General features: G+C 34.0%; 1 protein-coding gene across 1 annotated transcript; it reads right to left on the reverse strand.

Moving 5' to 3' along the window:
* Positions 1–678: 678 nt before the first annotated feature.
* Positions 679–14,650, reverse strand: LOC149559534 (putative protein phosphatase 2C 54). The gene is made up of 3 exons (XM_089831489.1): positions 14,155–14,650; positions 13,701–14,057; positions 679–821 (listed from the first exon to the last, which is right to left on the reverse strand). Exons 1-3 carry the CDS (start codon positions 14,648–14,650, stop codon positions 679–681), a joined length of 996 nt encoding a protein of 331 aa, XP_089687615.1.
* Between the last annotated feature and the right edge of the window lie 57,439 nt (positions 14,651–72,089).

Raw genomic sequence — 72,089 nt, forward strand, 5'->3', positions numbered from 1 at the left:
AATTACACTTGTCTAGATTGATGGTTAGTTGTTCTTCTTTCAACTCAGACAATACAATTCTAATATGCTCTAAGTGTTCCTCTTTAGTCATGCTAAAAATTAATATATCATCTAAGTAGACTACCACAAACTTACCTATGAAATCTTTCAATACCTCATTCATGAGCCTCATGAATGTATTTGGAGCATTAGATAGGCCAAATGGCATGACTAGCCATTCATAGAGTCCTTCAGTGGTTTTAAAAGTTATTTTCCACTCACCTCCCTCTTTTGTTCTTATCTGATGATAGCCACTTTTAAGGTCTATCTTGGTGTAGTTTTTAGCCCCTCCTAGGTAATCCATTAAGTCCTCAATCCTTGGTATGGGAAACCTATACTAGATAGTGATTTGTTAATGGCTTTGGAGTCTGTGCGCAATATCCATGTTCCTCCTTTATTGGGTGCCAAAATAGTAGGTACAACACATGGACTGATGCTCTTTCTTATCAACCCTTGATCCATCAGTTCTTGTACTTGCTTTGCTACTCTCGTATTTTGCTTAGGAGTTAACTTGTAAGGTGCCTTGTTTGGGAGAGATGCCCCTAGAACCAAATCTATTTGATGGTTGATTGCTCTTTGATGTGGTAGGACTATAGGTGTTCCATCTGATATAATGCTCTTGAATTCCTCCAAAATCTGTTAAACTTCATGAGGTATGTCCTTCTTCTTAGCTTCTCTTTCGTCCTTGGGTTTCACCGCAATAGCATAACCCAGTCCTTCTTCTGTGTCAAGAGTTTTCATGAACTCTTTCCCCTTCAACATCATCACATTAGGTCCACTCCCTAGATTATTTGATTCAAATAGTGACTATATTTTATAACTGACTCTATCCTTCTTAAAGGCGTATGAGTTGAGCTCACCATTGTGTGTGGCTTTTCTATCAAACGACCATGGCCTACCTAATAATATGTGACATGCATCCATGGGTAAAACATCACATAAAATCTTGTCTTTATATCCCTACAGTGAACTCAATCCATGCTCGCTCATTCACTAAAACATTTTGCTCCTTGTTTAACCAAGTGACCTTGTAAGGAGTGTTATAAGGTATTTTAAGAATCTTGAGTTTAGCTATGACCTCCTTTGAAACGATGTTATCAATAGACACCAAGTCTATGATAACTTTGTAGACCTTCCCCATAATCTTACACCTCACCCTAAAGAGTGACCTTCTTTTCCTGGGCTCTCCTTTAACTGGTTCTTTAATCAGAATCCTTTTTATCATTAAATTCTCACCACTCTCTAAATCCAACTAGATATTAGGTGACTTCACACTTGAAGCATCTTCGTGGATGTATGCTATTTTATTTTCTCCTTGTGATGCTGATCTCTTTTCAAGACACCTATAGGCTAGGTGCCCCAATTGCTAGTAGTGGTAACACTTCATTATAGCAAAGTAAGATGATAACTTCCTCCTAGTGATCTACCTATGCCTCTACCTCTACTTAAACCACATCTTTGAATAGTATCTCCACTTTTTTCAGTCAGCTTTGGCTTAGCTTGGGACCTACTATCATTACTTCTACCTCCATAACTTCCCCTATGTCCTCTGCCATCTCTATCTCTTCCTTTGTTCTTTGAGGTGCGATATTGCTTCCTCTTTCCTTTCTCTTCCACCTTTAGAGCCATTTGATAGCATTAATGAACTATCTTAGGGGTCAAAAGACTCATGTCTTCTTGGATGGATCACTTGAGCCCATTCAAATACCTTGCCAATTTGATGCTTTCATCTTCCACCACCTTGGACCCCAGGCATAATTTTTGGAACTCTTCAATGTAAGAGTGCACATCCATCTCTTTTTGCCTAAGATTTTGCCTTCTCCTATGCAATTTTATTTCATACAAGAATATAAGCTTGCCTTATTTTAGCCACCATTCCTTTCCAAGTGACAATGGGGCTTTTCCCTTCTTTTTCCCTCTCAGTTTGAACAAATTTCCACTAGGTTAGAGCAATACTTATTAACCTTGAATTTTTGAGCATCAGAGACACCATCACACTCAAAATGTTCTCCATTCCTTCAATCCATTCCATGACGAGGTTTGGATCCATCTTGCCATTGAATAAAGGGATGCCTTCCAAGGCTTTGCTATTTATTATTTTGAGTGCCTTCAAGAAAGGCTCTTCTAGTATAAGAAGGTCTAGTGTTGGAGCTTCTTCCTCCAACTCAATATCTTTCTCTTTGGCTTCCTGCTCTTCTTTCTACTCCATCTTGTGCTTGACTTTATTTTTTGTGTCTTGGATTTCACTTAACAACTATTCAAGTTGTGCCAATCTTTCTCTCAAAGACTTGTTGTCTTCCTCTTGTTCTTCTACCTTCTTCTCTTGTTCTTCTACCTTCTTGGCCAATTCAGCATTGGTCACCATCTTGCCAGGACCACTAGATTTAGTAGGTGACAACATTCTTCTTGCTTTGCACTTACTTTTCCCACACCTTTTATAAGGCTATGATACCACTTGATAGGGAGATGGGATGAGCTAATCACTAGTTCATGCTTCTAGTCTGCTTATGAGACCTAATGTGTCTTATAAGATCACCAAATGGATCTATAGGATCCCTCCTACATAGAGATCCCCCAATCCTAAGCCCTACTCCCTTATCTTGAACAAGCTTCACTCCTTTCCATCTGTTAGGTTCCCATAGTAGGTGGAGAACCCTTAAGGTTTTAAAGTTATTCTAGGTCTTTCTTGACTAATCCTCACACTCAACTTGTAGGGTCATGGTGGTGATATAAGACCTTGTAATACACTTTTTTTTTTGACCAAGGTAACTCAATATAATTACCCTTCTTACTGATTTCACACTTTCTCTTAAAAATAGGGCTACAAGAAGGAGCCCCAATTAGCCCTCTTGTTCCTAGAAATCAAGGATTTCTTCAAATTTCCTCCACTTGGAAATTCAAATTTTCTTCATAAATCCCCATTAAATTTATTAGTACTAACTAATTTTCAAGGTTTTGTACCTCCAAAGTGTCATACAGTACCTCTACAAAATCTAAGGGTTTTGAGGACTTTACAAGGCCAATCTACTGTTTGGATTGGATAGGTGCCTTAATGGATTGCTAGCACCCTTTCCTCCTATCCCAAGGACCTTCACTTACTCCCCTTCAATCTCCATGTTCACTTTTCTAACAATCTTCACAATCTTGCAAGTTGTAAGCTCTGCAACTTCAATGTTCCTTAGCCGAGCATGCTCTGGCTCGCCTAGGGCAAGAGCTTAAAAATGCATCCATGGATTTTGAGGGCCCTTACTTTTGAAAATAGGAAGCATAGAGTACAATCACTATCCCTAAGAGGTTTTACTATTTCTATAGTGTGATATTGAGTTATATCTCTTTTAGTGCCAATTGCTTGGTTCAAGACATCAAACTGGCTGGAAATAAAAGATTTACAAAATATTGAAAAGAATCACAAAAAAAACTAACCTACTAAAGAAAAAATGTCCTAAACAAGTCTATCTACAATTCCAAATGGTATAGTAATGAAATCAAATGATCAAAAACTTTCTTAGCTCTATATTTTGTCTTTTTATGCTAAAAAATCATGCCACATCATACAGTCCATACACTAAATTCTAACATTTGGTAACTTTAGGGTTTTAGAAGCTTATATATGGCTTCTTAGGTATTTTCACACACACTTAGGGCTTTCATTAGCCTCCAATATGCTTGGAAGGGTTTTTGCAAGTCAATCAACAATTTTTTACAAAAATTGCAACTTTTTTGCATAGTAACTTTCTTGTTTGCATCTTTTAACATCTCCTTCTTGCAAAATTGGATGTCCCTTAACTCTCCAATGCTAGAGACCTTTCCTAGGCTAGATACCTATGCTAGGACTCCAATGACAAGGACTGTCTTATATTCTAAGGTCACTTATGACTTTAGGACAAGGAATACTTTGATTCCAAGACCATTTAATGACTTCCTATCTCCTAGCCCATGCTGCCAAAACACACACCTAGGTCCTTAGACCTTTGTTCTAATTACAAAAGCTCTCTTGGAGCATATCATAACAAAATTGAAATTGGCGAGGGCCTTATGTTTCAAGGTGCCCCTGCACCATCTGTCCATATAGTTTCTTGCTAAATGACCAAGTTATTTGCATACATAACATCTTTGGGTAGGATACATTTTTCTAAAGTGAGTCCTCATACAGTTTCCTCCAATATGTCCATATTCTCTTCATAGATAACATGTGTACCATGTGTTGTAATCCCAACTGATAAATGCTCTTGGTCTAGTATTCCATTGCTTTGTTCTGTACTCTGAGGATTTACGACCTTGCTTGTTGCATGCAAAACACTTCCCTTTAGACTTTGGTTTGTCTTTACATTCACTTTCTCTATGACCAAGCTCATTGAAACTGTATCAATTTCCATTACTCCAACATTTGTTTGATGAGTGTCCTATCTTTCCATAATGATTACATGTAGGCTTTTTGTTCTTTTAAGCTCCTTGCTGTGACGATTCTCCTTTTGTAGTGTAACTCAATCCTATTTTCCCTTTGTGTCTCTTGTGAGATAGTAATTCAACCAACTGATTCATGCTTTCTTGTGATTTCATCATTCTTTCATTGGTTTCTTTTTCTGCTCTATGATCATTCTTGAATCCATCATTTTTTGTCCTTAAATTGATGACTTCTTGATTTGCATTTTAAAGCTAATTTATCATATTAGCAATGAAAAATGGTGGATTTCATTACCTTTTTCTTCTAGTCTAGTGTTGAGCAATCTTTTGTCTTCATCTGCTATATCTTTATCAATTTTAGCTTTGTTCTTTTGTTCCATAATTTCACATATATTGACTAAATGAATCTCCAGTTCTCTCTTTAATTTTCCGACTTCTTGCAAAATGAGGTTCCTTCCAAGTAGATCCTCTATAGTTGCATCTACTTCATCTAAACTCCTTTCTCTACAAATATATTCAATTCTTTCTTTTGTATATTAATTGTCATTCATATGCATTGCTAACTCTTTTCTTCTTTTTAGAGATTGAGAGAGTTGATTCTTCAATTTCTTGATTTGTTCCAAGGCCACATGTAGATCCATATTTTCATTCTCAATGTCGTTCTCTAGCTTGTACAATTCCATTGCTTCTGATATTTGCTTTGAATTTGTTTAACTTCTAATAAGAGATCCTTGCTCTGATACCAATTGTTGCAAATGTAATAATGATCAAGTGACGGGGAAGATGAATTAGCAGCCACTAAAACTTCTTTCTCTTGATCTCACTTTATTAGAATACCTAATCTACTTGTATGCATGGAACATAAAGTGACAAAAGTGAGAGTATTTAACATTGATACACCTGTTAGGATGAATCAACAGGTTGATCTTTGTTGTGCAACTTTGTTTGCTGATGAAGATCCTTTGAATAATATAGTGATCACCTAACTGTGATAGATGAGTCTTTGCTTTGCCTTGTACCACTTGAAAGCCTCGTAATTAATCTGCTCTTCTATTATACATATTCACTTATGTTAATAAAATATAACTTCATGATATATTTGGATGAAACAAGTTGTCTTCTTTATATATCAATCCAAATAATAACTATGCATTAGGTTAGATATAATAGCATTTTAATAGCTTCAAAAAAAATTATCAAGTTAGCTTGGAGCTGATACTGGGGTCCAATAGCTTACTCAAGTGATATGGAGACACTCGGGCAACATTGTCAACTTTGTTGACAAACTCAACTAGCTCAGTTCACGTTGCTATGCTTGCTTAGTTCTCATTCTAAAACTAACTCGGTTTACACTAGAGCTTGGTTCACACTATTAGCTTGGTTCATACATGAGCTTAGTTAATACTCTTCTATCTAGTAGCTTAGGCGATATTGACTTCCACGATGACTCAAGTGTTTTGGCACTAATTGATAACATGCCTTGCCACAAGGTCAACAATCTACTACTATAATGTATCTTGTAACATAGATTTTAGTAATTACCCTAACATCTTGTTGTCTAATGTTTGAAAGGATCATAGCTCTCTTATCCCATTATGTTATTGTATTAGTTTGTAATTCTTTCTTAACCATTTTAGTTGCAACAAGGATTATACTTGCATCATCTAATCCAGTGATCAAATGTATCAATTCCTTGGCTATCACTATTGGTACATAGTAATAAATAATATACTACCTTTGACATGAATTAATAAGCTACCTCTAGACCATCCTAACAAAATGTGTTTATACTACAATGAGTTTTCATTTGGCTCACGTCCTTCAGGCTTAAATTTATTCAAGTGCTTCATGTGATTATTATGTGATTAATCCTAGATGTGCTAACCTATCTTCTAATCCTCATCATATAATGGAAAGGTAATTTTCTATATTTTTTAGCTTCTCCATGCAGTAAGTATTCATCAAATATAATAATTAATTACTATCAAGGTGTTATTTATTTATTCTCCCATTAGCAATTTTTTAGTTTTAAGCTACATTTATGACAATCAAAGTCTACATTATTTCTATTTATTTTTAAATTCAAGCTCTTCACACGTGTAAAGATCAAGAACAAGAATACGTACCTCAACTTGTTTATTGGTTTTATCTATTAGTCGTAAGGTGCCTATACCAATTAGATTATTTTATAATCGACTATTATACATTAATATAGTGCATTTACCTTTTGAGACTCCATGAATGTTAATTTCATCCAAACACCTATAAAACAATCCTTCTTTCTAGCTACTCCTCTTTCTCCAGACTCAAACATACACTCTAAACTATTGAAGTTGATGAAAGATCAACCCCATAGCTCCCAAGAATCACCTGCATGCAAACACGTGTCACGTAAGAGAGAAGTAAAAAAAATGGAGTTTGGAAATGCCAGATCCATAGATGAGACATTCTTGATGAGCAAAAAGATGAATTGTTATTATCAAAAGTGAATGAATTAATTACAAAGAGAGATCATCCTTATAAAGGAGATCAAAACCCTAAAAAGGTCTAACCTAGGTTGCATAATAATAATTAATAAAAGAATTAATTATTATATGCCTAAAGTTTAGCTTAAGAAGACTAGAGTTAATTAGAAAATATCTAATTACTCTAACACCCCCCCTTAAGATAAACTTAGGGAGTAGCTAAAAACATAGAAACTACTAATGGGTCTCGACAACAAGGCTTGATGAGGTACCCAAGCACAACCAAATCTCTCAAAATAGGAGAAATAGAGAAAACCACATTGGAAAAATCCTAATAAAAAAAGAGATGGAAAAACATGTTGAAAGAAACTAGTTAAGGAATGAAGAAGCCTCCAAACTAGGGAATGCCACAGAAGATAGGAACCAAAGATGATCATGAAGAGCACCACTGAAGCACATAGAAGCTACAAAGCTCTATCAAAAGTAACTGCTGATATGAAAAACCTCCACTAAAATAGAACTTGACTAGGTAGAGAAGACTGTAATCTACATTGAATCAAGAGGCACACAAAGGCAAACAACTAAACTCAAAGATACAAATGACATGAAACACCAAAGCTTAAAGAGATGATCAATCAAACCAAGGAAGCATGAGAAACAACAGAAGAACCCCCCTTAATGTAGACAAGGGTGAGGTGACAGGCGACTGGAAAAGTGGACCAAAAGAACTGCATGTCAAGGAATCATGATCAAGATGCACAAAAGAGTACATATGTGTGTACTGAGGTGATCAATCTCAGACACATCATGAGACTAATGTCATATAAAGAACACTCACTAGACAAAGGAAGATGGAAAAAAAAGGCAAAACATCAACCCCCCGTGGCACTTTAATCATGAGTAGTGCATGCACAATAAGGCACAAGATATGGTGAATCCCAAGAATACAATAATTTGCATGAGTTTCCTTAGATGGCACTACTCGAATTAGAAGCCAAAACAAGGAAAAATAATCAAAATAAAAAATACAGATGTAAAATGGTACTTTATCTTAGTGAGTTGCAAGAATGTATACAAATGATGTTTAAATAGACTAGAAGAGATATAATACTAATACAATAGATAGTAAAAGTCATGACGAATCATCTGAAGCAACAAAATCAATCCCTGAACCTAAAATAACCAAGATATCCACCAAAATGAAAAAATGAAAAAGATTGAATAGAATGTGTCTAGAGAGAAACTTGGAAGAATAACCAACATTATTGTAAAGAGCTCAAAAATACCTTTACAACGATATAAAGAATTTCCAAATCTGACATCAGATGCTCAAGATATGCCTCCTGAAGTGCAAAACTATACCCCTAACTTTGATAGTAGAAGAAGCCATCAGAAAAACATCAAAACTGAAAATTACCTATGCCACTGTGATGGCCTTAGAACCAGCTTTCTGATGATATCTTATTTGTGGAAAATAGAGTCTATATGCTCGAGATATGAGCAAAAAGGAAAAGGTATGTCCAAATAGAGCCCGAGGAGGCGACATGAACATTGATGCAATGTTGAAACGGTGCTGATGTCAGCAAGTGACGAGCCCAAATTTGATGGTCAAATGGTCTTAAGGCAAACAAATTCTAGAAAAAGACCCCTACCAATTTTTTTTTAATGATTGCTAGAAATACATGTCGGGCAAATAGCGATGCTAGAAGAAAAATTTGGTGGCCAAAGTACTGCCATGTCTCAAAAAAAGATTTGTTGGCAAATAAAATGTTCATGCAAATCAAAACCATCGGTTTACACGGAAAAGCCACCACAATACAGGCAAGACAAAGAAACAACTGATCAAAGTCCATGCATATTGAACAACATGTAATGACTGAACCAAAACCACCAGTCAAGTTATTAATCTGCCATGTGGCATAAAAATATACTCCACACCCAAAACATCGCCATTAATTTGGGAAAAAAATTGCCCATAAAGTGGCCAAACCTGCCATTGCATTTGTGAGAGGGGAGCCTGACTAAGCTAACAAATCCAAAAAAAGGCACAATCATTGGAAAAAGGGCCCCAGATCATGCATTGCACCCAAGACCCAAAGAATCATTCCCAAACCACTGGCAGTCTCCAAGGGCAGATAAACTCCACTAACGTGGCCTTTTAGTCTTAGACCTAGGCCCCGTTTGGTTGGGGAAGATGATTTTTTGACATAACCAAGTTATCTTATAACCAGGTTTTCGAAAACCTGGTTTTGTGGTTTGGAAAGCCAATGGTCCGTTTGGTTGACACGGAAGATGAATATACTATGGACCCCACAATATTATTAAAAAAATTGTCATAAAATTCAAAACCTGGTTTTAATTTCGAATTCCACCTTTTTGTGGGAAGAAACTTCTTCCAATTTTTGACCAAAATTGGAAGATGAAATTGAAAACCAGGTTATAATTTTAACCAACCAAACACCAAAGTTTTTTTGCAAAACCTGGTTTTGCCTCTGATAACCCGGTTTTGGCCCTCATCTTCCAGCAACCAAACAGGGCCCTACGGAAGAAAGCGTTACAACAACCAAGAACACAAAGAGCACTCAAATTCCAAGGAAGTCCACCAAACAAAAAGCTTTGAGTGCCGCCACTTATTGACCCACCCAAGCTCCAATGCAGAGTGCAACACCACAAAGGTCTACCACTCAAGGAGGGAGTTGAAGTGGTTCTTCATGATGTGAGGGAAGTATTTGGTGCCGCAAACCAAAAAAAAGTATCCATTCAACCCCAAAAATAAAGCACCCACAAAATGCCATTCAACCTTGTGTTAGAGAAAACCATGCAAGTCATCAAAACTAGAGAAGGATGTGAAGAGCCCGGGGCATGGTAGAGGACTCGCTGAAGGAAGCCACAAGGGAGAGCAAACTCCAATTAAGTCGATGGTTACGTACTCATCTCCAAAACAATAATTGTTAGTCATCCTCTGAGCTAATTTCAGTATGCTATGTCGCACACTGGGATTTTCTGTCACACTGTGATCTTTAAATAAGACAATATTTGACATGAGAACAACAAGGCATTCACACTAGCACTGAAGAGTTGCCAGCCAACGCCCAAATGCAGATGCCAATCCACAACTCACCACCGAGCAATATAACCCATGCACATCTATATCAACACACTCTGCATGTTCCACCCATGTGACCTATGATTAACCGTTGGGCAAGTTCTGAATGAGATGCCCAATCTTTGGAAAAAATAAATGCGCCAAGCATGCATTGACAGGGGCCTTATTTTTTTATTTTTAATTTTTTGTTTAAAATTAAACAACAAAAAAAAGTATACCCTCTCAAATCTTTTTGAGAAAATAAAAAGACAACCTCTACCTCGTTTTGCATGCCCAGGTCAAAACGCCCTGGATGCAAAATATTTTTGCCTTAGATTTCAACAACATCCAAATGGGAGGTATTTTATATGGAAATGAATCTTTTCAAGCACTCTAAGCTCAACAGTGAGGTTAGTTTTTGCTCAAAGTGCGTAGAAAATCAATGATCCCCAGATCCAATAAAAAAATGTCGAATGCTCAAATCTCTCAAGAAAAAATAGGGGCATGAAGATCTAGAGCTTTGATACCGTGTTGAAGTTGATGAAAGATCAACCCCATAGCTCCCAAGAATCACTTGTATGCAAACACCTATCACATAAGAGATAAACAAAAGCTATGGTGGCTGGAAATGCTAGATCCATAGATGAGACATTCTTGATGAGCAAAAAGATGAATTGCTATTATTAAAAGTGAATGAATTAATTACAAAGAGAGATTATTCTTATAAAGGAGATCAAAACCCTAAAAAGGTTTGACCTAGGTTGCATAATAATAATTAATAAAAGAATTAATTATTATATGCCTAAAGTTTAGCTTAAGTAGACTAGAGCTAATTAGAAAATATCTAATCACTCTAACATAAACCCCATGAACCTAAGATCTTTTGAATTATATTATTACTTTTAAAGTTTAATTTTTTCTTTCTATTTTTTTTTCATTTGTTTGTTTTACCTTTATATGTACTTTTTATATTTCCTAGTGCTCATTATTTCAAAAGGTTGTTTTATTAAATGCACAATTTGTTGCAATTTTATTGAGCTAAAATAGTTCACATTTTTTCACTATTATAATTTTGTATGCTAACAATATTAATAAAATGGTAATAGTAATTCTAAACTCATTTCACTTTTTACAGATAATCCATAGTTTTAAATAAAATTATAGAGAAATTGTACAGTCATGTGCAAAAATATAGGCAATATTTGGCTCTTTATGGAGTGCAAATTTGAGCTCTGTGATATGTACTTGTGTATATTCTTATGCAATTGATTCAATAAAATAAGTTAAAGAAAAAAATGCTTTAATATATGAGAATAATAGAAATTGACCTTTGCTAGTAACTATCTTCTTGTTCATTAAAAATTAGAATCAATTAGGGTTACATGAAAGCTTTAGGTTTACCATACGATGGTGAACAAGGTCCCAAAATGATAGTGAACTTGATGAGGTTATTCCATAGTCACAATTATTTCATCACATCTTCTTGTGTGAATTCATTTTTTAAAACATCTTATACACCATCACTTCAAATAATAAAAAACTTGTCCTCTTGTGTAAGCTCATGCATCTATGGATCTGCACTTAGCAGACAAAAGATTTAAAGCCTCACTTTCCAACTTGAATTCCCAATCTCACAAACCCCTCAAAAAGTCCACCATTTATATACCCATCACTATAAATTAATCTTCCTAGAGACTCAATCCTCACTCTCTCACCTTTATTACTAGGCTTGTGATATGTGGTCATATTAGTATATTTTTCCGACCTACTTAAAATGACATTATAATCACCTACATAAACAAATTAATAAATAAGACAAACAATTTTAAAAGCAAGAAATAAATGTTAAAGAAACAAGAAAATTAAAACGTAATTTTTTATAAAAATAATTCCAAATCACCTACATAAGCAATGTAGAGAGTTCTTGCCCACACTGCAATCATCAAAGTGAAAAATGCCAAGAGTGCAATAAGAGGTCAATGTAGTGCTCATTTGAAATTATAGATGTTAATAGAGTAAGCTACCTTGTAGTTGCTCTCATATCATTTTCATTTATTTGTCTGAAGGCAAAATGATAACCTAAGAACATAAAATAACTTGTTGTTCTTCCTTGGTCCAAGTGCTTATCAAATTTTAAAAATATATATTTTGATATCTTGACAATACTAATCATATTATGAAATTTAATAGGTTAAGATATATTTAATATTGCTTGATTCCTCTTATAATTCTAAGTATTTCATTTTCATACATATGACAAATTTTTATTTTCATTTCAGTAGAATATTTTGGTTTCAAAGTTATAAAATTTTTCGTATTAGAAACATCTATGCGCAATAGTAACGATCTCCTCAACCATAGAATTTATATTATCTATCCTAAATATTTAATTTTTTATCATACCAATTCATTTATGACAACTTAATTCTTAGATCATTTCTCAAGTATTGCTACATTGAGTCACACTCTACTTGTGAATTCTTGGTGTTATATTGTTCCAATTACAAAGTGTAACCCAAAAAATTAATTATTGCTATCAATTAAAAATGTGATGTAACTTGGCTACTTAGGACCTTTTTAGTTGTACCTTACTTCACACACACGCGCGCGCGCGCACTTGGCCCTTTGCCAAACAAACACTTTTCTTAGAAAAACATACAACATATTAAATTATGTATTTAGTTATTAATAATCATCAAGAAAAATTAAGCACAAGAGAAATTCAAATTTGTGGTATTAATTTGATTCTATTTTTTTAATGGTGAATTCTATTACACCGAAAAGGCACATCCATATTACAAAAGGCGAAGCTTCCTTTTGTACATGTTTCAAAAATATTGTTACCTTTGATAAAATACCTTGACCTTTAGGAGAATCATTGTTTTTAAAATTATTTGGTGTGCTATCATGAGGTGAAGATGTCAACTCATTGCACATAGGTGACTTGATGGGAGGTGTGACATCCACTTTATGAGAACACAATATTGTAGGAATCGAACAATGAAGATTTTGATCTTCAGGGATTGCTGATATCTTTAAAGGAGTTACTATCTTTTTAAGAGGTGTTCTAGGAAGGATTTCAATAGGGGGTCTTCTTGACACAATATTAATACAATGTGTGTTTGGTACCATATCAATACTAGATGTACTTTCTATAACTTCAATAGGAAGGGTGTTTTCTATAGGAGACAATAAAGAAGGGTCTTGTAATTTTGTTATTTTATCATTAGATGTAATAAGAAATGATTTTTCCTTTTGATGAGTGGATGGTATGTTTCCATTATGAATTTTTTTTCCATTAAACTTCACGGAAGGGTGTTGAGGGATTAGAAACCCATGAGGACTGCAATGGTCTTGAGCTTTCGACATATCTTGATGCGATGTAGTTTTATTATTAGATGTAATAAGGGATAATTTTTCTTTTTGGTGAGTGGATGGTAGGTTTTCATCATGAAATACATTTCCATGAGAATGTGTATAAGGACATTGAGGGATTGTAATTTTTGCAAGACCAAAATGGTCTTGAGCTTTTGTACTATCTTGAGTATGGCATATTGTTTTCTTAAATAATCGTGAATTGGAGGTTGATTGCATTCTAGGCGGAGGATGACTTGCAAAGCATATAACAATCACTGTGAGGTTATCAGTCGAATTTTCTTTTAATGCATGCCTCACAAGCTCTTGGGAACACTTTATAGGGTCATTACACAACCGTAATTGTTTCCTCACAACTTCTTGTGCAAAATCACTCTTCAAAACATCCCATATGCCATCACTTGCAATAATCAAAAACTCGTCTTCTTGTGTAAGCTCATACATATTCAACTCTGGATTTGCACTTATTGGGCTCAAAAGATTCAAGGCCACACTTTCCAACTTGAACTCCCAATCTCCCAAACCTCTTGAAACTGCAAGTCCACCATTTAGACCATTTATATAACCATCACTAGAAATCACTCCTCCAAGAGACTCTATCCTCAGTCTCTCATCCTTATTTGTAAGGTTGTGATCTGTGGTGACATTAAGATGTTTTCCAGACTTACTTAGAACCGCACGACAATCACCTACAAATAAGACAAACGATTTGAAAACCAATAATAAATATCAAAGAAACAAGAAAATGGAAAGAAAAAAAAAAATTTGTGAAAATTTCCAAATCACCTAAATTAGCAATGAAGAGAGTTCTTCCCCACACCAACACCGTCAAAGCCGTTGTGCCGGCTTTCAATATCCCGGCAGAACGAATCCCATTTTCCGCTGCCGCAAAAGCGTTCGTCATGGCCGCTTCGACGTCATTGGGAAAATTGGGGTCGTCGAGAATAAAGTCGAGGATTTTTTCCTTCACGTATTTCGACGCCTCACCGCCGCTGTGACCGTCAAACACGCCGTAAAACGCAGCGGCCGCCGGCGCGGGCAGCCGGAGATTGTAGCAGGAAAGATTATCAACACAGATATGCTCGTCTTCCATGAATCTCCTCTGACCTATGCTTGCGCAGCTGCCGGAGCGCAAAACGGGCATAAATTGATTACTTGTACTTTGCACTAATTTATCTGTATTTTGCGACAAAATTGGATTTTGGTATGGTTTTCGATCTGGAAAATTTCCGTTCATTTTGGGAGATAATTCTTTGTCGACGCTGATTATTTCCACTTCCATTTGCTTGAAATACAAACGGTGGCGTATTCACTGAAAATGAGAATGAGCCTGATTCATTGTTTGTTTCGCAGTATGAATTTATACTTTTGTGAAACAACTTGCGAAGATCTCAACGGCGTTTGGATGGGGATTGTCATTTTTTTTACGCCGTTTAATGTTTTTTTCAGACATAGTTTAATATATGTTTACTTTCGCTTTTTATTTAAAATAAAAAGAATATACCACAAATTTATTAATTTTTTAAAATAGAACTAGAGTGTGAGTTGGAACTCATCTAATGAAAAAAATGAAGATTGAAAAAAATGTGCATTGTTTTGTGGATTTTATAAATGATACACAATATTAAAATCCATGTTTTTGTTTTTTGTTTTTTCATAAACATTGAAGTATACAATGGCATTTTTATTTTTAATTGTTAATTATTTCGATATAAATAATGTTTAGGAGTTCATAAGATTTGATATTAGTAATGAAAGTTTATGTAGGGTATTTTTTTCAAAAATAAATCTTATATAAAATATATTTATTGAAACATAATGTTTTGGTAATAATAATATAATCAAAATTATCTAAGATAGAATATAGCATACAAGGTACTTTCTTTTCTCAATCAATATTTGGTATTAATCTATATTATCAATTTAGAAAAGAAAAAAATGTGGTAAAGAATTATTTTGAAATTTTTAAAAGAAAAAAGAAAAAAATCACTAACAAAAATACGACGAGTCAATTAGAAAAAACAAATAATCTTTAAAGAATAAAAATAAGATAACTGAAGAACGTTACAAATGTAATTTAATATTGTAAAAACTTGAGCAAACTAATTGTAAAAAATGAGAGGAAACATAAGTCTCTGACTAATAAGTGGCGAGTACTATTAAATCTATAAGGAATAAGCTCCCAATGTCAAAGAAAAGTTGGTAAAGTTTTTGAAAACTAATTTGAGTTGCCATTGGGTACACCAAGTTGCAAGCCATGAAGAAGGCTTGCTAATTCTAAACAACGGTTGTAGGGCAACTAAGTTCCTGCCAAAGACTGACAGAACAATTTTGGTTCAGGGACTATGCTTTTGTGTGAATGTTTAAAATAGCATATGCACTTCTACTTGTTATTTAATAAAAAAAATTATCATCTTCTAGCCTTGTAGCTAGTACAAACTCTTCATTAGCAGGGCCCTGCATAATTGTCACATTGAGTCAAGTATGAAGAATGTACTATTCATACTAGTAACTTGACCAAACATGAGAAGACTATAGAAAAACTTTGGAATGCATTCCTAGTTGTTCTTATTAAGAGAAAAAGGGGTTAACAATTATTTGAAAATGTGGAGATGTTATTCCCAACAATATTTTTTGCAATAGAATAAATCTCACCATGTATGTGAGTTTTGTCTATTCAAACTTTCTTATAAATATTTGGAATTTGCATTTTGTGCCAACATATCATATATTCATGTGTTACATGAACTCTATAGAGTCATTTTATAGTCCCTAAACTATTGTAAGAATCATAAAACAATTTGCACTTTCAACATAGCTAACAAACACGACTCTCACAAAACCAATTTATGACATAAAATGTCAGTATTTTTGGCATTAGAATATTTATGGCGGATGAGTACATAGAGAATGTCTATGAAGGTAACACAATTTAATTTAGAATTCATGTCAAATATAGCTCAAAGTTGACTTCCTTGTCATTCCTAGTCTCAGGCTCTGTTCTGCCAGCTTTTGGAGATTCTTCAGCCTCTGTACCCTCTTCTTCCTAAGGCTTCACTTGCTCTTAGTTCTCACCCACAATTTGAACAACAATCTCAAATCCATATCTTTGTGGGTATCTTTGTTTCCTAGTGACGCTCCCAAATAATCCAGTGCTTCCTCCACCAATCTTACTTTTTCTACTTGACAATCTTTAATATGTGAAACTCAAGCTAGTAGGGTTTCACCAAGACTCTCAACTTTTTCTTTGCCCTTCTCCCTGTTCAGATGTAAAAATAAAAATTTTCAATGCTTAGTAGACCCATATCCATAAAACCTTATCATGGATGCATCCATTAGATCATACAATACTTAAATTTTGTAGGTTATTGTCCTAAGTCAAAACAACTTTGCAGAAATGTAGACATGAAACAACATAAGAACATTCACACAATTTGACACAAGGATTTTACGTGGAAACTCAATTTGGGAAAAACCACCAGTAACATGCTACTAATTCTCACTCTTCTGAAGTGATGCCCTATGAAAGGCCAACCTTGTTAAAGTTTACAATACACATTGTTAAATGTGACCTGGTTAAAGGATTTCAATCACCTTGTTAGGAGCGAGCCTTGTTAGAAGACTTTAGACCTTTCCATTAGAATGTCACCCAGTTAAAGGATTTAAAAATGACTATTAGGTCAACATTAATCCAAAGGATTTACCCTAGACTAATACAATGATTTAGAAAGTAATAGTAAGGCTTGATCTGATAACAAATTACAACTCACTTGCAGATTATAGATTTCTATTTCAGTCCTCCATTCTGCTTGGCATTCATACACTTTAACTCTAATAGCTTGTTCACCCTTCAAGCATTCATACTCTTAAGCCTTCTTGCTTTACATGCCAACTGTAGTCACCTCTGTTTAGCCATTGAATGAAGCAATACCCTAGACTCCTTATCTTCCTCAGGTTCTCGCACATGACAACCTTTGCTTCTGACCAACTATCTCTATAAATAGAGAATTTAGATCTCTTGCCGCTTAACCACAATCATCCATTTTAGGGTTAGGTGGGATTAGGTAGGATACAATGAATCTACCCACTTTTCTATCTGTTTCCTCTAGAAACTTCTTCTACACTCTTCCTTGAATTCGTCTCAAAACGATTTACCTTGAATTCTGTTCCATGAGCTCATCATAGTTATCTTCCACACACTTCACATAATTCAAGAAACCAAATTAGTTGGCTCATATTCATCAAATCTTTGATTTAACACTATTTGTTGTCACTCAACATCTATACTGTCCTGTCACTCAGCCAACACTAGTTCACTCAGCAAATGCTAAAGTTTATTGATGCTCGAGACCAACCAAACTTTACTCGGCATATACTAACAATCACTCGGCCAACACTAGTTCACTCAGCAAATGCTAAAGTTTATTGATGCTTGAGACCAACCAAACTTTACTCGGCATATACTAATAATCGCTCGACTTCCACTATTTTTAATCTTTGCTTGGCACCTCATGATTTTCACTCAACTTCTACTAATTTTTTCTCGGCTTGCATTGACTGCTCAAGAAGGCTTGGCAAACACTTTCCTTACTTGATCTTCTTCCAGTCTTAACTTGAGTAATCTTTCATTTTAGAATTTAAGTAGATAAACAATACACTATAGTATCAATGTCTTACTTGGTCTTAGTGCTTCTGTTACATACCAAATAACTCAACCTTTCTCTAGGTGCTCTTGTTATCTCCTCTTTTCAAATCCTCTTCATCAATCAACTAAATGATAGCTTTCAAACCAAAAAGCAACTGTTTCACCAGTAGGTAGCAAGTTTGACATCATTGACAAAATAATTATTGTTCCATTACAGGTTCTTTACTTCAAAACAATCTTATATCAACATTCCTGAGATGTGTAGTGATCCTTTCCGTGGCCCCATCTTTTGCAAACATCACTTCTTCATTGCTTCTTCCACTTCAATCTCCTACCACCAATATCCTTCAAAGGTTCATATCTCAATCGTGCAAGAAAGGGTAGGTTGGGCTTCCACCTAATAGTGATTCATGCATACAAATTAAAGTCCTTTTTATCAATGACTTCATCTTTGCATACATATTTTTCCTAATCGGTCCCCTATCTATTTGAAGATTGTTGGAATTAAAGGTAGAGTAACTGAGAGGGGGGGGGGGGGGTTGTTTTGAATCAGTTACAAAAATTAATCCACAAATCCCTTAGATGTCTTAAACATCTAGTTATTGCTAATACTTGATAAACATAACAAAAATGTTGTAACTCGGTAAATTAAATTGTTACTTATCTTCAAGCAAACATGCATGCAAATAAAAATGAATACAAGAGACACTAGATTTAACGTGGAAACCCAATATGGGAAAAACCACCAAGTAACTAGTCACCAATTTTTCAATCTTCTGAAGTGAGCCCTGTTAGGAGCCAACCCTGTTAAAGGTTACAATACACACTGTTAGGTGTGACCTTATTAGAGGATTTAATCACCCTGTTAGGAGTGGCCTTGCTAGAGGTCTTTAGAACAATTCAACTGAACTATCACCTTGTTAGAGGATTTACAAAATGGCTGTTAAACCAACTCTATTGAGAGATTTGAAATCACTGCTACAATGGTTAGAAAGCAACAATGAATTGACCTGAACAAGATGCAACTGAATTTGCTGGCTACAGGTCTATGTTCAACATCATTAGATCCTCCTTGATCAAATATGGCTCTGCTACTCCTCAATGATCTCTGATCATCCTTCAAATTCGCTTCCACAATAATTAGTCTTCATATCACATTAACACCACACACTTCCACACACTTAGAATTTGCAACTTGACCTCTTACTTATACCATTCAGATTGTCAAGTCAACCCATTTACATGTTACATTTACCAATAAACCATACATCATTCAACTATAGATATTACTCTAAAAAAAAAAACATTATTTCATAAAACAATGAAATCCTTTACTAGCCGACCCTGCTCGGTAAATACTGCTTCCAAAAATTTCTTAAGTTAACCTTCTTGACTCGGTTAACATTGCAATATCCGTAAAATCCTTTGGCTACTGAGTTTACTTAGTAAGAACTATATTCCTTCATGAGAGCTCGGTAAGAACTGCTTCTGCCACATTCCCTTTGATGACTGAGTGAGCTCGGTAAGAACTATTTCTACCACATTTCTTTTGATGACCGAGTGAGCTCGGTAGATTCTGTCCTTTTGCCTCGTTGACCATCTGAGCTCGATAAACACTGCCATTTACCTTGCTGACCTTCTGGGCTCGGTAGATAGTCCTTTGCCTTGCTGACCTTCTGAGCTCGGTAGACACTATCTGATGACTGATATGACATTTGTGTGACATCAAAGACAACACACAATTAAAAACTTGTATCCAAAACCTCCCTCTTTGGCATTGATGGCAACACAACGTGTCATAGTAGAATGAAATTTGAAAACAAGTCTTTTATTGACAGAATACTTCACTTTCTTTTTCAAATACAACAAACTCCCTCTTTCATAATAATCTCTCCCTCTTGCACAAACTCTTATTATTTTGCAAATTTCAGAAAGATATGATAGTATATTCTCCCTCTTTGACAACATATGCCAAAGACAACTCAAAACAGCTGAATAGCATTGTAACTAATGTACTGATTCATATGCAATGCCTTCAATTGCTTGCTGCATCAACTGATAGTTCTTCAATTCTATTTCTATTGATGCATCACTAGAACTGTATTTTAGTGAGCTTCAAATAGGGGAATGACCCCTAGCTTACCTCTTATATATAAGAATGCATCCTTAGGTAAAGGCTTTGTGAATATGTCAGCAATTTGTTCCTTTGTATGGACATATTCCAATCGTATTTCCTTTTCTTGTACCAATTCTCTAACAAAGTGATACTTTATGGCAATATGTTTGGTTTTTGAATGCATCATTGGATTCTTGGAGATGTTAATTGCACTTGTGCTATCACAAAACATAACAACAGGTTCTTTGATTTCTTGCTTCATACCTTCCAATAATTGTTTAAACCACACAATGTTTGAGCAATTTACTGCTGCTGTAACATATTTAGCCTCTACTGTGGATTGAGATGTACAATTATGTTAACCTTTTTCCAAGAAAGAAAGCTCCTCCACTTGTGCTCTTTCTATCATCAATATTTCTTGCCCAATCTGCATCAGTGAACACCTTTAAATCTAGTTTTCCTCCAAGTTTATACCATAATCCATATTCTTCAGTTTCTTTTAAGCATCTGATGATCCTTTTGATTGCCATCATGTGATTTTCTTTTGGTTTTGCTGAGAATCTTGCTACAATTCCTACTGCAAGGGCAATGTCTGGTCTTGTGTGCACTACATATTGCAACTTTCCAATCATGGATCTATACAATGTTTGATACACTTCCTTTGATTCATCATCTTTGGTCAGTTTTAATCCAGTACACATAGGAGTCCCAACTGGTTTGCAATCTTCCATACCAAACTTTTTCAGTATCTCCTTGATGTATTTAGATTGAGTGATGTAGATGCCATTCTTACTATGTTCAATTTGAAGACCAACAAAGAATTTGATTTCACCAAACATTGACATTTTCAATTCCTTGTTCATTTGTTCTGAAAATTCTTTGCAAAGATCATCATTTTCTGTGAACAAAGTATCATCTACAAATATTTCTGCTAAAACAATCTTATTATCTGGTCCTTCCTTTATGTACAAACTAGTGTTGTCATTAGTTCTTTGAAAACCAATTTGAATAAGATAGTTATGCAATCTTTCATACCATGCTCTAGGGGCTTGTTTCAGACCATATAATGCTTTATGCAATTTGCAGACCATGTCCTTCTTGTTTGGATCAACAAAACCTTCAGGTTGTTCAATGTAAACCTCTTCATCTAATATGCCATTGAGAAATGTTGACTTGACATCCATCTAATAAACTTTGAATCCTTTGAATGCAGCATATGCAAGTAAGGTTCTGACACCTTTCAATCTTGCAACAGGAGCAAAAGTTTCTCCATAGTCTACACCTTCTTTTTGAGAGTATCATTTGCATACCAGTCTAGCTTTGTTCCTTGATACCTTACCATCTTCATTTAGTTTGTTTCTGAATACCCATTTTGTTCCAATCGCATTTTTGTCTTTGGGTCTAGGTACAAGATTCCATGTTTTTTTTTTTCTTTATCTGTTCTATCTCTTCATTCATAGGTTCAACCCAACTTTCATTGTCTAGTGCATCTTTGACATTTTAAAGTTAAAAATCAGCAAGTAAACAAGTGCCTTTCAACTTACTTCTTATCATTGTTCCTTTTGTTTTATCTCCAATGATTTGATCTGGTGCATGATGCCTTCTGACATACTTAGCTAACACGGGTTCCTTGCCTTTTGAATGACTTGCACTGTTATCCTTCTGTGTTTCAACTTTTGGTTCTGATTCTGGTTGCTCGGGCTCGGTAGATGCTAACTCAGTAGCTTCTGTTTGCAACTCGGGTTCTTGTAGCTCGGTAGGTACTGACTCGGTTTTGAACTGCTTGTGACTTAGTTAATGAAGACTTTAGAGTTGAGAATTCTTGATTAATAGGTATACTTGGCATTATATTAGGTTCAATGTAAACAAATCTTTTGTAGTCTTCAGGTTCCTTTTTGCTTTCTTCTTTTGTTCTTTCTGCTAATTCATCAACTTTCACATGTGCACTTTCTATGACTTTGTGAGTAGATAAGTTCAAACATCTATATGCTTTGCTTTTGCAAGAGTATCCCAAAAATATTCCTTCATAACTGTTTACATCAAATTTACCTTTTCTAGATTCTTTCAAAATGTAACATTTGCTTTCAAATACTTTTAGATAACTTACATTGGGTTTGTAGCCATACCACAACTCATAGGGTGTTTTGAATGAGTCCTTTTTCAGTTGTACTTGGTTCAAGGTATGAACTTCAGTGCTGATAGCTTCCTTCTAGTATTTGATAGCAATGCCTTTCTCAATCATTAAAGTTCTTGCACAATCCATGATAGATCTATTCCTTCTTTCTGCTATTCCATTTTGTTCTAGAGTTCCAAGTGCTGAAACTTGTCTTTTTATTCCCCTTTCAATGCAAAAGTTATTGAAATCATGTGAAATGAATTCACCACCTCTGTCAGATCTTAAGCATTTCAGTCTTTTGCCTGTTTCCTTTTTTACTCTGGTCAAATAACATTTGAACTTTTCAAATGCTTCTAATTTCTCTCTGAGGTACATGACAGTCATCATTCTTGAATAATCATCAACAAACCGAATATTTTTTTTTCACCAGTATAACTTTCAATGCCAATAGGTCCACACAAATCAGTATGCACAATTTCTAGAACTTCTTCAGTCTGATAGTTTTTGCTTTTAAAACTTGTCTTTCCCATTTTACCAATTTGACAATTCTTGCATAGACCAACCTCAGGTTTCTTTATGTTTGGAATACCTCTTACTTTCTTGAATGTACTAATTTTTATCAAGTTGTCAAAGTTTACATGACATGACCTCTTATGCCATAACCAACTTTCTTCAATTTGAGCAATGAAACATGAACATTCACCATGTTCAAGATAAAATAAGTTACCTTTTGTTTGAATACCTGATCCAATTAGCTTTCCTTTATCGTTCAACAATCTTGCTTTTCCATGCATAAATTCTACTTTGAATCCATTATTGAGTAGCTGTGCCACACTCAACAAATTATGCTTTAGTCCTTCTACCTAATATGCATTATCACATACAAGTTCTTTGGTTAGTGAGATTCTTCCTTTTCCTCTTATACAACAAGGTTCATTGTTACCAAATCTTACACTGCCACCATCATAGTCTTCAAAGTATTCAAACTTAGTTTTATCACCAGTCGTGTGATGAGAACAACCACTGTCTATGATCCATGTATCATTTATGCTCATATGAGAAATAAGTGCCATTTCCTTATCATTATCAGACTCATCTTTCATAGCAATGTAGACAACTTCATCTTCTTCTTCATCATCAGAATCATTAGAATCTTTAGCCATAAAACATGTTTTCCTACCTGTATCCTTGAATGATTTGAAGTATTTCTTGCCATTGTACTTGTGACCTTTCTTCTCATCTTTGTTTTGCTTATTTGAGCACCTAGCTGCAATATGTCCAATTTCTTCACAAGAAAAGCAGATTAGAGGAACCTTACCTTTGTATTTCTCTTTGCCTCTTGAATATTTTTTTGCTAGTAGAGCTTCAACCACTTCAAGATCACTGTCTGAACTTTGTTCTGATTCTTCATTATTGTCTAATTGTGGGTCCTTCATCTTTTTTCCTTTTTCTTTGAGTGAAAGCTTGGCTTCAAATGCTGATGCAATGTTCTTGGCAGCTGGAACATAATTGTCATAGTTGTCTAGCTCAAATGCAGTCAATCTTCCAACTATGGCCTCTAAATTTATTTTATGATTTACCTCACATCTTCTTTCTTGAATTGTAGAGACTCTGATTGCATAAACGGGAAGTAGAGTTCTAAGAACTTTATTTATAGCTAGACCCTCATTGATGTCTCCTCCAGATGCTTTGATTGTACTAACACATGCTTTAACTCTTTCAACATACTTTGCAATGTTTTCATCCTCTCTCATCCTCATTTGATCAAATTGTCCTCTCAAACTTTTTGCTTTGGCTCTTCTTACATTATCATCTCCTCCATAGATCTCTTTCAGCTTGTTCTACATTTCAGAGACAGTTTTGCAATCCTTCATGTCATCAAATTCTTCATAACTTAGAGCAGATGCTATATCTATCATCATGTTGTTGTGAGTCTTTTTTTCAGCAATATCATTGACAGATAATGTACCAGAAGGTTCTTCATATTTTTCATCAAGGTACTTCAGCCCTGTATCACCAATAGAAGCCAGATGAAGCCTCATCAATCCTTGCCATGCTGAGGAGTTGTCCTTGTTAAGTCTTGGAATTTCCCTTTTGTAAGACATTCTGATCTTTAGCTTAGATCCTTGAAATCTTTTCCTGTAAGCACCAAAAGCTCTGATACCAATTGTTGGAATTAAAGGTAGAGTAACTGGGGGGGGGGTTGAATCAGTTACTTACAAAATTTAATCCACAGATCCCTTACATGTCTTAAAGATCTAGTTACTGCTGATACTCGGTAAGCATAACAAAAATGCTATAACTCGGTAAATTAAATTGTTACTTATCTTCAAGCAAACATGCATGCAAATAAAAATGAACACAAGAGACACCAGATTTAATGTAGAAACCCAATATGGGAAAAACCACCAAGTAACTAGTCACCAATTTTTCACTCTTCTGAAGTGAGCCCTATTAGGAGCCAACCTTATTAAAGGTTACAATACACACTGTTAGGTGTGACCTTGTTAGAGGATTTAATCATCCTGTTAGGAGTGGCTTTGCTAGAGGTCTTTAGAACAATTCAACTAAACTCACCTTGTTAGAGGATTTACAAAATGGCTGTTAAACCAACTCTGTTAAGAGATTTGAAATCACTGCTACAATGGTTAGAAAGCAACAATGAATTGACCTGAACAAGATGCATCTAAATTTGCTAGCTACAGGTCTCTGTTCAGCATCATTTGATCCTCCTTGATCAAATATGGCTATGTTGCTCCTCAATGATCTTTGATCATCCTTCAAATTCGCTTCCACAATAATTAGTCTTCATATCACATTAACACCATACACTTCCACACACTTAGAAATCGCAACTTGACCTCTTACTTATACCATTCAGATTGTCAAGTCGGCCCATTTACATGTTACATTTACCAATAAACCATACATCAGTTGGCTATAAATATTACTCTAAACAAATAAACATTATTTTATAAAATAATGAAATCCTTTATTGGCTGACCCTGCTCGGTAAATACTGCTTCCAAAAATTTCCTAAGTTAACCTTTTTGACTCAGTTAACATTGCAATATCTGTAAAATCCTTTGGCTGCCGAGTTTACTTGGTAAAAATTCCTGCGTGTTCTACCTCCCCATCACCCGCCTAGATGTTTCTTTCTACTATTATCGTCTGGGCTTCGAAACTCTCACTTTCATCTTTTCTCTGCCACTCTCACTATCTCGTAAAACCAATACCCTTATTATTTTTTATTAGTTTAATATGTACATTTTTTGTTCATCATGTATTTCTTGAATAATGACATTTAAAATATTTGCACGAATGTTGATACAAAATTCAATATACACAACCAAGACAAACTCAACGACAATATTAAAACCAATGAAATTGAATTAAGCAAACATATTAAAAAATAATTTTGAAACTTTCATAGTGCTTGTTAACCAGTAGAGAGTATTTTAAATATAACATAGAGTTTTTCACTATCCCAATCAACAAAAAGGCTCTAAAAATTACCAAGAAGAAATTTGTATCAACCATTAGGGTCGAAATCTCATTATTATGACGCTATCCCAATGAAAAGTTATAAATAACTATTAAAAATAATTGGTTTTGGATTACATTCAAGAGTGGAAAGGGTAGGCTTCACTTGGAGAGTAATCAGAGCAACCAAAATAGACAGAACGATATTTAGAACCTATTGGATTAAATAAGTTAAATCAATTAAGTACGTTAATAATACATCTTCTAGAGACTAATTTCACTTAAAGATATGCAAAGCTACTTACCTTAAAGACATCGTCTATGAATCACCCATAAAACTACAAGATATGCATTTAATCCTATCCGCATGTGACTATCTTTGGCACAAATATTATGAACCAGGTGGGTACTTTGGGAACGAGCCCTGTTAGAGCTTACAGCCAAATATGGAATACCCAATATGCTTGAAAGGATAATGCTTTATCTCCCCATTTTCCACTGTTCCCTGCATTCAAACTTTCAGATAAAAAATTGAAAATCTAGGAAATCAAGAAAGTATATCAACTATCAAATGATAAAAGGAAACTAGAACTGAGAATCAACTTGCCTGCCATTAGAATGATAGTATATTCATGTCTCTCTGGATTAATTAGATCTTCCACCAACTATTTTCTTACGTCTGTGCAATTCATTTAGAAGGTCCACACCAATGAAATGGTTGTTGCCAAAGCTATAAAATATATTTAGGCAATAAATTGTTCTCTAAACTATGTGTTCAGCCGTAAAACATGTGAGCATGTGGAGAAAGGTTCCTGCAAATTATCTGACACGGAGTTTTCTCTATTCCTATAAATTTTTTTGCACAGTAGGTGAAACAAATATGTTTTTCCTATCAAAATTGAACTTTCACATGGTTAAAATTTAACTTTTGATCTAAACAAATGTGGTCTGCCTAAGTCTTTAAAGGGCCCGTTTGGCAAGCGGAATACAAGCGGAATAGGCATATGTAAATTCCAAAATTTTTGAATTTCTTGTTTGGATGCACCAAAACGGAATTGGAATACAAAGTAAAAATAGAATACGTATTCCATTTTTGACCCAAAAATGGGGTTTTGCAATTCCACCAAAATAGGTGTTATTGGAATACGTATTCCTATTTTAGAAAACATAAATTTTGGAGTCCACAAATTTCCATCAAATATTGGCTGAACCAAACGGAGAACAGGAATACGTAGCCCCATTTTCTATTCCAAAATATGTATTCCAGAATACGTATTCCTATTCCCATAGCCAAACAGGCCCTAATCTTCAATTCAACGTGTTCATCAATTACCTTTTCTAACCATCTACATGTTGCTTGTACATTTTTGCTTCCACACTACCAGTGTGCATAGTTTTCAACACACACAAAACCTAGGTTACCTAACCATTAGTCTTTATATTTAAAAAAGTCATTCTAAAGGATATTTGAATTAATTTCCTTTCAGTGGAGCTAGCTGGAATTGTGCTTTTGATATTATGTAGTCACCGTACCCAGGTTCAATCATGAACACATGAGAATGAAAACTTGAAAAAACCGATACCTGACATGTCTGTCCGTCAGATGTTCTAGCGACCAAAAATAAATAGACAATATATTAAAATATGTGTTCTCTTTTTTGGAAAATTGCAATCCTTTCTATATTCTGTAGGGTTGTTAGTAGGAACTAATAAGAGCCTACCAAATTTATGTTTTGTTAACATTTGAGGATGTTAGAATAGTCCTTCTTTGAAATAAACATATGTAAGATCAAAGGAAAGATTCTTATTGGTTGAAGACAACAATTTTAATCACTCACTAACTACACAACCTTGGAAAATGTTCTCTTCCATGGAAGGAACTAATAAACAATAAATGGAAATATTGAGAGGGGAGTGAATTATGAAGTTTTTGAAGAAAGATGCTTCTATTTTGACATCATTTACAATTTTAGCCTAAACAATCCATCTATAAATTCTTTATGGTTGAAAAGCAATGTTGAAGTATCAATTTCTGCTAAGATGACGAAGCACTAGATAAAAGGGAGAAACAAACTAAACTATTAATCTAATCCAAGTTTACAAGTGATTTAGTTGTTATATAGATATTATTAGCAATTGTGAAATGAGTGAGAAGAACTAATAAATTTTAATATGCTTCCTCATGAACCTCTTCTAGATAAATTGATTATGATGCTTTTTTCTACACAAGATAAGTCCAAAAGAAATTATGCAAGAGGATTTTCTAATTTTGATGGATCCCCCTTTATATACACTTTGGGAAATTTGAGAGATTATTGCTCAAAATGCATAGCTTTAGGATGTGCTTCTCATAAGTAACCCATTTGATGATTTCTATAATAATTTGGCCAATGAAAAGATGAAAACTATATTTTGAATACATTGATTTATTTGGAAGTTTGCATATTGATTTATCTATTATATTTGAATAACTTGATCAAGTTGAATCACCCAACATCCTAATGATGAAGCACATAGTTTGATTTGAAACATTGATGGTAATTTTTTTTACACAATCTAATCCGAAAACTATACACAACATTCTAATGAATTATAGAAATATAATATATCTAATCAGGTTGGATCATAACAATATTCTATGACATGTACTCTTAAGTGCTAGAGGAGCCTCTTACTTGGACATTATTTCTCTAGCAGTTGTTCCAGACTTCTCTATCATATAGGGGGAGTGGTTAATAATTTTTTTTCTTGAAAATGTTTTCCTAATCACAAATTCAAATCTAAAGATTTTGATCATTCATTGCAAAACTGAAAACTTCAAAATCATCATATATATACAACATACAAAGTACTCATATCAATTATAAACATTCCGCTTATCCATAATTCTAGTATAGTACAACTTATTTTTCTTGGTTAAAATTGATCCCATTAATAATGGGTCTTAGAAGCAATTGTCTCCCAATTCTTTGTTCTAGGGCCTATGGTTTGGTTTTCTAGTCATATGAACAGTGGGTAATTCATGCAATGACCCACTTTCAATCTACATTCATTGAATATGAGTAGAGACCAAGTAGCATTGGTCAAGTCCCTACATCGCACGATGCCCTTGTCTCACAATATGAAGGGTCCAACCCTATGCGGTAGTAAGAATAGACAATGAGACGATCTTGGAATTTCTCATAGACATCTTGTTCAAATCACCTATTGCTACTCTAGGGCCACTCTTAAACATCACATAATAAGGAATAAAATAATCTTAGAAAAACAAGTCAACTTTGACTATTTAACACTTTTAGCCTAGGAATCAAGCCTTAGCTTGTGATATTTAAAGTCATCTGTTGCCCAAGTTTGATTGGCTTACTTGGGGCATTGTCAACTTCACAAAAAGATCTAATCTCATCAATTCCATATCAAGAGAAGACAAATATTCCTTCTACACATGGTTCATGCATGATATTTGTTGCATAGGCATCCATGATTTGCCAAACTTGCGGGGATATTCATTCGCCCAATAGAGCCCTCAAAATATTACGTGAGTATGCTTAAAGTGAGGGTCTATGTTAGCATACATGTCACCACACAATTCAGCAAATGTCTATGGTAAAATACCTTTAATTTTTTTGCATTTCATAGATGTTTGTCAAGGTAAATTTGACATCAGTTTGGATGTTGTATGGAATTTTTATTTTATTTTTGCCTCAACGGGCTCACAACTATCAATTTTTAGCTCATGATTACATTAGGATTTTTGTATATTAAATTTAATGCCCACTTAACCATCTAATTAGGGCATCTTTGTCCCTTTACGATAGCCATTTGATCTTCAGATTTTGCATCAGAATTGTATTGACGTCACCAGACATTTAAATTTAAGTTCCCTCACCATATTCAATTTTGATTTCAAGAGGCCATAACTTGGTCACCCAAGCTCCAAATTGAGTCCAATTTTTTTCAATCGTTAGTGGTGTAGTTAATTTCTAATTTTGGTGGACACATTTTCCAAAAAGAGCATATTTCAGTGATTATACCTATCCAATCCCAATTTTTGCAACTTCATAGGCTCCATTTAGGCTCATACAGACACATTTTTAGGTGCATTTTAAAAAAATTGTATAATTTTTTGTCTACTTTCCAAATCTAGTATCAATTTGGAGAAATTTTAAGTGGACATAGTACTTTCAGTATTTGGTCAATTTTGCCTTATTTTCACACCTGTAATTGTTTAGATCCTTGAGTTATCTCGTGTCTTATATTGTTGAGTCTACACATAAGTATAAAGTGTCAAAGAATATATATATATATATATATATATCTTGGGGGGGAGGTCTTTGATTGAGTAAATTTGGGGAAGGGGGTGTCTTGATTGATTTTGCTTCTGTTCTTTCTTGCATTATTTTAGTTTTGCAATATGGTCTCTTCTTTGTTTCCAAAATTAACTCCACATAACTATGCCACATGGAAATAAAATGTATACAATGAGTTAATGAAGAAAGGATTGACTCTCTTTGCTAATGGAACAATTTCAATTCCCTCTGGTCCAACTGTATATACTAAAGATATAAATTATTGGAGAACTACAGACTCTATGACTTTTGAAATCATTAAAGAAGCAGTCACTGAAGATCTTTTGTTTCGCATTAGACCATTAAATAGTACCAAGGAAGCTTGGAAAAAAACTTGAAAGTGTGTATGGTAAAGTGGATGAAGATACAAGATTAACAATTCAAGCAAAGCTTCTCAAATTAAATCATAAGAAATTTGACATAATCCAAACTTTCATCAACAAGGCCAATAAGTTGAGAGAATAACTTATGGATTTTGGTGTTGCCATCAAGGATTTACAATTGATTCATCATATGATGGACACTCTTCCTTCAAAATATGCATCATTTATTTTAAGCTACAATACTCACAAGTTGACCATGGGAAGGGCATTCACTACACACTCGTTTGAGTCATTTGGAGAGATGTTGATGTTGGAACAATCAAAATTGATGAGTATGAGAATTCTCAAGTCTTTAAATTCTAAGGCATTGGTGACTAATGAAGGGAATCAAGGAAAGAAGAAGAAAAAGTGGTGGAAGGCCAAATCAAAATCTAATGCAAGACATGAGAAATAATAATTCACCTCCTCAATCTAAGGCAACAATAATGGGGAATTGTCCAAGAGGGAGTTTCTCACTTGTACATATTGCAACAAGATTGGATATGAAGAACATTGTTTCTATAATAATGAAATTTATGAATTCAAGAATATTCTTAAAAAGAATAAAATTATTCTACCTTCAATAATGACTACTTCATCCTCTTCTTGACATTCAAATTTTGATATAGAGAAGTATCACAAAAAGAATAAGTGCAAAGGTAAAGCTTCTATATTTAGGGGTTTTACATCATATTGCATCTTCACAATGTATGTTTTATTCATTTGATCCTTATCACACTCTATCTATTTTGATGGGGAATAATACTTACATGAATGTTGTTGGGAAATGAGCTTTTGGTAAGGGAAAGGGATAAGTTTCAAATATGTGTTGTGTGTACCTCACCTAACTTATAATCTTTGTTAAATCTATCATCTCACCCATGGGGAAACAAGGAGGACTTCAGAATTCAAAATTGGTTCAGTTTTTATTAGAGATCCATAGACTAGAGAGATCATTTTCATGGGGGTGGTTGATCATGTAACTCATCTATACTACTTTGGATAATTTTCTCATGATGATGACAATGATTCTTCAATATATTTTGATCACAATTCCAATGTTGATTTAGGCTTTGACTACTTCAACTTTGGTATTCTCACATGTGATCAAGTTCTTGAGTCATCCATTTCTTCTTCTCTTATTGATATTTCATCTATGGTTGTTCTTGATGATTCTTGCATTCATACAACTATGGATTCAAGTGATTTAGTGCAATAGGATACTCATTGTCTTCCAAACATAGTTCTATGGGATGACTACTTGAACAACATTGCAGATTTATTTGTGCTATCCTATATTGTAGATTTGGGAGACACTATTGATGAAATTTTTCATCTCTTTGGTGAATATGGTCCTTTTTCAATTGTTGCAAGGGAACATGTTGGCCCTCATCTTCATTGTCTACTTGATCATGTTAGAAAGTAAAGTCCACCAATATAAATGGGGGGGGGGGGGGGGTGTTGAAATTAATGAGATAAATAACGATTACATGCAAATATAACCAATATCAAAAAATAATAAATTGCATAGAAGAGAACACAAGACACAAAGATTTAACGTGGTTGACTAGATCCCTGGGCTATTTCCACCAAACAACGATTCCAATATTCTTATTATCTAGTGATTGCAACTTGATTACAATTTGTAATCCCTTACAGCTCAATACTACTATAAGAAGCTACAATCTCGTTATACATTATGAAATCCCTAACCCTAAGCCATTTTATGCAATATTTTGGTCGCTTACAAAATTAGGGCTAGAATAAGTCATCAAATAGAAAAATAGAAGCTGATGCCTTTCACAATCATAAAGTTGGTCGAGCTTTCGAGGCACTTGAGGCTGGGACCCAGGACCCTTCAAGGGGCGTTGCCCCAAACCCCCATAGTAAAATTTGGGAGGAAACCGCACTAAATAAAGTAGGAAAAAATTAATCTCTGAGTCTGATTAGGCTCCATATCACAATTGGGGGGGGGGGGGGGCGGGGGCGGGGAGTGAATGAAATTATGCTCTTAAAAAAAATTTAACTTAACTTTATCAAATTTGAAATAGATACACCCATAAGATGATAACCATGCAAAGTGAAACATGATATGTTAATTAGGGAAACCCTTTATTAGAGGGAAAACCTTGGTGGGAATGATGTCCACAAAATGATGTATTGATATAAAATATTCTTACAAGAAGGATGTGACCTTGTTAGGAGTTAAATAAATGCAATCAATACGATCAATACAAAAAAAAAAATCTTCGACCTTTGGGTTCCCTTTTCATAGGTAATGTAAGTCCTTCATCAATCTTCTTGTCTTCTTTTTGATGGAAGTATTGTCATTGATGTCAAAGGATCTCAAGAGAATGAAAAAAACTACAAGTATTAGGATTATCAATGTCAAAGGAAAATTGAAGATAGAAATTGAACTCTTTGTGTTTATCATACGCTTAACTAGATGGAAACAAAAAAGAGGATAAAACTGCAAAGGATATAGATCTAGTTAAAGATATCATTATTTAGAAATGGATATACTCAGTAGTGTAGATTGAAGAAGACAGTATGAATATGAAGCATCCATGTTAGCAATACAGAATGGAGCAAGGAGGAATGTATGTGAGTTAATCAAAGGAAGAAAGTTATTATAATGGTAGATAAAATATTATGCACATTGTACTAATTTACAACTAGCAAATGATGAACTATATATGGTGATAATAATGATCAAATCTGGAATAATCATATAAAAACATTAGATATTTCAGCATTTGGAGACAAAGAACAACATACTTCTTTGAAATAGTATACGAAGATACACATAGTAGTGATAATCATGTAGAATACAGTCTTTGAATATCATTGGTGGCGAATACAAATCCAATATGTGTTCAGATAGTGAAGAAGCCCGATAAACTTTTGGATGACAAAATATGTGCCATATGTGAGTACAAAAACATCTGCATATAAGTCAATGATAAAAGCTGACAAAACTAAAATTTTCTTATTCAAAAAGTGAAGTACTTTTGTCTTATTCATATTTTGTTGTATTCTTATAAGAAGTGTGATATAGTTCTGTTTGAGCTCTTTGTTAAAAGTGCAATCCTATAGTAGAAGGGAAGATATGTCCAGGTGGCAATATGATATGTCAGTTCAGAAAAGTCAAACAAATATCAAAAAAATAAAGATGTTTATCATTGAAATATTAATAAATAAGTCAGTAAGTTAATGCAATACATAGGGACAGGTTGGTAAGAAGACAAAGCATACAAGACAAAGAGAATATCTTGTTCACATGATTACACAACAACAAAGAATATATGCAGTGACACATTCAAACAAAGGTATTAATGAAAGGATTTATTAGCATTGGAATCTTGGACAAGTGTATTTAATATATTTGTCTACAACAATAATCAATTCTTGAGGCAATCAAGTGTTCGATTCTTATATAAGACGAAGGCATGAATATTTGACAGCGATCACATTTGACTCAAGCCATCGAGTTAGATATACATGTAGTAGAGGTATGTAGTGATGGTGAGAATATGGAAGCAATGAGGTTTTTGATATGAGTAGTGGTTAGATAAAAGACGCTCTCCAGTAATGTAATATTCCATGTCACAAAAGAAGGTAACAATATTGCACAAGAATGGAAGGAATCAGGAGCAACTTTGAATTAAAGCTTGAAAAGTCACGATGAACATCAGTGATTATCTAAAGTGACTTAAAAGATTAGATAATTAAAAAAGAATGGGTGTGAGTATAAACATCGTTTGAAAAGGAAGAGATATACTTGACTTTGAAAAGTCATATTCTTTTACATTGCTAAATATAAATAAGAAAAGTTTCATTTGGAAGAAAAGTTTGTAGTCGGAGAAGTAGAAAATAAAAAAGTATATCTAAAAATATAGAATATTAGAGAAAGGGAATAAAAGGAAAAATAAAGCATATATGCAGAGCTAGGTAGCAAATGAATCAATGAGTAGTTGAGAGAAGATTTAAGAACAGATATATGAGTGGAAGAAAAATATTGTAAAGATATATTTTTAAAGATTGCATGTAGAGCAGATTGTTGAAGCAGAAACACACACACACACACACACATACATATATGTATATATGTATATGTATATACATACATACATATATATATATATATGTATATATATATATATATGTATATACATATACATATATATATATATATATATATATATATATATATATATATATACATACATATACATATATATATATATATACATACATATACATATATATATATATATATATATGTATATACATATACATATATATATATATATATACATATACATATATATGTATATGTATGTATATATATATATATATCTATCTACATATCTATACATATATGTATATATATACACACAAACATACATACATACATACATACATACATACATACATATATATATATATATATATATATATATATATATATATATATATATATATATATATATATATATGAGCAAAAAGTACGAAGGCATAAAAGAAGAACATACAGATGTAAATCAAAAGGGGAATATGTAGATTTGAAGCATTCATATAAATAAGTAGTAATTAAAGTATCCATCATTAGTTGAATCAAGCAACACAACTAAGGTGGAAAAGGAGTTTTTGTGCAATAGGTGGGTGCTCACAAAGACATCAAAGGAAGTTAGAGCTTCTTGTAGGTCGAAGCCTACGAAGTGTGGGAGTTGGATCTTCTAGTGAGTTGGTGCTCATAAACATAGAGGTCGTAGCCTCTAGTAGGTTGTAGCCTACGAATCTATTGTAAAAGAACAAGTTTATATAAAAGCATTTATTTTCGTGGTTTTCTCTTGCATTGGGTTTCTATGTAAGTCACTGTGTTAATGTGTTAATGTACATAATTGCTCATTTCAACATTTGAAGTTACTTATTTGAATAAAATTTTTAAATTGGCAAAATTGTTAATATACTAATAAATCCCCCCCCCCCCCCCACTTTAGTATATTATGTGCTCTTCACTTCTTGCTTAGTTTTGCATTATCTAGCATAATCTCCACTTGTGTTGCATTATCTAGCATAATCTCCACTTGTGTTCGCACTCTTGGTTAATATAGCTTTGTCCTTTTGTACACTAAAAATATTCTCTGTTCTAGTTATTCCTTTATTCAAATTTAATCTCTATTCAAATGCTTGCAACTTCCCAAGTGGTATTTTTTAATATAAAATTAGGTGTAATAGAAAGAATTTCCTTAGTAGTTTGTACCTTGTTCTCATAAGTAGGTGGCAAAGATTTCAAAATATTCCATACCACATCGTCTTCAATGAAAACTCTATCACAACTCTTAAATATTGTAATAATCTCATGTATCCTAGAAAAATATCCTCTAACTGATTCATCTTCCTACATCTTAGTACTTTCAAACATTTCTTTCCAATTCTAAGGTTTATATTGCTTTACAAAATGATCACCTTCAAATAGACTTTATAACTTAATCTAAATAGCACGTACAAGTTGTAAGTTTTTTACCTCAACATATTACGATTCTATAAGAGTTGATAGAAATGCTTGTCTAGCATACATATTATACATGAATAAATATTTCTCCTATTGTGTACATGATTCCAACTTTGTTTCATCTGTCACTATCTCATTTCCTCTTGTAACTATCTAGTAGTCAACTTCCATGCACAATGAACGAGTCTTCATTTTCTCCTTCCAACTGTCATAGTTCTCTTCATCAAATTTCATACTTTCTTACCTTAATGCAGTCATTGATCTCCTTATCTGTTAAACTTTTCCTTCAACAACAGATATAAAATAACAGAAGATAAGATATAAAATAGTGGAAGTAATAACATACACATAAACATATACCATAAGAAAAATTACAATTCTTAAGGGTCCCATGACGTTGAATCACATTTAAGTTTAATTAATACTAAAACCAATATATAACACATCCATATTAAAGAATAACTACAAGTACAAATCCACTTAAATAATATACTATTACAGGTTGCCACTTGATAATAATTAGAATGCACAATCATCCACTGTACAAGTCATAAGGTATGAAAAGCTGAAAGAATATACATCATAAAATAAATACATCTCATAAGATCTCTTATAATAAAGTACAATACAATAGAGAATAACCATCCATTAGAAATTATATGATAAAAAAGCAAGCTACATCTACACAAACACATTCAACAACAACATCCAATGATTGGATCTCAAAAGTATAAGAAAATGAACTACCACCCGACCTCATGGAACCTATATGGCCCACTTCCATTGCACTTAGGAGATAAACTCAAGTCCCAAATAGGATAACAATACACAAGTCAAAACCAACATCTAGGTCAAGGAAACACCTGAAAGTAATCTATCTCAAAGGGCACCAAGAAACAAGTATCAACTAATCCCAGAGGCAATAAGACACGTGGGAAATCTACTATACAAGTGGGCAAGTTTCATCACATGAGCCAACTCTAAGGTTACCTTGGCAGCCACTATGGACTCTAGACCCCCTAGTGTCTCTATGCGACATTGGTATCCTTTTGTATAGACAAGGCATACTAACAAGTTAGCTCTAAGGTTACCCTGACAGTCCTTTAATACTTCAGACCCCCTAGTGACTTTTTGTGGTACTGATATGTTATTAATTCATTTTAAACCCATTTAATAAAATGTTATCACTTATTAAAATAACCTACAATGGGCTACCCACCAACCTCTTTAGGGCCTCGACTTCCATTGCAAGCCACTTCCCAACATGACATATAGATAACCTACCCTAAGCTCAACAAAAGAAAAAGATCTCAAATGACCACAACCCACACATTAGTTCTTAAACAAGCAACTAGAAAATATTGAAATGTTATTGATCAAAATCACAGATTTCACCAATATGATCATCCTAATAGGATTGATCTAAAATAAAGTACACATATACAAAATCTGTGCCATAACATGACATCACCAATGTTAGTATGCTAATAGAAACCAAATTTAAATAAAGCTTCTACAAACTAAACAAAATTCATAAACTTCAAGATAGACTAAGATGAGCTCTCAATTGAGAATATGAACCATTAATGGACTCTCTCAATGAGAAGCTCTCTTGTTGAGTAGCTTTGTCTAAATAGATAGGATGTATGCTCAATATGCTTCCAAAGGCTTCAATGGATGATTGTGGATTTTTGGTGTGGATAGATGGCTTTAGTATGGATTTGGCTCTCAAAATAGCATTATAACTTTATTTCATGGATTGTGTTATTTTGTAAAGGGGAAGGATCCAATTTATAGGCAAGAGGCTTGAGGGATTGAGGGCTAAGATGCAAGGATGGGAAAAAGCTTATGGAAGGCTCAGATTGCATGAGAGGAGAGCACATGGATTGTGCTTCCTTATAGCCAATCAAGGAGTGACACATGTCACATGGTGAGAGGATGGAGGAAAGGGCAAGGATGAGTCAACAAAGGAGGCTCAAGAGATAAAATCTTCATAAAGACCCTCATAATGACTTGTAAGAGCAATAAAAGGGCTTGTAAGAGTCATTTATGACCTAGTGGACTTCATAAAGTTTTATGGTTGAGATATTTTGAGGGTGATGAGAGCAAATTCGACTTGGACTTGATTAGGAAGGTTTTAAGCTTGCTTAGGCTTGTGCAAATGATTAGAGGATGGATTAGGATGGTTTAGGATTAGCTTAGGGATAGGCAAGTGGATGGCATTTAATGAGGGTGGGTGAAGGAGGAGATATTTGTTAACTTTGGCTTGGGTTAGTAAGTCTTAACCCATATTTAGGGAATGTGACAAGGTTAGGAGGGGATTAGGATTAGGTTTAAAGACATCTTCTAGAAGAGTCTAGATTTTGGAGGAGGATAAAGACTTTCTAGAATAGTCTAGAATTTCCTAGGATGAGGATGAAGACTTTCTAGAAGAGTCTAGAACTTCTTAGGATGAGGATAAATTAGATTTTTAGGAAATAAATAAAGTTTTATTTATTTCAAGGGTTTGGGTTGAGGAGATATTTATTAAAACTTTTTTAATAAACATGAGGATTAATATTTAATCTTAATTAAATATTTTGAGTTGGGATTAGGGGTAGGAAATGATGGGATTAGCCTTTAATCAAAATTAAAGAAGGATTAGAAGATTTTGGAAGAGGTTATTGGTCATAAGGAAATTGGCCAACTTTTGGGAAAAAAATAAATTTTTTATTTATTTTAGGATTTTTGGTCAATTTATTAATTAAATAATTAATAAATAAGGAAATAATGTTTAAATAAGATTTAAACATTTTTGGGAGGGATTCCTTAATTAAATATTTTTAATTAAGATAAAGGGATTTAATGGCATAAAAATTAATTAATTAATTAATTAAATAATTAATTAATAAATGATGATGTCATCAGGACTTTTTCAGAAAATAAAAATACTTTATTTTCTAAAGGTTTTTTAGGTGTCTACACATGACATCACCAAAAACAAATTGTTTAATCACCTCAATCAACTGAGAAGCAATCCAAAGATAACTGATCGAAGACTCAAAAGGTTATAATAGAAAAGTCATACCATTCACCTCAGTTCTACACAAGAAACTAGAAAGTACATCAAAACATCTGATCAAACTCATCATAGCACATACACAACACATCACCATGGTTAGATATAAAAGATCATGTACAAAACATCATCATGACATCATAGGCCAAAACCCCCAGGCCTCTGGTAAACATCTTGACTGGCCAAAGCTAAGTCAAACTCGAAAACCCCAACACTAGTAAATCACACATCACATAAAGTACATAAAAAAGTGAATTTCACAATTCATTAGGTTTTGAAAACCCTAAAGTTTAATGTTTACTAAAGGTTTTCAGATTCTCATTTTCGTTTTCAAACACAAGATTCAATGTTCAAAACTAGGGTTTTAGTTTTCATTTTTTCGTTTCAAAGTATTATAATGACTAAGGTTTATTTATTTATTTATAAAACTTTCCCTAGTATTATTGTTGGTGTAATTAAATATTTACTAATTACACTTACTTAAGTTTACTTAGGTTAATGCATTAGCATATTAGTTGTCATGTGGACACCTAGGAGTTTGCATATTCATATGAGTTGTCATGTAGACAACATAGTAGTTTGTACTCCATTTGAGCACATGTTGTCTACTACATGTCTTTATGAGATACACCTTTGCATTCTTATCCTCTCATTGTTGCAAGTACATTCATGCAAATGGAGAATAATCCACTCTTGGTGGACATGTTCTTAGTTGGTATGCTTATCTCTTTGCTGACTCCTAGTCATATTAGTTGTCTTTAAGACACTTCTTTGATGTAGTCATCCAATTATCTAATATATAATTATCTAATTAATCCATTTGATCATATCTTGTCTTTCTTGTGCTATCTACTGAGCTTCTTGATCTTGGCATTGAATTATTGCCTAAGGCAAATTCTTACATGGTATCAAAGCTATACCAAATTCTTACAATCATAAATTTGTCTTATATAAAATTTGTATTGACAAACAAAATCTGATTTAACCAATTTTTCCGACTTCACAAATCACACTTTATTGTACAATTACCTTTTAATAATAAATAAATTAAATACTAGCATTTTTGTAGGTGCAATGAAAGCTAACAGGAGTGATAGATTTCACATATTTTACTTCCATTCCAATAAATAACATAAAATATAATAGTTTTAACTTCAGAAAATCTAAATGAATAAGAATGAAAATTCTAGAATAAAGTATTATATAATTATTACATAATAGAAAATAAAATCTCAAACTAATGTGGTAAAGTTCTCAAATTAATGTGATAAAGTTGGCTTGGAAGAATCCAAAAATGAGAAAATTAAATGCAATGATCTAACTTGTGCATACAACAAAATAAATTAGTAAATAAATCAAGATGAATGCAATCTATTTGTCTTTGAAAATGAAGGTACATAAAAAAAACTTTTGCTCCACATATTTCAGAATTCAATTATGAATAACTTGTAAATTTTGATAAAATCGGATAGATATTAGACTCACCTTTGATAGTGTCCAATCACATGATTGCTTCTAGAAGTATATTTAATATACAATTTAAATGAAACCTTCACTCTTGCCCTAAAATTAAATTTGACAAAAAAGGAAAATATAAACCAACAAATTTATTTCATAATCAAAAGCTTCCTTCCAAACAAAAATTGTACCAATTTTTCATTTGATTTTTTTTAGCCAATAAGAAAACTAGATCTCATTAGATGTAAGTTAGAAAATCTACATCCATCAAGGGACTTCAAATGTCATCCACATTATATAAGATTAAAAAGAAATTAATCAACATCCACACTATATAAAGTTAAAAAGAAATTAATCAAATTTACAAATACAATCAAAATATAATTTATGTAAAATGACTTCTACCTAAACATTGTTTACATATATTTTTTCTTATTTATATAAAATGAAAAAAAAAAAAAAAAAAACTATCAATTGGCATTTCCTTTGAAACAAAAATTTTATGACTTACATGGGAAGGCATGAAAGAGAAGAATAAATTATTGGAAAGAGCTCATATTAATAAAATGTTCACTATGTTTACAAATCAAACTTATTTCATTATTTTCCAAGTCACTATTAGTTCCCTTTCATGTTTATATTGTGGTTTAAAACATTTTATCCAAATTGATCCCAAGTAAGCATATTTAAATTGGGTTTCATTGTAAAACCAATCCATGTACAAAATTGATACCAGATTGAGAGGAATGATATTTATAAAAAAAATCACCAAAACCTAATATCATTATTTCTAAATCAATTCATAAATGAGAGATTCAACTATTCGTAATTGACTTAAATCAATTTTGAATAGAATTAAAACCATCAAATTTATTTCATAATAAAAAACTTCCTTCCAAACAAAAATTGTAACAATTTTTCATTTGATTTTTTTAGCCAATCAGAAAACTAGATCTCATTAGATGTAAGTTAGAAAATCTACACCAATCAAGGGACTTCAAATGTCATCCACATTATATAAGATTAAAAAGAAATTAATCAACATCCACACTATATAAAGTTAAAAAGAAATTAATCAAATTTACAAATGCAATCAAAATATAATTTCTGTAAAAAGACTTCTACCTAAACATTGTTTACAAATATTTTTTTCTTATTTATATAAAATGAAAAAAAAAACTATCGATTGGTGTTTCCTTTGAAACAAATTTTTTATAACTTACATGGAAAGGCATGAAAGAGAAGAAGAAATCATTAGAAAGAGCTCATATTAATAAAATGTTCACTATGTTTACAAATCAAACTTATTTCATTATTTTTCAAGTCACTATTAGTTCCCTTTGATGCTCATATTGTGACTGAAAACATTTTATCCAAATCGATCCCGAAGAAGCATATTTAAATTGGGTTTCATTGCAAACCAATCCATGTACAAAATTGATACAAATTGAGAAGAATAATATTTTAAAAAAAATCACCAAAACCTAATATCATTATTTCTAAATCAATTCATAAATGAGAGATTCAACTATTCATAATTGACTTAAATCAATTTTGAATAGAATTTCATTGTTTCTCAATTGGTGTCCATACTCAACAAACCCAATACTTCCAAAAGAAAACTAATTTATTTATTTTAGAGCTAATCCAATTCATGTCCATGTAAGCTCATAACAAGAATTAGGACTCATATTAAACATAAAATTGATATCAAGATTTTCTTTAATTTGAAACCATTTTATTTACGTGATTTTTGGATAAGTTGCTTATGATGAATATATTAGAGAAATTAAAAAAATCTTCCACAAAATCATAAAAAATGAAAACTTTCTAAAAGTGATATTATAATTAAAGAAAGTTTCATAATATTATTTTAAGAAAAAAATAAAGTAAGTTTCTATGTTCTATTGTGAGAAATGAAAAATTTAGTTTCTTATGACGAATAGATTACAAAAATTTAAAAAATTTGCCACAAAATCATAAAAAATCAAAACTTTCTAAAAGTAATATTATAATTAAAGAAAGTTTCATAATATTATTTTAAGAAAAAAATTAAGCAAATTTTTATTTTCTATTGTTAAAAAAGACAAAAATTCTGGTAATATGACAACTATTCCGACAAAACTAAATTTTTAGGAGCAAAGCTCCCACAAATAGCCTATTGGCTAAATTATTAAAATTAAAATCAATAGCCATTAAATTATTAAAGATAATAGTTATTTTTATTTATTAATAAAAATAACTCATATTAAATTATTAATAAAGTAACAATTAAAATAATAAATAATAATAATTATGAAATTACATTTAATATTTACCAAATAATAAATATAATATATTTAAAAATATTTATTAAATTATTTAACATTTAATAATTTTTAAAAAAACTATTTTAAAAAATAACATATAAAAAAAGCATTTATGATGGCTCGCCGCCAAGCGGCAGTGTTGCCGCAGTAATAGTACATAGTACTGCTATTGCTGCATCAGTACATGTTGCGCAATAGCATAAAACAATGCCGCCAAAGAAAGAAATAACGAGGATAAAGTAGGGTGGGCATGTGATGGCCCTACCACCCAAATTTATATTAAATTTTATTTATTTTTGTTTATTATTTTAAAATAAAAACAAACGCCCCCCCTCCCCCTCCCTCACTATTTTATAAATATTTAATAATGTAGATACATAGTAATTACTAATTACTATATATATTGATAAAATTTCCAATATAAACCTGGTACAAAAACCCGAATCAAATAATCAAGATCTATATTAAAAAAAAATTGTTTTTCTTTTCAAAACCCACAACCTGATTTAACAATTCAAAACAACCCTTCAAATCCATTGAACAAGGGTTTTAAAACTAAATTCATTCACCAATATTTTTCAAGAAACAAAGAGCAATAATTTCAATATGGGGTTTTCAAGTTTCCAATTTACATACAAATGATTTCAAAACAAAGAAAAATAAAATCACGAACAAGGGTTTTAGATTCAATTCATATATAGAGGTTTCTCAAATGAAGAATGATAAAATCACATTCAAGGGTTTCAAATTCAATTCTGAAAATAGGTTCACAAACACGGAGAAGACAGAGAAATCAAGAATGAGCAACTACTGCACAAACCCACAAGATCCTATCTGGATCTGATGCTAAAATAACGAATGTACAAAACATGCAAGAATTTCTTTCCTTTCGAAAACCCTCTTCTCAAAAATTGGCTCCTCCAAACTTGTGTATGGAGAAATGGACTCTAATTTCCTGATAAAGAGTTTTTCCCCCAAATCAGGGCTTTGATTGTGCAATCATACGGAAAGTCCTTTATCCTTTATTATTTTATTATTTTAATTTCATGCACAAGCTTTATGCAATTTAATTAAAATAACACTTTCTCTCTCTTATTAAATCATGGGATGCTTTTAAATATAATATTTATTAACTTAACTAATAATATTATTTAGATTTTTTTAATTAAAATAAAACTCCTAAATATATTATTATTAAATTATATAAATACGCCAAAATTAGAACTTTAATAAAATATTTTAAATTTAATTCTTTTTATTTAATTAATTTCTCAATTGATTAAATATTGATTTTTCTTTATAAATTTTCATTAAATTATCTTTTAATTTGATTTAATTATAACTAAAAATCATCACACACCCACAAAACTAAATATGAAAATCCATCATAAAGTACAAAATACCAAAACAAACTCAAGGATCAAAATCACGAATTCACGTCACTTGATGAATTTGGAAAGGTGAAACTATCTCAAACACTTGTTCTACTTTCTATATAGGTTAGGCTTTGGACTCAAGAATTATCTCTCCGCTTATACCATTGAGATATTGCGATAGGGTATGCTCATCCTGGCAATTCAGGGAAGTTGATACCTGGTACCTACAATTTGCACAAAATCCATGCATATATATACTCATATATTCTAAATTAAATAGGTAATGGCGAGGAGTGGTACAACGTGTAGATCCTGACTAGCAGGTGACTACGAGTCCCTCCCTCAACCACATCAAAAATGTCATACATAAAGTAAAACAAACATGTACATCATACACATGCAAGTATGGGGTAAGTAACCATAGAATTGAATATAAATAATCCATCTACTAATCATCACGAGATAACTAAAATCACTAAATGAACATACATATATCATCATCGAAACAATCATAAACACCTAAAATAACTAACTCATCACATATATAAACCGAGTATGAAATACATCTAATCTAATATGGTAACCAAGTACCGATAGTTATAAACATAAACATAAAACAAGCCTAAACAAATTCGACAATACAATCAAAAAAGTCAACTAGGGGTGGGCATTACTATAATTCTCAAGATAACATATCCAAGGGTGAGATGACTAATACATCGACTAATCTTGCCAATACATCTCCTTTTATGTTCTCAACACATCATCCTCAACATTATCTTCTCTGATCTCATCAAATTCACATCCAAACTTTGTATACAATCATTATTTCACAACAAGACATACAATCAAGAAAACATCTTTCCTTTATACCAAGTCCTAAAATAACTAATTGATTTGGTCTTGAGGCTTCCCTAATGTACATTGAATAATATAGAACCATCATAAGATATTGCAATTAAGTTTGACATACTGCAATACATAATACATCAATTCATAACATCAGTCAACCTGGCTATGAACATAGAACATGTTACACTTAATTGATCAAAACATAATTATGATTCTACTACCTCAAAAAAAATAACAAGGAATATGTCTCCAGCTGACATCTAAGCCTATTGAACAAGCTTCAACCTCATCAAAAAGATACAACTCAAACATTAGTACACAATCTCCTGCATACTAGCATGCAACCAATCTTCTATAAAACTACCATAACTAACTCAAATGTTCATAACTTTTTCCAAGCACTTAGACACATCATAAATATATCCAACAACATTGTGATAACCTTGTCAAATAAAAGCTTTGAATCTTCAAACCATCCTAAAAAAAAATGTTTGTGCAACTCTAACTGTTCCATCTAGAAAGCAAATATATTGACATTAATGAAAAACCATGTCATGGATTCAACACATAAGCACTTAATCATCTCTCTAACATGCCAACAGAATCCTCCAAAGGAATAATCTTAGCATTCATCCTAATATATCATTCTTTTGAGGGTGACATGATGGTGGATACTTTGATACAGGAGGAGGTCACTTTATCTTAAGAGGAGGCACTTGATTCTTTGATACATGTTCTACATTCATCCTTAGTTGATCTTGACTTGTCTTTTTGAATAGATTGGCATAGTACACATATTTTGGAGGAGGAATCTTTTAGTGTTAACATGGGGATAATTCAGAATACCTCTGTAGCCTCCTTGATGTGTTGATGTCGTTGTGATGATGGATGTGTTCTCAATTACATGTTCAATGCTTCGACAATGGATGATCGTGGATGCATGTATGGAAATCTAAATATCACCAAATAAAGCTTTGAATGTAATTAGCTTTCAAAATGGAATAATAATTCCACTTATAAGGGGGATGATTTGTGAGGAGCAAATGGTTCAATTTTTAGGCAACTGGGTGAGGAGGAGATAAGAATTATTGATGGATAGTTAAATGCGTGAGGTGTTAGATAGGTTTCAGTATATTGTTATAGGTGAAGGAGATAGACTTCTATGTTTATAGGTGGACGAGGGAGATGTGGCATGAGAGTGGACTTGGGATTGAGTCAGAGGGAATAAATCATGCCTTAATTTGTGCAAGTGATATGGAGAGGGATTTTAGACATGAAAGAGGAAGTGATGTGTTTTAGTTAAGGTAGGTGAGGTGGATTAGTTAGCTAGAGGATGTGGTAGGTGGATGGATTTATTAGAAAAAAAGGATGGTGGTTGAGCTTAATTAAATAAATGATTTATTTAGGTAAAAGCCTACAACGCAACAGTAACTTGGAGGCCTCTCATGTGGGAGGTCTTAGGTTTGAATCTACCTTCGCTTAACATATAATAATAATTAATTCCAACAAATGATAATAATTAATCTAGACTTTGGCTGTTTACTGATAAAAAAATACATGATTTATTTAATTAAAAATGGAATTATTTGGTGCATGATATTTAATTAAAAGAGGAATTATTGGTGCATGAGACTTAATTAATTAAATGAATTATTTAATTGAAACAGGAATATTTGGTGCATGATTTTTAATTAAATAAATAAATAATATAACTAAAGAGGAATATTTAGTGCATGAGATTTTTTAAATTTTTTTTTAAATCGGTAAAATGGCCAAGGCCATTATGATATATAGATAAAATTAAATAGTTACAATAGCATTCCTTCATTCAAACGAGCACTGGTAGGAAAGAACGGGGAAAGAAAACCTCCAGTCTAGCCCGGGACCTCAGTCCTATATTATTACACATGCAAAGGGGTATACCCAAGTTAGAATATCCTGATTAAAATTCCCATTTGGTACTAATTTACATTGAAAAACTGTACATTGCTTTGTAAATCCAGCAGCTCCTTTTAGAGAGCTTCCTGTATTCTTTAATCTAGGCGAGATGATCAGAAGCTTGCATCCTTGTTTGATTACCTTGCCATTGAAGAGGTTAGTAGTATTGCTTAAATAATCTCTCTACATAACTATCCAGTGCTAAATCAAATAATATGAAAAAAGGTGGCCTTTAACAGACAATAATAATAACTAGACAGTGACAGACATAAACTCTCAAAAGCTCCCGCAAACCAAAAAAGGACCAAAGCTGTACATTGCTTTGTAAATCCAGCAGCTCCTTTTAGAGAGCTTCCTGTATTCTTTAATCTAGGCGAGATGATCAGAAGCTTGCATCCCTGTTTGATTACCTTGCCATTGAAGAGGTTAGTAGTATTGCTTAAATAATCTCCCTACATAATTATCCAGTGCTAAATCAAATAATATGAAAAAAGGCAGCCTTTAATAGACAATAATAATAACTAGACAGTGATAGACATAAACTCTCAAAAGCTCCCGCAAACCAAAAAAGGACCAAAAGGAGAATGAGGGAACAAAAAATAAACAGAGGCCAAATTGATCCTGAGATCGAACCACTACCAAACAAAAACACGCCAAAAACAAAGGAAGGAAAAACAAACGAAGAGAGAAAGACAAGAACCAGACCAAGGAGACGCAGGGAAGGCCACGAAAACCAAGGCTAGAAAAAAATAGAGAAGAGAGGAAAAGAGACTAAAAAGAGAGAAAAAAAGAACCGACAGAACCAAACAACAAAGAAACACAACTCCAAAAACCAAGAGCTCACTAAACCTCTCAGAGAAGGGAAAAGAGGGAAAACAAGAGAAAGCCCGACCAACTACAAGCTAGGACTAACTGACCTCAGAATAACCCAATGCAGCAACCTGACCACCACACCAGAAAACCAACAAAAGAGAAGGAAGCAACATCAGGCACAAAACAAAGAAAAATGAAATCTAGACTAAGGCTAACAAACAAAAAGGAAGAAGAGAAACCAAAGGAAAGAAGACAATGAAAACCAAGGAGAAAAAACCAAAATAGCAAGAAGAGAGAAACACGGGGAGGGAAGAAGATAGAAAGCTAAGAAGCTCAAAAAAGACAAAAAACCTCTCTAGATCCCTGCTATCAAGAGAAGCACAACCACACTTTAAAGCCAGCAACGAGAAGAACCCAAGCTAAAATGTCATGCAGAAGCTTAACAGAAGAAACTCGACAGACATTACTCCTATCCCATCATCTAGCGGCTACTAAGGAAACTGAGAGATGACCAAAGGACTAACCCAAGAAACCAGACTTAACATAGAATTCTAATTGAGCATAGGAGTTCAGATGAACATCCCTCTCCTTAAAATAGATACTTAATTCAATGAAGGGATCCATACAATCCGTGTATTTTGAAAAAGAGAACCTTCTGAATTACAGCTGAAGCGCTAAGGAAATTCTATCATTAATACCATAACATTACATAAGAGAATAAGTATGGGCTATCGAGCTAAAGACTACAAAAATTATCAAAAAAAAGGAGCGTTTTCAACCCTATTGGGGACCATATACAAATTGAAAGGGACTTAACTTAAACAATATATACAAAGACCAGTTAGCGAACAGATTAGAGGAATGAAAACTAGCTACTTAAGCAAAGAGGGAAAACATGAATAGAGGGCATAAGCTAAATTCTTATCAACACATTTTCAAAGCAATGAAGATAAGAAACCCTTATATGGAAATAGATCTAAATTAGGAGATGAGAGCCTACCTGATCACTGCTCAAGAATAATAAATCAAACTACTGTCATTTAGAAAATGCAAGGACGAATATTTAAATAAAGCCAGAACTCCATAGCCCTGAATTATGATTATCCTAATAGGTAGCCATATATTATATAAAAACTTAGAGTTACTTAAACAAAAAGCTAAGAGAGTGAGGTTATGATATAACATCTGTACATATGTATCAAACTAAGTTATTAAACTAGAGAATTGACAACATACTATCAAAATTGCTTGCTCTGTGTGGAAACCTTACTAATATGATACTAATCCTAAGCAAGGATCATATTTCAACCGGACCTTTGCCTTCCTTCCATTGGACTGTGATAACATCCTCGATGTCACTGAATTGTTCCACTTGGTAATTCGATAGGATCTTAAACTCGAATCTCCTTCTGCTCATTCTTTCTGCATTTGGTGTGCTGAAGTCTAAATTATTCAGATTTTTGAATGTCACCCTGGGTTGGATGTAGGCTTTGAAGAGCTGGAGATAGTTAATTAGCCATTCCATATTTTCTTCTGGAATGATGTCCCTCTAGCGCAAAAGAAAATTCAAACTGGCCTCCATCTTTGTCCACTCACGGTAAAATGTACAATGCTCTCGTATGAGTAGAGATTGGTGGGAGGGAGCTGTATCAAGATCTGGATGGCCCAGAGGATGATTCATGTATCTTTCAAGGAAAGGAATCCAGAATTTGTTGTCTATACTATAGACCGCTTGTTCAAGCCCCTTTCTCCAAGAAGGGACAAACAAGTCGCGACAAAGCTTAACTATGTTATCAGCTTGAACTTTAGCTCTTACCAGACAACCTATGAATGACCCAATGATGTCACTATTTGTTCTCCAGGTGTATTCATAATCAAAAACCCCTTCACCCATGGCTTTGATAAGAAAAAACCATGTCATGTCATCTACTGGGTGTAAAATACGATTCCATCTTTCACGTTTCACTGTTCCACAAAAGGCCATAGTGCGCTTCTCTGAAGAATGGAAGAGAGCAATATTGGATTCCATGTTCAATGATGGTAGAGCAGATCCGAGTCTGACTGAAAACCCTTGTGATATGCAAAGAGGAATTTTTGGGAGACAACAATTAAACTACAGGGGAAAATGTGAAGAAGAGGGTAAATAATGAAAATAAATGCTGGGCCAAAACTCGTGATCAACCATAATTAGAGAGATAATTACGCGATTCTCCTTACGTTCACACATACAAAGCTGGCGTCGGGATGATGTGAATAGTACTGCAGCCATCCATTTCGACTAATGATTATAAATTCTGCACCACAGGTTATCAAATAACTAAAGTAGAAGAGAAAGGAATAAATTAATGAAGATACAAAAATACTCGATCTGTTGTGACATAGTAAAGAGGAAGGATTAAAGAAAAGCTAAAAAGGATAGGGAGAGAATTAAACAGGTTCAAAGAAAAGTCTATCTCAAATATGAAAGAAAAAAATAAAAAAGGAAATATACTAAGGAGCCAGAGAGTAACCATCATTTGTAAGTAATGAGTTAATTCCATCTGCTCCTAAGTTGGCAAGATGATCTACAAGTTGATTACCTTCCTTATAGATATGGCTGATCCTGAAGTCAACAAGCTTGTCTATAAGGGAGAGAGCCACTTTTAGTTGAGAATTTAGTGCCCAATTGGGAGTGGACCGTTTCCTTATAGCATTCACAATAATCTGAGAATCGCCTTCGATGAAGACTTTATGTAAATTAAGTTGAAGACATAACTGGATTCCTTGAAGGAGGGCTTCAAGTTCAGCTAAATTATTGGAAGTTGACATAATCGACTGAGCTTTTTTGGCTATCCATAATCCATCCTCATTATGAATGATACAATCAATCCTAGTTGTGCCCGAATTTCCCCGAGAAGCCCCATCAAAATTTAGTTTAACCCATCCAGGGGGAGGAGGTTTCCATTTGCAATTCTTCCTGGCCTCTTTACTAGCCTTAGAGTAGTACAGGGGGGATTAATCAGTTTAGGCCAAGATTTCTTCATGAGGCCATCCCAATAGGAGAATGATCCTTCTTCTAGGTTCACTTTTCTTAAGTAAGTGTTAAGAGTTTCTACTATACATGCTTCTATTTTGGATATAAGAATCTCAGGTTTGAGATCAAGATTGCGAAAGATGTGGCAATTCCTTTCCTTCCAGATTTCCCAAATCAAGATGGAAGGTGAAATGTTCCAAAGTTTACTATAGACACCTAAGCCAGTGAAAAATGGCTATCCCTGAATCAAATCAGAAAATGATATGGGAAAGGGGGCTGACCACCCTAACATCTGTCTAAGCCATTTCCAACATTTTTGGGAGTAGGGACAAAGAAAAAGAAGATGATCCACATTCTCTGAACTTTGGTAGCAGAGAGCACATCTTGAAGGGCCCTGAAAAACTACAAAATTTAATTTGTCCATAGTGAGGATCTTATTCCGAATAGCAAGCCAAAGAAAGAATCCAGCTTTCGGGAGGCAGGAGGGGTCCCAACAGAGCTTAGTAGGGATGTCCACGGAGACAAGTTTATTAGCATCTAGAATGACCTTGTAACCATCTTTGACATTATATTTCCCATTGTTAGATGCTACCCATATAATTGAGTCTCTTTTGTTAGACTGAATAGGTTTCCTGCCTTCCACAAACTTCTCAAATAGGTGGATTGATTCTTCATCAAAATCAAGACCTCTGAGAGATTTCCATTTCCAAGATGGATAGCCTTCAGAGTCCACTAGACAACAATAGTTTCTCACTTTATTGCCCCACAGTTTAGTTAGCCTATTCTTAAGAGACAGGGGTACTATGCAAGAGGAGAGTGGTGTTTTACCTTCCTAGGAATCTTCCCAAAATAATGCTTCTTCCCTAGATCCCACATCCCAAGATAGGCATTTATTGATCAAATGTCGACACTTTAACATAAAGTTCCAACATTCGAACCCTTTAGGAGGGGAGTAGATTATAAAAATTGAGAGCAGATCCTCAATGATAAGATATTTATTATAGAGGATCTTAGCCCATTTATGGTTGCATTCATGATATAGCCTCCAAATGAGTTTTGCCCCTAAGGCTTCATTTTTCCATTGCAAGTTTTTGATCCCTAAACCCCCAAGGGTCTTAGGTTTGTAAATATTTTCCCATTTGATAAGAGCTAATTTATCGTCATTGGCCCAATCATTTCAAAGAAAGTTCCTCATCTTGGAACTAAGTTTCTTAAGGTTTTGTTTTGATAAAGGGAGGCAGGATAGGGGGTAAGTTGGGATGGTAGAAAGAACTGCACGGATTTTAGTGCATTTTCCAGCCTTGGTGAGCCATCTATCTTTCCAAGAGCATAACTTTGAGTCCATTTTAACGAGGGTGTTATCCCAAACCTTTCTAGATTTTGAGCCTTTTTCTAAAGTTATACCCATATATTTGCAAGGGAAAGTTCCTTTCCTGAATCCCATAATCCTACAAATCTGAGATTCCATATATGGGGAGGTATTTAAGAAGAAAATTTCAGATTTCAGAGCATTGACCTTTTGACCTGAGGCTTCCATATATAAGTCCAAGATACCTTTGAGGGAGCAATCTTCAGAGATCTTACTCTTGCTTGGGAGAATGGTGTCATCAACAAATTGCTAATGTGTAATATTAGGCATGTTTTTGGTGATAGTAATACCTGATATTATCTGCTTATTATAAGCATCTATCACCGCTCTCCCAAAAGCTTCTGCCATAATGATAAAAACAGAGGGAGACAGAGGATCCCCTTGCCGAATGCCTCTAGAAATATCAAAAAAGCCTTCAGGAGTACCATTGACAAGGATTGAGATCTTAGGTGTTGAAATGAATTTGAATATTAGATTAACCCATTGATGAGAGAATCCAAATGCTTCTAGCATTTTACATATGAATCTCCTATCCACCATGTCATAGGCTTTTTGGATATCCAATTTCATGAGCATACATGCTTCCTTATTGAGGCCTGTAGAATGAATCGTCTCTTGGATCGTGATGATGCCATCAAGGATGGATTTTCCTGGCATGAAACCAGTTTTTTCCTCAGAAATAATCTTGGGGAAGATCTCTTTAAGCCTACTCGCTAAAATTTTTGAGAAGATTTTATAGATAGTATTGCACAAGGCTATTGGTCTAAAATCGCTTGGAGATTCAGGGTCACATTTCTTTGGAATCAGTGTAATGAAGGAATGATTGATCTCAGCTAGGATAGAGCCCCCATTTTTGGAAGCTTTGATAGCTTTCCAGAGATCCTGACCTATAATATCCCAACATTTTTGGAAGAAGAAGGCCTGAAATCCGTTTGGGCCCGATGATTTATCCAAATTCATATCAAAAACTACTTTCTTGACTTCTTCTAAAGTAATAGGTCTATTAAGGTTTTTATTGTCATGTTGGTTCACAATCTTGGGGATAACTTTTTAAATACTAGATTGTGTAGTATAATTTGAACAATGTTGGTTATTCAGTAGATCCTGAAAGAAATCAACAAAGGTGTCTGCAATTTCTATAGGATTTTCAGAGAAGTTTCCTAGCCGGTCTTTAATTCGTGTGATTCTGCTCTTGGCTCTGTTATATAAGTAGAATTGTGAAAAAAAATTGTATTGCGGTCCCCCTCAGCCAACCATATTTCTCTTGATTTCTATCTCTAGAAGGTTCCTTCTTTGGATAGAACTGACTCTTGCTTTGCTAGCAATTCCTTTTTGAGGAGATAGCTACTATTATCCATACCTTTTCTAATGACCTCTGAATTTAAATTTTTAAGTTGATTTTCTATATCCAGCTATTCTTTAAATATGTCATTAAGAGATTCCATTTAAGGATGCACTCTTTTAGCATTTTTAGTTTTTGGATAAAGATAAACATTTTTGATCCTACATAGCTGTCTTGTTCCCACCATAATTTGACGTTATGGAGGAAGTTTGGGTCTAGGAACCACATTTTTTCGCATTTGAAGGGATTCCTGGAAGGCTTGAGAAGCTCAGTAAATTTAAATCTGACAGGGAAGTGATCTGATCCAGAAACGGGAAGAATTGAGGACTAAAAATTTAAGTTGTTAATGTCTAATTCACCTCTGATTAGAAATCTATCAAGCTTCTCTACTATGAAGGCAAAGTCCTTTCTTCTATTGTTCCATGTATAGGTTCCATTATTGGTAGGAATGTCAACTAAGTTGTGTAGCGAGCACCATTCTTTAAAGTCTCTAGATGCTTGTGAAAGCACTTGTGAGCCTCCTGTCTTTTCCTTGAAATCTAGTATTGTATTAAAGTCACCCCCTAATATACAAAGTTTGTTATCTAGACTATCCAGAAGATGACCAATCTCATTCCAAACTAGAAGTTTATTTTTATTATTGACCAGACCATACACATTAATGATTATAAATGTTAAATTAGATTTTAAGCTTTGTACTTTGCCACTAATCCAGTTTCTATTACTGTTATGAATATTAATATTGACCTTCCTAGGGTCCCAGAGGATACCCAAACCTCCTGAGGCCCCTATCGATTCTACAAACTTAGAACACCATACCCCAAGCATTTTACTAAATTTATCTATTTCTCTTGAATTTAATTTAGATTCCTGAATGAGAATAATATTAGAATTAAAGGATTTGAGGTTATGCTTAAGTAACCTCTTTTTGCTAGGGGCATTGAGACCCCTAGCATTCCAAGTGGTGAGTTTCATACCTGAGCGGGAAGGCACTTCCCCTTCCCATTGTGAAACAGTTGATCTATCTTCTACTGGTCCTTGTTGAGACTCTCTATTTCTCTAAGTTCTTTTAGGGACTTTCTTCCTCTTTTGCATTTTGTTTTACCACAAGGAGACTTAGGCCCAATTTGTGTCATATGAATCCCAAGCTATCCAATGTTCATCTCTGCTACCTGTATCATAACTGCTTGACTTGCTTGCAGTTGTTCTTGTTGCTCTGAATTGTTGTCTTCAACAATCTGGTTATCTATTTCAGAATGTTTGGAAAATACTGAGGCCAGTTCTTTCCTTTGAATGTTCAAAATGTCTCTTCTGAGATTTTCACCAGAATAGTTTTCACCTCCCAATTTGAGGACCCTCTAAATAAGTTCCTCCTTTTGTGTTACTGAAGACTTATCAAGATTTTTTGGACTGAAAATTTGAATCAGCTCCTCAGTGAGCTGGTCGATCATTGTAGCATCCTCCTTTGCCATATCTTCTTTATATGGGGGTTCCGAGAAGCATTCCTCATTCAAAAATTCTTGGAACTCCAATATTGGTAGATCCTCTTCTTGGATCTCTCCCTTTTGTGACTACTGAGCCGGGCTATTGGGAGAAAATGGTGAGTTGAAGCTAGCAAGGGGAGTATGCCAAAATTTACTAAATGTTCTGGGTGGGTTCATCCTGTTGACTAAGGCCAGGGGTAGAGTTGATAGAGAGGTGATAGTGTCCTTTTGTAGCTCTTTATTGTTGCTTGTTCTTCCTTAAGAAACCATTAACGGATTTTCTCTTTCCTCTAATAGACTTGCTTCATTATCCTCTATGTGGCCTATTTGATAAGGAGTAGAAACTTCTTCCCTATGAGGATTGTAATACTCTAAACTATTTGATTCTATTCTTTCCCTCTCTTCATCCCATGAATTTGGTTGATCCTTTTCTAAAGTGAAGGGGGAAGAAGGGTACTTATTTGGAGTCTGCCAAAATTTGGATACTCCTTTGATTCGATTACTGCTGAGTTTCACTATTTTTGGTTCAACCTCTCTTTGTGAATGTGACCACTTCTGATCTTGATTCTCTATTATAAGTGAGGTGTTGTTCCTTCCACTCTCCTCTGTAGTGAATAGAAGAGAATTTTCTTCTTCTAAAATGTTTAAATTTTTAAATTTAAATTCTTATTTCCATCTCTGTCTGGATCAATTCCAAATACCTAATTGCTTCTGAATAACTCTCCTGTTCTGCAAAGGAGCATTTTAGAGAGACCTTCTTCTTTGTTGTTTCCTGTTGTAGGTGTAGTTAGTACTGGGCCTTCTTTATCATTCTTATCTATATCTTTATGAACTTCCTTTTCAAATTGTCTTGCAATCATATCTATATCTGTATTGAGTTGATCTGGGCCACCCCAATATTCCTTACTGGTATAAACATTCTGATTATCCTCATCTGCTAAAGCTGAAACTAGGCACTTTCCTTGCTCTTTATCATTGATAGTATCTTTGATATGTATAGAAGTAGGTTCTTCTTTGGTTTAGCATTATTATCCTTTTTGTTTTGTTGCTGAAGTTTGACAGATTCATCTCCACTTATTGTATTATCATTTCTTATTGCCTTTGATGTTTTTTTCTTATGTTTTTTTGATCTCTTTGTGGATCTCCCAGCCTTCTCCATTTTAGATTTTTTTGAGATATTTGTGCTTGGGGTAGGTGAGGAATCTAGCACTTTTCCTGTTATGATGCTTTTTAGAGAGGACCTCGGCCTATTCTGAGCATTCTGAACATTTTGGTTCTCTAAACAGGATGTTTCCTTACCTTGTTCCTGGTTCCTGATGTTTATTATCTGGCTCACCCTGGGAAAAATACTTCTGAAATCTGAGGTAAGGGGGAGGATCTTGGGTCTAATTTTATGTATCTCATCAGATCTCAAGATATCAATGATTTCCCCTTTATACAAGTGAAATTTAATGTCATAAGAAGCTTTACCTATTTCAACTCTCTTCTGAACTTTTGAAGGGTGTTTAATGTTAACATTAATGAGGATTTTAACATTATAACAATAGAAAAAAGATGCATCAATAGCAATAACTTCACCAATTGCAAAACCTAAAGAATTAATAATGTCTATATCGCACAACTCCAGAGGGAGAGCACTCAGAGAGAACCATGTGGGAATCATGCAATCGGCCATTTCTAAGTGAAAGTTATGGAACCATTCTAAAAATTTGACACAGTAACCTCTAAAAAAACATTCAGAAATAGTGATGAGTTCTTTCTCAACAAATTCTTCCTCACATTTTAAGAACAAAGTATTGTCTGAATGGTGAAAATACTTACCTGATCCTGGTAGTTGTCTTTTAGCCAATCTATTAAGAGTGGGATTTCTTCTAATGGACCATTCTAGATAGCAAAAATCCCCTTCTTAAGACAATCAAACTAGGCGTCATCTGCTGCTTTAATGGAAATCATAATAGGAGGATCTTGGGGTTTCTTTGGGGAAAATCCTACGAATGGTATAAGGTTAGATGACTGGTAGGTATTGATTTGTCTGCGATGAGGGGAAATGTAGGAAGAAGGGGAAACAGGCTTGAAGGAATCTTAGTTGCTGGGGTTGCGATCACCTGGGATTTGCTTCTTGGATTAGATAGATAATCAATAAGCTTGGGCTGCACATATCTAGTCAGATTGAAAACACAAATTTAATAATCTAGCTGTTCGACGGTGAAAACTGGGAGAAGGGCACGAGATTCAAATCTTTTTAAGGATTCAGAAGAGGCATCTGTAATGTTTACTTGAAACCCTTATATCTGGCATAGGCATTGGTTTCCTCCAGTCTGTTCTTCCAAAATCAAGAACCTATTTGCCGTCTGAATCTTAAACTTATTATCTACTTTCCTAGGCTTGTTATGGAATTCGCTGTGGTTGGCTATCGAACCATCCCTCCTATAGTGATCTCTGGGATGTTTCTTTCTGTTTCGCTGCCTCCACTTTTGCCCTAGATTTCTTGCAAGATTCATGTTCGAATTTTTCATTTTCGCAAAGCAAAGCTCTTTCTGATTAGTGCATGGGATTTAATTAAATAAACTAATTATTTAATTAAAAGAAGAATTATTGGTGCATGGGATTTAATTAAATAAATGGATAATTTAATTAAAAGAGGAATATTTAGTGCATGAGATTTAATTAAATAAATGAATAATTTAATTTAAAGAGGAATTATTGGTGCACAAGTTGAGTTTGGGTAATTGTTGGGTTGAAGGGTTAGCTTGTGGGTGGAGGGATTCATTTAATTAAATTAATTAAATAGTGATGCTTTGGAGATTAAATTAAATGGTTGTCTATTAATTTATTAATTGGGCTATAATTAATTGGGGGATAGTGTTAAAATAATTAAATAATAAATATTTAATTAAAATATGCTTTAGAAGATGACTAAATTTGATTATGAATTTATATGATTAGATTTATGTGACTACATTTTGCCCCTCTTTGATATAGTGTCGGTACAACATTATTTTTGAAGACATTTTTAAATAATAGACAACATGAAGAAGGTTTTATAGCAACTAGGTTGCCCCAATCTTGATAAAAGATTGTACTCTGTGATGCCCCCTCGAGAAGCTAATGGGGAGAGAAAATGAGACAAGACAACATCTCAAAAAGTAAGAAAAATAAGGTGAGATGGAAGATACAAATGATGCAAGAGGTTTAAAAGTGGCTCATACTCTCACTATGGGAGTATGAGACAAGGGGAGATTAGTTGTACAAATTAGACAAATTTGTAAGATAGGATGGAGGAAATGAGGGATAAATGAGGGATTTTGCTTTTTAAATTGAACCCTTAGGATGTGGTGGATGAATGGATGAGATTTTGGAAACTTTGTAGAAAATTTCTAAGATTTTTGGATAAAGATAGAATAAGGATGTAGGATAGATGTTGATAGGATGATTTTGATAAGGATAAGTAAAAATGAGTTATTTTGTTATTTCCTTGTTGTGAAATAGGGGGATGAGATGGATCCATTTGAAGCTTTGAGCATGGGATTCTCCATGAGGAAAATAGCCATGTAGTTTAGCCCTTAATTTAATATAGCAATATTGATGACTAGCCAAGGTTACTAAGAACATCATGGCCTTGTCATCATTTTTGCATAGGACTGGCTCAAAACAAGCACACCAAGATTTCCCCAACATTACACGTGAAACCCAATGGGAATCAGAGTGGAAATGATATTGGGTAACCCACAAACAAGTGGTATTTCCCAAGTGCACCATGTAATCATAAATGATCACATGTTTAGATATACAAGGGCTATACCTGATTGAATCACAAACAAAAGAAAAAAATGAAAGGCTGATTAAGACTTTTGCTCCCTGATTGCCCCATTTGCAACACACTATGATATGAATGATCATGGCAACCTTGAGGAGACGATAACCAAATTTCTTGGAAAATATAATCAAGAACCAATATTGAATTGAAAGTAAGAGTAATTTGACAAGAAATAACCATGTGCTAGAGAGATCGGTAGGACTTGATATTGATGGAACCAAGTCTGACAAGAGGAAAAATGTATCTTGCAAGGACTTATGGCTAGCAGCTAGCAGCTAGACTAAAAAAAACCTAGAAATTATAAGGATAACACTTTAGTGATAGAGGATTATGAATAAGGAATTTTTGAAGCATGGAGAAGTAAGAACTAAAGGACTTGATTTGATGTGAATTGACATGAGACTCGACCATGTATGATGGGACTGACAGATGACGATAACTACTGATAGAGGGGATAGTGATGATTGATGACTGCTATGGGAGATGGTATGTACAATGAAACTAATTGAGATATTTATAAGGATGACATTGTACAGGAACTATTATAGGGGATGGTGAGGATAAATTGGCACTATGTACAGGGGATAGTAAAGATTGTATGAGATGCATTTGTATAGTACATATTTTGAGGGTGAAGGAGAGTGTGATAGAGCTATTGATAGAGCACATGAGATATGTTACATTTGGATCTATTTATAGTGAAAATTAAGATTTGGGATCATATCATACACAGTAGAGCTATAGGACATATGGATCATGATAGAGTACATTTTTAAAATTTTATGCTAGTGTTTGGTACAAGTGTTTTGATTGTGTGATTTTGGAACACCTTGGGGATATGGGTAAATGGATGGAGGAATGCTATGGGGATTTGATAGACAATAGAATGGTCCAAGTACACGTGATTCCTATTGCTTGGTTTTTTCCAAGTAACCTATCCAAGGTGCTTGAATTTCTAAGTTTTCACCATCAGATGCTTATTTTTGTGCCCCACCTCTCTCTCTCTTCAGGGCTTTTTATGATTTTTTGTAATTTTTTAAAGACTAGCAAGGTACACTATATGGATCAAGCATAAAACTACTTCAAGTGAATGATATTGGTAGGATCATTCAGAAACTCACCTTCTAGATTAGATAGTTGATATGTTCTTGATCCAAAGGATGTTGTGACAACATATAGACCTAGCCAGGTAGGCTCAAATTTTCCTTTCTTCTCTTTATCTGATTGGACCTTCATGTTCTCTTTTAGGACCGTGTCACCCACTTGAAACTGATGGGGTGAACCTTTTTATGAAAGTTTTACTTGAGTCTATTTTGGTAAACTTCTAGGTGGTCACAGGCCTCTTGCCTTTTCTCATCAAGTAGATCTACTTTGGGGAGTGTAGCAACTCTGTAGTCATCATTAGATATTTCACCTTTCAAAGATATGTGCAAGGATGGGAGTTCAACCTATATGGATAAGACTCATCTGACTCCATAAAACAAGGAGTACAAGGTTGTGCCAATGGATGTACGAAATGAGGTGTGGCATGCCTAAAGGGTAGGGTTGATTTGAGCATGCCAATCATATTTGAAATCATTAACAATCTTCTTTAGGGTTTTGAGTAGGGTTTTATTGGTTACCTTTGCTTGACCTTTTCCTTGTGAGAAGTATGAGCTAGAAAAATGGCGATGGATGTGTAAATAGGAGCACAATTCCTCCATATCAAGGTTTTCAAAATTTCCCCATGGTGTTAAAAGATAGTGGTTGGGATACCAAAGTGAAAAATAATATGGTAGAGGATGAATTTAGAAATCTAGACTCTTGTGGTGTTGACAAGTCGGACTGCTTCAACCCACTTGGTGAAATAGTCAGTAGCTATGATAATCCATTTATGTCCATCAAAAGATGGGGGTGTGATTACCCCAACAAGGTCAAACCCAAACATGCAAAGGACCATGGTGGTGTAATGGGTTGTAGATCTTGTGGTGGTGCATTTATTATATTAGTGTGTTGTTGACAAGGTAAACATTTCTTTAAAAAACTCACAAGCATCATGTTCTGATGTGGGCCAATAATACCTAGCCCTTAAGTTTTTCTTAGCTAGGAACATTCTATTAGAATTGCTTTAGAATAACTGAGAAGGGGGGGGGGGGGGGGGTTTGAATCAGTTATTCAAGGTCCAAATGTCCTATTCAAGTTTTTCATTAATTGTAGTGAACCAATTCAACCATTCATTCATCCAAACTTTAACTCATCTAATCAACAAGTTAATGTAAATCAACATGCAAGTATAACACATAAGAAATCAACACATGACATAGTGATTTATGTGGAAACCCAATTTGGGAAAAACCACCAGTAACATGCTACTCAATTTTCACCCTTTTGAAGTGATGCCCTGTGAAAAGCTTGCCCTATTAAAGGCTTACAACACACTGTCAAATGTGACCTTGTTAGAGGATTTAACCACCCCGTTAGAAGTGGGCCTGGTTACAGGACTTTAGAACATTCGCTTTGAATGCCACCCTGTTAAAAGATTTACAAATGGCTGTTAGGCCAACCTAAGTCCATAGGATTTTTAGATCTAATGCAATTTGTAGAGAGTATTAGAAAATCTTGACCTGACTAAGACATACAACTTATCTTGCAGATCTCAGATCACTTTTCAGCTCATACCCTTGCTTGGCCTTCAATCTCTGCAACTCTTAATAGCTTTCCCTTTCTTTCAAACTTTGTCTCCTTGAGTCTCCATACTCAATGTACTAGTGCAATCATCTTTTCATGACCACTCATAGAAGCAGAGCCTCTGTGCTCTTCCTTCTGTCTCCTCCTTGACACCCTTCTAACTACTTTGTAGATTTGGCACTTGAGCAACAATAGTATCAACAACTCTTTGCTTCTTGGTCTATGAATTCTTAAATAGAAGTCTTGGAGTACCTTTTCTCGCTCGATTCTTCCATTTTTCAATTTTAATTCACATGGATTAAGTAGGATTCATTGTATCTAACCCATATCTTATTTCCTCTAGAAACTTCTTGAATAATCCTTTAGAATTTTCCCAATAATGGTTTACATAAGATTCTGTGCCAACAACTCATCATCTTTATCTTCCAACTCGTTCATAAAATTCAATGTAACCACTATGTCGACTTAGATTTGGAGAATCTTCATCAATTGAAATAATGCAATAGCTCGACACTATTGAAATACTAGTGCTCGGCACATACTGTGTTACTCGACATCAACTATGTTTTTCTTGATGCTTGGCACCTAAAGATCACTCGACACCAACTGGAAATTTTTTGATGCTCGGCACCTGATCTTCACTCAACACTTGAAGATCACTTGATACACACTAGAAATGTCTATTACTCAGCTTCTACTAAGAATTTTCTTGGCTTCAAATAACTTGCTTAGCACCTACTGATGATCTTTGCAGTCAACCTTGTTACAACTTCTTCCTCCAATGTTTCTAAGTGTGACCAACCTCTGTGTCTTTGAGTATGTCATCAATACATTACTTAACCATTATCTTAACTAATCCTTGCACTTCATTACATCATCATAACTCAACCTAGGGAAAGATGCTCTAGTTACATCTTGTTGATCAAATCCTCTTCACTAATAAACTAAGTGATAGTACTTCGATCTTATAAGCAAATATCATCCCTACAAATAGTAGGTTTGACATCAATGGCAAAACAATGATTGAATTTTTTTTTTTGCAACAATCTCCCTTTTTGATCTTCAACAATAATGAGCTTTTCAATCAAATTTCCAACAATCTCCCTCTTTGGTATTGATGGCAAACCAAACTAATCAACCATCAGACTAAACTATTCAACTAAAAGCTTACTAGGTTAGAATAGTAAGTCAAAGGCCAAAAAGTAAATTGTAACATCACATCTCCTACTACTATTCTGATTGCTTCATTTCAACTTCTCCCTCTATATTGCTCATCTTCTATTGTTCTGATCAACCTCTAACAACTTCTCCCTCTGAACATCTTCTTCCTCTTTTCTAATTCTTTATCTTCAACAATTGATTGATCAGTTGTTCACTTCTCCCTCTTTGACAACAATGCCAAAGACATATTAGTATCTTAATATGTAGATGGAGCTCTTACAAGTTTATTTATTTCTTCCTCTGTCACCTTACTTATTGTAGACACCTAAAAACCTTTAGAAAATAAAGTATTTTTATTTTCTGAAAAAGTCCTGATGACATCATCATTAATTAATTTTTATGCCATTAAATCCCTTTATCTTAATTAAAAATATTTAATTAAGGAATCCCTCCCAAAAATGTTTAAATCTTATTTAAACATTATTTCCTTATTTATTAATTATTTAATTAATAAATTGACCAAAAATCCTAAAATAAATAAAAAATTTATTTTTTGCCCAAAACTTGGCCAATTTCCTTATGACCAATAACCTCTTCCAAAATCTTCTAATCCTTCTTTAATTTCGATTAAAGGCTAATCTCATCATTTCCTACCCCTAACCCCAACTCAAAATATTTAATTAAAATTAAATATTAATCCTCATGTTTATTAAAAAAGTTTTAATAAATATCTCCTCAACCCAAACCCTTGAAATAAATAAAACTTTATTTATTTCTTAAAAATCTAATTTATCCTCACCCTAAGAAGTTCTAGACTCTTCTAGAAAGTCTTCATCCTCATCCTAGGAAATTCTAGACTATTCTAGAAAGTCTTTATCCTCATCCAAAGTCTAGACTCTTCTAGAATATGTCTTTAAAACTAATCCTAATCCCCTCCTAACCTTGTCACATTCCCTAAACATGAGTTAAAACTTCCTGACCCAAGCCAAAGTTAACAAATATCTCCTCCTTCACCCACCCTCATTAAATGCCATCCACTTGCCTATCCCTAAGCTAATCCTAAACCATCCTAATCCATCCTCTAATCATTTTCACAAGCCTAAGCAAGCTTAAAACCTTCCTAATCAAGTCCAAGTCAAAATTGCTCTCATCACCCTCAAAATATCTCAATCATAAAACTTTATGAAGTCCACTAGGTCATAAATGACTCTTACAAGCCCTTTTATTGCTCTTACAAGTCATTATGAGAGTCTTTATGAAGATTTTATCCCTTGAGCCTCCTTTGTTGACTCATCCTTCCCCTTTCCTCCATCCTCTCACCATGTGACATGTGTCACTCCTTGATTGGCTATAAGGAAGCACAATCCATGTGCTCTCCTCTCATGCAATCTGAGCCCTCCATAAGCTTTTTCCCATCCTTGCATCTTAGCCCTCAATCCCTCAAGCCTCTTGCCTATAAATTGGATCCTTCCCCTTTGCAAAATAACACAATCCATGAAGTAAAATTATAATGCTATTTTGAGAGCCAAATCCATACTAAAGCCATCTATCCACACCAAAAATCCACAATCATCCATTGAAGCCTTTGGAAGCATATTGAGCATACATCCTATCCATTTAGATAAAGCTACTCAACAAGAGAGCTTCTTATTGAGAGAGTCCATTAATGGCTCATATTCTCAATTGAGAGTTCATCTTAGTCTATCTTGAAGTTTATGAATTTTGTTTAGTTTGTAGAAGCTTTATTTAAATTTGGTTTCTATTAGCATACTAACATTGCTCATATACACTTATGACTGATTTGAATTTTTATACTTTTACTACTTTAGGCATGGATCCCAAAGTAAACATCCTCTGCATCAATGTGTAAAATCTTCAATATTTTGCTTATTTGATGCAGGGCATACTTGCTTTTTGGTTCAAGTAGCCTTAGCTAGGGGTATCACCCCTAACTTACCTCTAAGATACTCAAAAACATCTTTAGGTAGTGCTTTTGTGAAGATATTAGCAATCTGTTCGTTTGAGCTAACATATTCCATCTTCACTTGTTTGTCTTCCACTAGCTCTCTTACATAGTGATACTTGATTGCAATATGCTTAGTTTTAGCATGCATTACTGGGTTCTTTGATATATTGATAGCACTTGTATTATCACAATAAAGTGTCACAAGCTCAATTACCTCTTCCTTCATACCTTGCAGCAAGTGTTCGATCCATACAATATTGGTGCAGTTTATAGCAATTGCCACATATTCAACTTTATCATTAGACTGTGAGGTGCAACTTTGATTTTTGCTTCTCCATGTAATCAACCTCTTTCCTAAGAAAAGTGCTCCTCTATTGGTGATTTTTCTATCATCAATGTTGCCTCCCCAATTTGCATTAGTGTAGGTTTTTAGTTCAAACTTCTCATTCCTCTTGTAGTACAAACCAAAGTCATCAGTTCCTTTCAGGTACCTCAAGATTCTATTCACTGCCATTAAGTGATTTTTTCTTGGATTGGCAAAAAATCTTGCTACTATTCCAACAACGAATGCAATGTCTAGTCTACTATGTATAACATATTGCAGCTTTCGAATCATTGACTTATACAATGTCTGATTTACTTCAACAAACTCATCATTCTTGGATAGCTTATGACTTGTTGCCATTGGTGTGTTGACTGGTTTTGAGTCTTCTAACTCAAGTGTTTTGAGTACATCCTTGATGTATTTGGATTGGGTCACAAATATGCCATGCTTCAACTGATGTATTTGTAATCCAACAAAGAATTTGATTTCTCCAAACATTGACATCTCAAATTCATGCGTCATTTAATTAGCAAAATCTTTGCATAAAACATCTTTTCCTCCAAATATTATATCATCAACAAAGATTTATGATATCAAAATGTCTTTACCTTCCTTAGCTTTGATGTACAAGTTGTTATTGTCATCTGTTCTTTCACATCTTATCTTCACAAGATATTTGTGCAACCTTTCATACCATGCTCTAGGTGCTTGCTTTAATCCATAAAGTGCTTTGTGTAGCTTGTAGACCATGTCCTTGTTGTTCTCATCAAAAAATCCTTATGGTTGTTTTATGTAGACTTCCTTTTCTAGTATACCATTCAGAAAAGAAGACTTCACATCCATCTGGTAAACTTTGAAACCTTTATATGCAGCATATGCAAGTAATGTTCTTACTCCTTCCATTCTTGCAACAGGGGCAAATGTCTCTCCATAATCCAATCCTTCTTCTTGTGCATAGCCTTTGCAAACTAATCTAGCTTTATTTCTTGTTATTTCACCATTCTCATCAAGTTTGTTTCTAAAAACCCATTTTGTACCAATCACATTCTTATCAACTAGTCTAGGAACTACATACCAAGTTTTGTTCTTCTCAATCTGGTCTATCTCTTCTTTTATGGCCTTATACCAATCATCATCTTGTAGTGCATCTTGGACTATTTTGGGTTCAACCTTGCTCAGTAGACATGATTCATTCCTCAGTCTATTCCTTGTCATTGGTTTGACATCCTTGTCACCAATTATTTGATCTATAAGGTGATGTCTTCTTACATACTTGGCTAATCTAGGTTGAGTCCTTCTTTCTATGTTTGATCTAGCGTTAGAGTCATTTCATTCTTCTTCATCTAGCATTTCATCATTCGTTTCTTGCATACTATTTTTAGAATCAAAATGTGTATTGTCTATATTCTATAGCTCGGCTTCTGAATGTAACTCAACATTCACTGGTTGGGACTCGATAGATACTGAAGTTTGCTGCTGATTCCCAACTTGATTAGCAGTATTGTCTTCAACTGCCATTCCTTCATAGAAATATACAAAGGATCTATAATCCTCTATTTTCTTTGACTCATCAACTTGAACTTCTACATGCTCATTAAAATTTACATTCGCAATCTCCAAAACTTTGTTAGTGTTTACATTCAAACACTCATATGCCTTACTTCTAGTGGAGTATCCAAGAAATATGCCTTCATCACTTTTTGCATCAAACTTTCCATTTCTAGTATCTTTTAGAATATAGCATTTACAACCAAATACTTTAAAATGTTTAACATTAGGTGAATGACCATACCATAATTCAAAAGGTGTTGCATTTGTACCTTTTTTCACTTGAACTCTATTCAGTGTGTAGACTACAGTACTTACAACTTCTCTCTAGTATTTTAGTGCAACATTTTTCTCCATCATCAAGGTTCTAGCACAGTCAATCACTGACCTATTTCTCCTTTCAGCAATACCATTCTGTGGTAGAGTTCTTGGTGTTGATGTTTGTCTTTTGATACCTTTGTCATTGCAAAATATTTCAAACTCTCTTGATGTGAACTCACCTCCTCTATTTGACCTTAGGAATTTTAGGTTCTTTCCTATTTTCTTCTCAACTCTAGCCAAATACCACTTAAACATTCAGAATGCATCAAATTTTTGCTTTAGAAACATAACCATCATCATCTTGGAATAATCATCTACAAATAGCATAATGTATCTATCCGCTAGGTAGCTTTGCACTTCTATTGGGCCACATAAGTTAGTATGAACTAAATCTAGTACTTCTTTGGAAGTGTATGTTTTGCTTTTGAAACTAGACTTAGTCATTTTCCCTAGTTGACATTGTTTACACATTGTGTTTTTAGGTTTCTTCAACTTGGGCAATCCTCTGACTTTCTTTTCCTTGTTGATGCTAACCAGATTATCAAAGTTATCATGACACAACCTTTTATGCCATAACCACACATCATCAAGTCTAACAACAAGACATGTTGCTTTTTCCATATCTAGGTAAAAAAAATTACTTTTAGTTTGTTCACCTTTTCCTATCAAATTTCCATTAGTGTCATAGATCTTGGCAGTTTTGTTTCCAAATTCAACTTTGCAACCTACATTGCCTAACTGTGATACACTCAACAAGTTGTAGTTCAATCCTTCAACATAGTATTTATTATCACATAAAATTTTCTCTATAAGTTTGATAGAGCCTTTTCCTTTGATTTGACATGGGGCATCATTACCAAATCTAACACTATTTCCATGATATTGAGTAAAGGCAATGAACTTACTTTTATCTCCTGTCATGTGATGTGAGCATCCACTGTCTATGATCCACTTGTCATTCTTGTTCACATAGGTAACCAATTTTGTTGCTTCATCTTCATCTTTGTTTAATTCATCCTTCATGGCTACGTAGACTACTTCATCACCATTCTCATTAGAGTCTTCTTCAACAATGTAGCATCTCTTGCCTTTCTCCTTGTAATCTTTGCTATCATCTTCTCTTTTGTTCCTGAACTTGTTTCCTTCTTCGTAGTTCTTCTTTTGTGGACATCTTGCAGCTATATGACCTACTTCATTGCAATTGAAACATATTATAACGAGCTTACCTTTGAATTTTCCATTACCTCTATGAAATCTCCTAGCTAGTAGTGCTTGTAACTATTCCATATCTTCCTCATCTATGTTGCTATCACTGGATGCATGTTTTCCTTTTCTTCTTCTCTTGCTTGATGTGTCCTCCTCAATTATTATCATCTTGGCCTTAAAAGCAGATTCAAGGTTCTTAGGTTTGTAGTTGTCAAAATTGGATAGCTCGAATGCAATAATTTTTTCGACTATTCCTTCAAAGGTTAGTGTGTTCCCTTGTACAAACCTTAGCTCTTGGATGGTTGAAACTCTTATAGCATAAATAAGGAGAAAAGTTCTTAAGTATTTGCTGATGGATGTTTCTTCTTCCAATTGTCCACCTAGACTTCTTACTGTACTCACCACTTCTTTTATTCTTGTAGCATATTGGGCAACATTTTCACCTTCCTCCATCTTTATGTCATCAAACTTTCCTCTTAGGCTTTCTCTCTTTGCTCTTTGGACATTTTGATCTCCTCCATAGATATCTAATAAGGTTTTCCACATCTTGAATGTAGTGTCACAATCTTTGATGTCATCATATTCAACATAGTTAAGTGCAGATGCAATCTCCAACATTGCTTGGTTATGCTCCTTCTTTTTGTCTAAGTCATCTGTGTTAGGAATAAGGCATCTCAACCTTGGATAATTCCTATTCTTATTATTTGTTTTGTAAAATGTATTTCTTGCAAATAATGTTGATGTGTCGACATCTTGAATTGTGTATAAGGAGATCATAGCTAAAATGATTATGACAGATTCCTATGACACGTAAGAGCTATGTTAGGAAGATTCAATGATAGGTGAAGACATGTGGCAACTGATAAATTCGAGTACTGTATACAAATTTTTTTTAGGGTTCCTATTTTCTCAGAGAATGGTAAAACCCTAATACAATTATCTTTGGGAGTAGCCCTAAAAGTGAAGCGCATGTTATAAGCATTTTTTAGGGTTGCAAAGAGGAGTATGCGAAAAAGTGTATTGTTGGTACTGTGAATTGCTATTGGAGTCTTCTGTTGTCACTGTTGAACTTGCATTGAAAGTGTATTTTAACCTTGTGTTGAAGATAATAAATTGTGCAGGTTCTGGAGGGGTGGGGTTGTTTTACCGAAAGGTTTTTCCCCACTAGAAAATATTTGTGTTATGTGTTTCTTTCTCTGTCTATTTTCTTTATGCTTGAGTGGCTGAAATATTTTTGTTTACATGATATTGGATTTTTAAGTGCAAAATATTTTAATAGGATTTGCACCATACTTTTCTTAAGAGATTAGTGTAGGAAGCTGTTTTTGCACCTGAGTTTCCTTACAAGTGGTATCAAAGCCTGATCAACTTTTGATCCTAGTTGTTGGGTAGGGTTTTTTGAGCTAATCTCAAGTTGAGTGGGAGTCTTGTGATCATCCTAAATTTTATTTGCAGATTGAGATGGCGAGTTCATCATATGGAAGAATGGAGGTGGAGAAATTTAATGGCACTAATTTTGAGTTGTGGAAACTCAAGATGGAAGACATGTTGGAAGATCATGACCTATGGGAAGCGACTACAAATGCTAGGAGACCAGCAACTATAGATCAAGCAGATTGGGATATCAAAGACTGTAAAGCTAAGGGTCTCATAAGACTCTATTTAACCGATGCAGTCCTTCTAAATGTTCTAGATGAGAAAATCACACATAGTTTGTGGGAAAGACTTGGGGCCATGTATCAGGCCAAATCTTTAGTGAACAAGTTGTTCCTAAGGAAGAAGTTGTACTCTTTGCAAATGGAGGAAGGTGGATCCTTAACAAATCATTTAAATGCATTTAATCTGCTGGCTACATAGTTGACATCAGCTGGTGTCAAGTTAGAGGAGGAGAATCGTTGCTACACACTTTTGTGTTCTTTATCAGATTCATGGGACCATCTTGTGATGGCTCTCAAAAGCATGTTAGTCACTTTCAAAATGGATGATGTGGTGTCTTCGTTGCTATCAGAGGAGATGCAAAGAAAGGCTTATGTTTCGAAAAAAGAAGCCCTTGCTGTTCATGGGAGATCCACAGAAAGAGGAAAGAAAAATGACAATAAGTCTGACAATAAGGGTAGATCCAAACCTCATGGGAAGTCAAAGAATTCCAATAAGTCCAAGGAAAAATGTTGGAACTGTGATAAACCTGGACACTTTTGTAAAGATTGCAAAGAGCCAAAGAAGAAGAAGAAAGGTTCAGATTCAGATTCAGAAAGATCTCAAGAAGATGGCAATGCATTCATCATAGCTTTGGTAGCCCATGCATTTGATGATGTGTGGTTGGTTGACTCAGGTGCATCTTTTCACATGACCTCTCATTGAAACTGGTTCTCAAAATATGAAAAGTTCGATGGTGGAAAGGTGTACTTGGGTGATGATTCTCACCTAAAGATAGTTGGACGCGAAAGGGTCACTATCAAATTTCCTAATGGACGAGTAAAGGGAATCAATGGAGTTATGCACATTCCAAGTTTTGTACGAAACCTATTATCTATAAGTATGCTGAAAAAGGGTCTCAAAATCCTAAAAAATAAAAATCTCGTTGAGGGGTTAAATGATTGCAATCTCGAGTTCGAATTCTGTGAACACTATGTCTATGGTAAACAAAATCATGTTCAGTTTTACTCTAGTTCTCACAAATCTTCTAATGTTTTGGATCTTATTCATTTGGATGTATTTGGTCCTGTAAAAGTTCCTTCAATCTCCAAGTCTGTATTTTTTGTATCTTTCGTAGATGATTACAGTAGGACATGGATTTATTTCATTAAAAGTAAGACACAAGTCTTTAGTCAATTCAAGGAATTTAAAGCCCTTGTAGAGAATCAGACTAGTAAGAAGATTAAGTGTGTGAGAACTGACAATGGTGGTGAGTTTTGCTTAGCAAAGTTTGAATAATTCTATAAAGAACAAGGTATCAAGAGGCATAAGACAACTCCTTATACCCCATAGAAAAATGGAGTTGTAGAGGGAATGAATAGGACACTGATGGAGAAGGCTAGGAGTATGCTTAGTGGAGCTAGTTTAGAACAAAGGTTTTGGGTCAAAGTTGTGGCCACTACTTGCTATCTGGTTAATAGATCTCCTACATCAGCCCTTGTTGGTAAGACACCCATGGAGGTGTGGTCTGGTAAGAAGCCTTCAATTAGACATCTTCGTATTTTTGGTTGTGAAGCTTATGCATATGTTCCAAAGGAGAAAAGATCTAAGTTGGAAAACAAAGCTGTTAAATGTATTTTCATCGGGTACAGTGCTGGTGTGAAAGGATACAAGCTTTGGGATCCTGTGACTAGTAAGGTGTTGTATAGTAGAAATGTTACTTTTAGAGAGCTAACATCTTCTCCTATTGTGCTACAACCAGATGAAAAAGAAAAGGAAAAAGATGTTGTTCAGTTGCCTCCTACCCCTGAGAAGACTGAACAGAGGAACCATGTTGGGTGTAATGATGAGGAGAGCTCTAGCAGCTCTGATAGTTTAGAAGAAGAGGAAGAACAACCTCAACTGAAGCCCTTGAGGAGATCCATGAGAGAAAGAAAGCAACCAGAAAGGTTTGGTTATTCTATGTTAGATTCCAGTTGTGCTTTTGCTTTGATTACTAACACTGATGAGCCTAGATTTGTGAAAGAGGCTTTGGGCATGGAAGATGCAGGTTCCTGGATTGAGGCTATGGATGATGAGATGGATTCATTAGAGTAAAACAAAACTTGGGACCTTGTACCTTTGCCTAAAGGGAGAAAATCTATTGGCTATAAATGGGTGTTTAAGAAGAAATTCTGTGCAGATGGCAGTGTTGAAAGGTACAAAGCTAGATTGGTTGCAAAGGGGTATTCACAGGTAGAGGGAATAGATTATGGTGAAATATTCTCTCCTATTGCAAAGTTGACATCCATTAGATTTCTACTGTCTCTTGCTGCATCATATGATTTAGAGATATAATAGATGGATGTGAAGACAACTTTCCTTCATGGTGATTTGGAGGAAGAGATTTATATGTCATAGCCTGAGCACTACATTGTTAAAGGTAAAGAATCCTTAGTTTGTAGATTAAAGAAATCTCTATATGGTATGAAGCAATC

This window comes from Cupressus sempervirens, chromosome 5 (assembly GCF_028749045.1).
Source record: "Cupressus sempervirens isolate cs-2001-9-10 chromosome 5, ASM2874904v1, whole genome shotgun sequence".
Classification (NCBI taxonomy): Eukaryota; Viridiplantae; Streptophyta; class Pinopsida; order Cupressales; family Cupressaceae; genus Cupressus; species Cupressus sempervirens.

Excerpts from the sequence above, each read along its gene's own strand:
- LOC149559534 (XM_089831489.1), bottom strand. The coding sequence starts at position 14,650 with ATGGAAGTGGAAATAATCAGCGTCGACAAAGAATTATCTCCCAAAATG. Across the intron at positions 14,058-14,154 it reads TCTCTTCATTGCTAATTTAG|GTGATTGTCGTGCGGTTCTA; the intron begins GTGATTTGGAAA and ends TCTTATTTGTAG. Across the intron at positions 822-13,700 it reads GAGGAAACAATTACGGTTGT|GGAGTGGACCTAATGTGATG; the intron begins GTAATGACCCTA and ends CAAATAATCTAG.